This window comes from Abramis brama (genome assembly GCF_963993115.1).
Source record: "Abramis brama genome assembly, chromosome: 2".
NCBI classification, from domain to species: Eukaryota; Metazoa; Chordata; class Actinopteri; order Cypriniformes; family Leuciscidae; genus Abramis; species Abramis brama.
The window spans coordinates 65,660,118-65,732,206 of record NC_139964.1 but is presented as its reverse complement, the minus strand read 5'-3'; the positions used below and the strand labels follow the sequence as shown (position 1 = coordinate 65,732,206).

At 40.4% G+C, this 72,089-nt stretch overlaps 3 protein-coding genes and 1 pseudogene across 4 annotated transcripts in view; all 4 read right to left on the bottom strand.

The window, feature by feature from the left end:
- The window catches only part of LOC311075114 (2-oxoglutarate receptor 1-like), a 5,672-nt gene extending 1,513 nt beyond the window's left edge, over positions 1-4,159 (bottom strand). The window contains 1 exon segment of the mRNA XM_084102250.1: positions 4,067-4,159. The gene's annotated coding sequence lies outside the window, so the exon portion shown is untranslated.
- A 5,248-nt stretch (positions 4,160-9,407) lies between these two features.
- LOC311078022 (2-oxoglutarate receptor 1-like) lies at positions 9,408-10,736 on the bottom strand (annotated as a pseudogene). Its single transcript has 2 exons — positions 10,732-10,736; positions 9,408-10,307 (listed from the first exon to the last, which is right to left on the bottom strand). The product of its transcript is annotated as a 2-oxoglutarate receptor 1-like (transcript).
- Positions 10,737-19,505: 8,769 nt separating this feature from the next.
- On the bottom strand, positions 19,506-20,462 carry LOC311078021 (2-oxoglutarate receptor 1-like; the record flags this gene model as incomplete). Its single annotated transcript, XM_084106665.1, has 1 exon — positions 19,506-20,462. One exon carries the CDS (start codon positions 20,460-20,462, stop codon positions 19,506-19,508), a length of 957 nt encoding a protein of 318 aa, XP_083962791.1.
- Positions 20,463-40,959: 20,497 nt separating this feature from the next.
- LOC311068313 (2-oxoglutarate receptor 1-like) lies at positions 40,960-64,533 on the bottom strand. The gene is made up of 4 exons (XM_084090692.1): positions 64,489-64,533; positions 61,745-61,865; positions 43,847-43,955; positions 40,960-42,380 (listed from the first exon to the last, which is right to left on the bottom strand). Exon 4 carries the CDS (start codon positions 42,371-42,373, stop codon positions 41,357-41,359), a length of 1,017 nt encoding a protein of 338 aa, XP_083946818.1. The 5' UTR covers positions 42,374-42,380; positions 43,847-43,955; positions 61,745-61,865; positions 64,489-64,533; the 3' UTR covers positions 40,960-41,356.
- Between the last annotated feature and the right edge of the window lie 7,556 nt (positions 64,534-72,089).

Genomic DNA, 72,089 nt, shown 5'->3' with positions numbered 1-72,089 from the left:
AGACGACGCAGCGCTCGTCCGCGCCCGCGCAGCTAGAGTGAAACACTCTGACAGTGACTCTGTCCACAACCGAAAAAAGTAAGCTCGCCAGTAATAAGAAAAGAGTTCTTCGACTTCATCAAAGAAAACAGCACATTAAAGATGGTCGCACACCGGACGAGAAGCGCAGCGCCACGTATTTAAAATTAGAACACATTCTGTATGAGTGTACACCTTTTACAGTCTATGGTGTAACTTACACACACCGGCGGCGCCCAGCAACGGCTCAGGACCTTGTTCAAAATCCTGCCGCGACACAGAGCGCCATTTACATCGTTTTATATTAAATTTACATTATATTTACATTATATTTGTCTCAAATCATCCTAAATGATTTCACCCCTGTGCTGCAATATACATTTAGTTTTACATTTATTTACAGAAATCAGCTGCTTGAATGAAAATTGCTGATGTTATCGGATTTTCAGGTGATATTCTCAATGCATTCAGTTAACGGACGCTCTGAGGTAAAGTGTTCAGATGACAGACTCAGCAACTATTGTATTTAATTGTACAGTATAATCATAACATAGTACAGACATTATCTCAATTCCATAATGTCCTTAAACATAATGATATTGCTGGCCATAAACTGAGAAAGTGCGCGTCCGCTGTGCGATACCTCGAGTTGTCATAGACGCGACGCGGCTATTATTTTACTAGTCATGGAATGGGAAACGTGACATTAACTGTTAACAGGGGGTTTCTGTGTTCATATATTTAATAAAGGGTGATTATTAAAATTAAGAACCCTGTTTTCTTTACTCATCTTATATTTGTATTTGCACTTGATTTTTTTTGTTCAGATCTGTTATCTGCATGACTTTATTGGCAATAGGTTTAAGAGCTTTTCAGTTCTTCAGGAAACCTTCAGACAGTGTTTGGCTTCAGTTTAAAACCAGATAAACTTCACACATGCTTGTCTTCCTTCACAAAAATTTGCCATAGATTGAGTACGCAAGAAGTAAAAATGCATGTGCCTTGTGTTTATTAGTATCCTTATGTTTGTTGGGTAAAAAAGAAAAACTATATAAACAAAGTAAAAATTAATTTGACCCCCCGCCCCATAGATTCTATAGATATCGCGATATATCGATATCGTGAAATCTTTTGGCCACAATAACCGTGGTGTGAAAAATCTAACATCGTGACAGCCCTAATACATACCTATACATATATACACATACATATACATACACATATACATATACTCATATATATAAAAAAAAAAAAAACACACACTGTATATACACAAAAGGCATATCACAAAAAGGGACTGAAATCTATTTCTTCATTCAAACCAGGGTATACTGTGGCCTGGAACTCATATATATAGAATGTTTCTCTCTGTAGAAGTAATTTTAATCGGTCACCACCCCGAATGCTCTTTTTGATCGTTTCTAAACCCTCAACCATTAGGCCTTCTGGATTACTATTGTGCACATTTTGAAAATGTTTTGCCATGTCTGTGAAAAGGTTCCTCCGGTCGGAAAGCGGCTTATGAATTGAGTGGTTTGGTTTAAATTTTCTTGAGACTTGATCGCTATGATGAACAGATTGAATTTATTCACATATAAACATTGATCAGCGAACATAAACAGAAGGTCAAACAAACCTGCTTGATGCGCAAGGACAAACTGCATTGGTTCTTGAGGAAGCTCAAACGTGCTGCGTAACACGAGAATGAAAATAATTGGTTCTTGCAGAAGCTCAAATGTGCTGCGTAACACGAGAATGAAAATAATTGGTTCTTGCAAAACCTCAAACTCAATTCAACTCAACTCAACTTTATTTATAAAGCACTTTCAACACCACAAGTGGAACCAAAGTGCTGTACAGAAGGTATAAAAGAGAAAATAAAAACAAACACATAAAAACAATGCAAACATATGACATACACAACTTACAAAGCATTATCAAATGCTAAAGAAAACAAATAAGTTTTAAGCGCACTCTGAAAAACACCCAATGAAGGACAAATTTTTACAGACAGAGGAAGGTTATTCCAGAGCCTAGGAGCTGCAACAGAGAATGCCCGATCACCTTTACATTTTAAACGGGATCGCGAAACCATAAGAAGCAATTGATAATTTCTACTGGATTGACAGCGTTTGATTAAATCAGTAACATACTCAGGTGCTAGGCCATGCAGAGACTTAAAAACATACAACTACGCTTTGTATTGAATTCTGTATCGTATAGGTATCCAATGTAGTTTAATTAACACTGGAGTAATGTGCTCTCTCTTCTTAGTACCGGTTAAAAGTCTAGCAGCTGAGTTCTGAACGAGTTGCAAACGGGAGAGAGAAGCCTGACTCACACCCAGATACAATACATTACAATAATCCAAACGGGATGACACAAAGGCATGAACAACCCCTATCGTCAATAGAAAGGATAGATTTCAATTTAGATATTGATCTAAGATGGAAGAAACTATTCTTAACGACAGCATTGATTTGCCGGTCAAATTTAAGCTCCGAGTCAAAAATGACACCAAGGTTCCTTACGCTAGACAGTTTTTTCCCAGGAAACAACCCCAGGCAGTCATCATCCACACACCCCTTATTTCCAAATAAAATCATCTCGGTCTTATCCTCATTTAATTGGAGAAAGTTATTCGCAAGCCAACACTTAACTTCGGCCAAACATGCCTGAAGAGACTGAATGGCACATTTATGCCCATGTTTCAGTGGTAAGTAAATTTGAGAATCATCCGCATACTGTCACGGTCACGTTCTTCAGCCTTCATCTGTGTGTGCACTTCACGTTCTTCAGCCTTCATCTGTGTGTGCACTTCATTCCCCAGAATTCTCCGTGGCGCACACCTGCACTCACTCACGCAATCACTAATCAACTGCATCACCTGCACCTCCTCATCAGTCTCACCCTTTATATTCAGCACTCTCCCTTCACTCCTTGTCTGGTCTCGTCTATACCCGGCTTAACATGACCCACAGACTCCCGAACACTTACCTGGATTCCTACCTGCCATTCATCCTCTCCGTTCCGTCCTGCCTGTCATCCTGTTCTGCCTTCAGCCCGAGATCTTCTGCAATGAGAAAGACATTACCAACCAGCTAAGCATCCACTGTTATTCTGTGTTACTGTTACTCACCATCTGTCTGCATCTCCGCACTTCCTGCAAATAAAACCATTAACCTTAACATCTTGTCTGCATCCTCTGTGATCCCTGACACATACAGATGATACTGAATCCCAAATTTCTAAAAAATCAAACCTACAGGGAGCATATAAAGGGAAAATAAAACTGGTCCCAGTATAGAGCCCTGTGGAACCCCACACACAAGAGGTGCAACGGAAGAAAAATAAACCCCTAAATTGACTGAAAAGTCCTATCCTTCAAATAGGAAGAGAACCATTTCAGGGCTAAGCCCTGAATACCAACCTGATCCCTAAGACGATCAATGAGAATGTTATGATCAACTGTATCAAATGCCGCTGTAAGATCTAACAAAAGCAAAACAACACGGTTTCCAGAATCAACACCTCGTAGGATATCATTAGAGATCCTCAAAAGAGCAGATTCTGTACTATGACCAGCTCTAAAACCTGACTGGAATCTATCGGAAATGTTATTCCTTGTTAAAAAGTAATTTTTTGACTTAAATTTTAGCACGTTAAAAAGTCAAACGTGCTGCGTAACACGAGAATGAACCTCATTGGTTCTTGCACGTCAACTGATGTGTGAGTTGATGAATGTTTATATGTGAATAAAAGCCTAAACTAAAGCTTTTCATCATATAAAGCAATCAAGTATCTTTAGACATTTCATATTACATAAATAAGATCTTTATTTGTGTTCCGAAGATGAGCTAAAGATTTACTGGTTTAGAACGACATGAGGGTGAGTAATTAATGACAAAATTTTCATTTTGGAGTTAACTAACCCTTAAATTAATGTATTTTTTAAAGGATATGTTTACTGGACAATTACAAAATAATGAAATGCCAAAATACTAGAAGAGCTAACAACAATCTGTTTTTAAAAGAGGTGAATACTTACAATGTGGTCTGATGCTCCTCATCCAGCCGTTGGTTCCTCAGAGAAACGAACTGTGGTGATCATGAGTTTAAACACCTGAGCTGATCCTCCCTCTTCTGATTAACAGTTCCTGGTGCTAAATGTCTGTCCCATTCATTTGCATTCATTTATGTCACATCAAAACACACAGGCAATATGATCTGTCAACACATGATCTAATGGGCGGGATTTAGAGCCGCACAGGTATGATCTTATTCATATGATATTTGGCTATGGGAAAGTGTGTTACTAACAAGCCCACATTAATTCTATTGCTGTCAATGCTTTATGAACACAGTGACCTATTTGAAGATTTTTATCACTCGTCCAAGATGCCAACGATTATTTTGTCGCATGTTTTGCATGATAAACTGATCATGTACAGGACAGACAGGTCTGGTGTGCGGGTCGAGGAGCAATTATCATACGAGAAGAAAAGAGAAATTAGTAGACAATAAAATGCCAGTTGTGCTTGTTTTTTTCTGGTGTTCATTTTAAAGTGTGCATCGCTTTTTCCTTTTAGGCTAAAATAAAGCATGACGCCAAGGGTCATCACTGTAAAAAATGATATGATCAAAAAGTCATGGAGAAAATCTATCTTAGGGAAAGTGCTCCAATTTAACCACTAGAGGGAGTAATACTCACACTGACTGAAATAACAACTGAAACCCTATACAGGCATAATATAATAGGCTATATACAGTACCAGTCAAAAGTTTGGAAAACATTTTTTAATGCTTCTGAAAGAAGTCTCTTCTGCTCACCGAGGCTGTATTACATCACTGGTGTTACATCACAGGTTTGCCTTTATTTGGTGAAAAATACAGTAAAAACTGTAATATTGTGAAATATTATTACAATTTAAAATAACTTTTCTGTTTTGATGTTTTACAAAATGTAATATTTTTCTATGATGGAAAAGCTGAATTTTCAGCATCAATATACAACCTTTCTATAAGTGTGAAAGGTCACCTGTATGAAATTTAACTGATACACTCCCTTGCGTGCCACCAGAGACTTCAGCTGTGTACCAGTGGCCAGTGGCGTGCTCTGGCGTGCATTTTTTTTTAATTAAACAAATCACCTGTATTTAAATCAGTACCCATCTGTCTGTTGTGTTTTTAAATATTTTAATGACTTCCTCACAATTAATTGTAATATCTCGCTCGATGGAGAGCAGCAGTAGGTCAGAGAGCCTCTCTTCATTACCAATGAAAAGACGTTGATACAATTAGAATGCATAACACATCAAACAAAAATAGGGAAATTATGATAATATTACTAAATATTATTTAATTTACCAAACAAAACGGTGAGAATCAAGCAGGTAATTATAAGGAATTCATGTTTAGTTATGTTGATGTTATAAATGTTATGTATGTATTCATGAAAGTGTTAGCTATAATCAGTAACACTTTACAATAAGGTTTCATTAGTTAAATTTGTTAACATGAACTAATAATGGATGGCACTTATACAGCATTTATTAATCTTAGTTAATATTAATTTCAGCATTTACTAAAACATTATTAAAACAAACAATTAACAGTTGTATTATTAATAGGCCTACTAACAAATGTTTTTCTCATGGTTAGTTCATGTTAGTTATGAATAATAAACAAATTAACCTTACTGTAAAGTGTTACTATGAAATCAAAGATATAAATTCCTTACAATTTAGAGTTGGACATGGACTTAAAATTTCCTTTCACTAGATGTATTTCCCCAAGCTAATAACACTTGCTATGGCCTTGGATAAAAACTAATGACATCGTCAGACTCAGAATGCGGCTGACATCGAGTTATACTTCTGTAGTTAAGCATAACTCGCATGCTGACGCAACTTTTACAGTAGCATGGTAGGATATTATTAGTAGTAGTATTAGCTTATATACTCCGTATTAGCTTAATGTTACCTGCTGCTACTCGTGTACTAGTTTGAAGACTCGCGGCGAACTGCGTACATAGCGCTGCAAAGGACACTCCGCCAACCACTTCACCTCCGCCAAATGCTTCCGCCAAAATGTCAAAAAAAGTGACATAACATGCTTGTGTGAAAGCAGGAAATAAAACAATAAATATCAGTGAAATGTAAAAATGAAATGGTACGTACTGTGTGACTGTTATGAAACCACTTTAGCGATGTTGTTTCCGTTTAGCAATAAACCTTTAGGCTACAGATTTTTTTAATTTACAGGACAGTTTGGTGCATACCAACACTCTCAGTGCTTTCATGATGATCTGCATATATTGATCATCATGTCCACTGTTCATGACACGACTGAGATTTCTTTACTGTCTCAGTTTTTTTCTCCTAGCAATGACATAAACATTACTGGTGTGCATCTGGAGACAAAACAATGGCACTGACATATTTTAAGACATATCAGTGCAAGATGATTTCGGTTAAAACAGCTCAAACATGTATTTTAGTCTGGGAGGCTTGAGTCTTGTCTGTGGAACCGGGGGAATGTATTCTGAGTTGTGAAAGAGAAATTTTCTCATGGGGTTGGTTCAAGAAAGAAAGACGTCTCTATTCTCACCGCATTCAAAGGTGGATTGAGAAACAGTTGTTTTTGTGATGTCAATGACTCTTTATTTTTTGATGTTGCATAATTCCACATATATTTAGCTGTCACTGGTTACTGTACAAAACTTGTCTACACTATGACACAGATTGTGGACAGAGGAATGTCACCATACTAAAGTCATGATCCCCAAACCATCAAACTCTTAACTGCAATTTGCACTGCAGGTCTAGAGAAACACCATGTGATTTCATTTCACTGATGTGGACTTCTCATACAGTTAACCAGGAAGCTTGGAAAAACCTTGGAGACTAAACAAGTGTTTATTTACAATAAATATGCAGAAGCTGCTTCTTCCTTTTCGTCCAGTCAATGAGAGGAGTTTCCTTGTGTGTGAACAACTGATGAAATCTGAGATGATGAGATATTTAATACAAGGTAAAGTCGATGAGGAACTTCATCTAATTTGATTTCATAACATAGTTAATCTCTTCCACTAAATGTGACTAGAGTTCACGTAAAAAAAAAAAATAAAAAAAAACTTTAAAAACAATAATGTGTGTTAAACATTTTATTTAGAAATCTTCTGTACAATGTGTGAATTGTGACAAAAATCTGTTGAAAATTCCCTGATTTGCATCTCAATTGGGTTTTGATGGAGGCTTCAAATTTCCTCTTCCTTTACTGTAAAACAGTGCATCTAAACATCAGAATTCCACAGAACACTGTTACACAAGAACTTTTTTCTGACGAATTTGTTTAACTGGTTACTCCATTTAGACCGTATGAATGAGCAAGTTTCCATCAGATTATGTAAAACAAAGACTATTAATTGAGAAACTGAAAGTAAAAATGTTATGAATAAAATAGCATCAGTTTGTTTGTTTAGAAGTTTCAGTTTCACTCTGCAGAGTCAATTGTGCCATGCAGATATTATTCAAACACAGTTATATGTACCTCTGATTTAAATGTTATACTCTGTACACACCAAAAAGTAAACAATACAAATATCTTTTTAAGTACTTTTACTGCTGTAATCTTGTATGGCAAACAAATTACACTACGCCATCATCATAAAGTCAAGGTTTATGAAGGAAAGCAACCACACAATGAATAAATACAGACATACAGCTGCCACAAACATAGATACCATCAATGCACAGGAACATTGCAATACCATTTTTACAGATTGGCATCATTGTTTGTTTACATCAGGGCCATTTTTTTTTTACCATTGTGGCGACCATAGACTATTGACATGCTGAGGGCGACATGGGTGGTTTGTCATTAAATGGCCTTGAGTTGGTTAAATGCACATTTATGTTCATGCATTTGTGAGATATTGACATCGATCTCATAATTCAGCAGCAGGTATATTAGGCTGCTGTCACTTTAAGACCTGACACACGGATCTATTATACTGTTACACATGCGTTTTCTTTCTCAACTCTTTACGTTCACTATAACTGCGTTTACATGAATACTCGCCGAGAACGACATTTTGACATTCTTTTGTGTGTATTTAAGCACAATAAGCAGTGAAAAAGAACTCAATTTAGTACTGAGAGGCAGCTTTATGCACACGCACTTTGGGTGTGAGCACAAAATCTGTGGGAACGAGTACAATTATGCACAATATGTGCAATCCCATGCTGAAATTTAAACCCTGTAACACCAACAATATTCATCCGGAGCAAATTAAACGAGTGAATGAGAGCAGGTGGGTTTGTGTGTAACTCGTGGTCGGAGAGATGAGAGAGAGAAAGCGCAACTGGTATTGTGTATCTATAGCCGTGTTTCCATTACCCTTTAAATTGCACAAATTGAAATTTAAAATTTAAAATACGCTTTATGGACCTTAAAAAAACTCCCATTTATCGCAAAAAAGTTTTTATGCTCGCATGAGGAGGTTTTTCAGGCAATTCAAAAAAAGAAATATTTCACAAATCTGCAATGGAAACAGTTTTTGCGCATTTACAGGTCACCTGACGTAGATGATGCGGTGTGTTTGGACAGAATACAAGACAGAGTTCTTTATTAAAATCATATAAGACAAAAGAATTACAGGAATAATGGATTCTAAACCTCAAATAAATGCCACAATCAAGACCTCGAAGCAGATCTGAGGGAGAAACACCCAGAAACTCCTCATATGTGCCGCTCATGAGTATAATAAGGGTCGTTCCTTACCATTAATGCTTGGAAAACACACATAAATCTCCTTTGATTAATAATAATGGCTAGTGCAGTGGCTGGGATATAGTACATAAACCTAACAACGTCCGTTGCCATGGTTTTTGGAATGATTTTACTTGAAAATGAAGTTTTAGTCGCGTAACATCAGTTAATGGAAACGGCGTCATTTCGCAATCGATTTTTGTCGACATTTAGAAAAAAAATCGCAAAAGTTTTGCACAAATCTGTAATGGAAACGCGCCTTATTATGTGGAAAATGAGGAAGCGTTTCAGATATTTCAGAATCGTATTTATATTCCACAAACGTAAGAAAGTCAGATTTGTGACAGAACTCGCTGTCAGAGAGATGACAGAGAGAGAAAGCGCAACTGGGTACTGTGTATTCTATTATGTGGAAAATGAGTATTGGAAGTGTTTCAGATATTTCAGTATCGTATTTATATTCCACAAACGTAAGAAATTCATACAGGTTTGGAATAACATGAGAGTGAGTAAATGATGACAGAATGTTAATTTTTAGGTGGAGTATCCCTTCATAAATTGGTTATTTCACAGTGGCATTGACTCTGGCTCGTAAGACTAAGACAGTGGCTTGAGTTTCAGCTGCTTTGCTCAGATGTGGTATTGGTCGTGGGTTTGTTGATCAAGGCCACTTTAATGATCCCCTTAGTCTTTGACATGAGCTGGTCACATTTGAACAGATCCATGAAGGCCCGCTTAAAGTCCCCCGACAACGTGTAGAGCGGCAGGTTGAAAATGATGTTGATTACAGCGATCGGCCTCGAAATAATGTAGGTGGCGTGAACACCACGGTCCAGCATGCAGTCGGTTTCCGGAGTGAGTTTCGTGTAGATTCTCAGAGCTCGTAGCACGTGAAAGGGAAGAAAGCAAACAACAAAGCACGTCAATATCAACACGATAAGTCGCCTTGCTTTAACCCGTTTCTTGCTTCCCATATGAGGACCCTTCTTTAGCTCTACAATGATGCGCCAATAGCAAAGACAGACCACGACCAGAGGAACCAAATATCCCAGTATGGTCAATGCCCAACTATATGGCCAGAAGATTTTTATGTTGTTGCTTGCAAAGTCCAAGCAGTATGTCTTATTGTCCGTTGAAACCACGTCAAACATGTTAAAAATCTGACTTAATTGCTGCCGTAGAGGTTGAAGTTGAACATGAATCGCGCAAACCGGCACATGACGACCCCCAGCGTCCAGGTGTCATTGAGGACGTAGTAGTAGATCAAGAAGGGCAAGCTGACCATAAAGATAAGGTCAGTGATGACGAGGTTCACCATGATGATGGTGCTGCTCTTCCAGGGACGAACTTTGAGCGCGTAGACCAGCAGAGCGGTGATGTTACGCCCAATGCCCACGATGAAGATCGCACCATACGTGGTGGGCAGGTAGTAGCGCTTCATGAGATTGTCCACGTCGGTGCAGTTGTCACTTGAGCTGTTACTCGAGCCGTAGTAAAGATGACTCGCAATAGTTGTTCTTGCCGAAGGAAAACATACAAAACATTGTTAAAGAGCGCACATCATAGTAGATGTCCTAAAATTGATAGTATTTCAGAGACTGTTCTTGTTCTCTACAATACCTCAGCAATGTGATAAACACATGTGCATCTATCCAACGAGATGCAATTAAAGAAGAAAAGGATCCACATTGTTAACCATATTGTTTAACAATAGAATGAAGTCATAAAAACACTCTGAACCCTGATTCAGGACTGTTTTGATGTCTTCATTCTATTTTTAAACAATAGAATATACTAATTGAGTGGTTTGGTTTAAATTTTCTAAAGAGACTTGATCGCTATGTTGAACAGAATGAATTTAGGCTTTTTTTGACATATAAACGTTGATCAGCGAACATAAACAGAAGGTCAACCAAACCTGCTTGATGTGCAAGAACAAACCTCATTGGTTCTTGCTGAAACTCAAACGTGCTGCGTAACACAAGAATTAACCTCATTGGTTTTTGCTGAAGCTCAAACGTGCTGCTTAACACAAGAATGAACCTCATTGGTTCTTTCAAAAGTTCAAACGTGCTGTGTAACACAAGAATGAACCTCATTGGTTCTTTCAAAAGTTCAAACGTGCTGTGTAACACAAGAATGAACCTCATTGGTTCTTTCAAAAGTTCAAACGTGCTGTGTAACACAAGAATGAACCTCATTGGTTCTTTCAAAAGTTCAAACTTGCTGTGTAACACAAGAATGAACCTCATTAGTTCTTTCAAAAGCTCAAACTTGCTGCGTTACACAAGAATGAACCTCATTTGTTCTTTCAAAAGTTCAAACGTGATGTGTAACACAAGAATTAACCTCATTGGTTCTTTCAAAAGTTCAAACGCGCTGCGTAACACAAGAATGAACATCACTGGTTCTTGCAAAAGCTCAAACGTGCTGCGTAACATGAAAATTAACCTCATTGGTTTTTGCTGAAGCTCAAACGTGCTGCTTAACACAAGAATGAACCTCATTGGTTCTTTCAAAAGTTCAAACGTGCTGTGTAACACAAGAATGAACCTCATTGGTTCTTTCAAAAGTTCAAACGTGCTGTGTAACACAAGAATGAACCTCATTGGTTCTTTCAAAAGTTCAAACGTGCTGTGTAACACAAGAATGAACCTCATTAGTTCTTTCAAAAGCTCAAACTTGCTGCGTTACACAAGAATGAACCTCATTTGTTCTTTCAAAAGTTCAAACGTGATGTGTAACACAAGAATTAACCGCATTGGTTCTTTCAAAAGTTCAAACGCGCTGCGTAACACAAGAATGAACCTCATTGGTTCTTTCAAAAGTTCAAACGTGATGTGTAACACAAGAATGAACCTCATTGGTTCTTTCAAAAGTTCAAACGTGCTGCGTAACACGAGAATGAACCTCATTGGTTCTTTCAGAACCTAAAACGTGCTGCGTAACACGAGAATGAACCTCATTGGTTCTTTCAAAAGTTCAAACGTGATGTGTAACACAAGAATGAACCTCATTGGTTCTTTCAAAAGTTAAAACGTGCTGCGTAGCACAAGAATGAACCTCATTGGTTCTTTCAAAAGTTCAAACGTGCTGCGTAACACGATGACCCTCATTGGTTCTTTCAAAAGTTCAGACTTGCTGTGTAACACAAGAATGAACCTCATTGGTTCTTTCAAAAGTTCAAACGCGCTGCGTAACACAAGAATGAACCTGATTGGTTCTTGCAGAAGCTCAAACTTGCTGCGTAACGCGAGAATGAACCTCATTGGTTCTTTCAAAAGTTCAAACGTGCTGCGTAACACAAGAATGAACCTCATTGGTTCTTGGTGAAACTCAAACTTGCTGCATAACACAAGAATGAACCTCATTGGTTCTTTCAAAAGTTCAGACTTGCTGTGTAACACAAGAATGAACCTCATTGGTTCTTTCAAAAGCTCAAACTTGCTGCGTAACATGAGAATGAACCTCATTGGTTCTTGCTGAAGCTCAAACGAGCTGCGTAACACGATGACCCTCATTGGTTCTCGCACGTCAAGCGAACATGCTTGAGCTTCCGTTTACCACAACTGATGTGTGAGTTGATGACTGTTTATATGTGAATAAAAGCCTAAACTAAAGCTTTTCATCATATAAAGTGATCGAGTATCTTCAGACTTTTGGACTAAACCAGCTCTCAGATTTCATAAAAAAGATCTTCATTTGTGTTCCGAAGAGCTAAAGATTTTCTGGTTTGGAACAACATGAGGGTGAGTACTTAATGACAAAATTTTCATTTGGGGGTTAACTAAACCTTAAATAAATGTATTGTTTAAAGAATATGTTTACTGGACGATTAAAAAATAATGAAATGCCAAAATACTAGAAGAGCTAACAACAATCTGTTTTTAAAAGAGGTGAATACTTACAATGTGGTCTGATGCTCCTCATCCAGCCGCTGGTTTCTCAGAGAAACGAACTGTGGTGATCATGAGTTTAAACGCCTGAGCTGATCCTCCATCTTCTGATGAACAGTTCCTGGAGCTAAATTAGGCCCCATTAAAGCTGCATTATGCAGCTTTGCCGACTTCTTCGCTGTTTTCTCGCTTTTTGCTCGTGGGTTTCTCTATAGAGCTCCCCCTACAGCTTCGGAATAGATATTTGACAACACTGTCGTTAAAACTTGTTGGCTCGTCCCATCTTCTCCCGCTGGTCATGTGCATTTGTTTTCAAAGAACCCGGCGAACGCACGGAGCAATGTCCACTGAGGTATGTATAATACACAGAAGGCTAGCATATAAATGTTTAGACAGTATATGTGTGCAGTGCCGTAAAGCAGTTTGTTACATCGCGAGACCTGATATCACGCAATACTTCCTGATGCTGCGGCCGGCGGCCCGCCAGCCCAAAGTTGCAAGGGTGGTTTTTCGTCTCACAGGCGCTCGAGGGGTGCGAGAAGACCACCATTCAACCCGAAAACAGTCATATAACCATTCCAATGACTCCGAAGCTGTTCGGTTAAGATAAAAAAGTTACTTAGTTCACCTTTAATTTGCATTCATTTATGTCACATCAAAACACAAAGGCAATATGATCTATCAACACATGATCCTATGGGGGGAATACTCTGGGTTCGGGCCGAACTCCGAGTTCGGAGCCCTCCCCCCGGACAGCACGCCAAATACGCATTATTTTTACTCCCTTTAATTGTATGTAAGTGTGAACTCGTGAAACTGATCATGTACAGGACAGACAGGTCGGATGTGCGGGTCGAGGAGCAATTATCATACGAGCTCATTATGCAGTTTTACGAGCACTGTGTCAAGATAAATAAATGCTAAAATAAATCCATCCTAAACAGTTTTCAAGATAAGAATTAGTGCATCCCAAAACGGAAATTAGTAGACAATAAAATGCCAGTGGTGCTTGTTTTTTTCTGGTGGATTTTAAAGTGTGCATCGCTTTTTCCTTTTAGGTTAAAATAAAGCATGACGCCAAGGTCATCACTGTAAAAAATGATATGATCAAAAAGTCATGGAGAAAATCTATCTGGAAAGTCCTCGAATTTAACCACTAGAGGGAGTAATACTCACACTTAAATAACAACTGAAACCCTATACAGGCATGATATAATAGGCTATATACAGTACCAGTCAAAAGTTTGGAAAAAAAAAAGTATGCTTATGAAAGAAGTCTCTTCTGCTCACCAAGGCTGTATTACATCACTGTTAAAAGTTTGAGGAAAAAACGCCTAACACAATAAAGTGTGTAAACAGTTTGATTAAGAAAACTTCAAATAAGGTATGAATTGTGACAAAAATCTTTTGAACACGCCCTATTTTGCATCTTATTAGTGTTTGATGGAGGCTTCACATTTCCTCTTACTTTACTGTAAAACATCTAAACATAAACATCAGCTGGAATTCTGTGGAATACTGTTATCCAAGAGCAAAGACTCAAGTGAGTTTAACCAGTTACTCAATTCAGACCGTATGAATGAGCCATGTGTGTTTTGTGATTGAGCCAATGTTTCCATCAGGTTATGTAAAACAAAGACTATTAATTGAGCAACTGAGAGTAAAAATGTTCTGAATAAAATAGCATCAGTTTGTTTGTTGAGAAGTTTGAGTTTCACTGTAGAGTCAATTGTGCCATGCAGATATTATTCAAACACAGTTACCGCTGTTTTGAATGTAGTACTACTGTACAGTGCCGTAGCACCGAATCTCGGGCCCTATGCAAAGACAGTGTGTAGTGGCCCCGTAGCCATCATCCCATGATCTACGCTTTTTTTTAAATAATTGTGTACAACTATATATAGCACTAGAAAATTGATAGAAAAATGGTTGTACTGTAGTGTATATCATTAATAGAGTATAACACTCATATTTTTATATGGAGTATGGGGTCCGGAGCCCTCTGCTAAGGGCTGTCCGGTCCCTGTACGACCAGAGCAGGAGCTTGGTTCTCATTGACGGCAGTAAGTCAGACTTGCCCTTTGTCACCGGTTCTGTTCATAATTTTTATGGACAGAATTTCTAGGCGCAGCCAGGGGCCGGAGAGTGTCAGGTTTGGGGACCACATGATTTCATCTCTGCTTTTTGCGGATAATGTTGTCATGTTGGTCTCATCAGACCAGGACCTCCAACATGCACTGGTACGGTTTGCAGCCGAGTGTGAAGTGGCTGGGATGAGAATCAAGTCAATCAATTGTTCACATTGAATCAATTGTTCACAAGTGAGGGAAGGATGAAAGGATGGAATGGGAGATTGACCGACGGATTGGTGCAGCTTCTGCAGTAATGCAGTCGATGTGCCAGTCTGTCATGGTGAAGAAGGAGCTGAGCTGCAAGGCGAAGCTCTCGATTTACCGGTCAATCTACGTTCCTACTCTCACCTATGGTCATGAGCTGTGGGTCAACTCATAACCGAAAGGATAATATCCCGGATACAGGCGGTCGAAATGAGCTTTCTTCGCAGGGTGGCTGGGTGCTTCCTAAGAGATAGGGTGAGGAGCTCGGTCACTCGGGAGGAGCTCAGAGTAGAGCCGCTGCTCCTCCACATCGAGAGGGGTCAGCTGAGGTGGCTCGGGCATCTGTTCCGGATGACTCCTGGACGCCTTCCCAGGGAGGTGTTCCGGGCACGTCTCACCGGGAGGAGACCCCGAGGAAGACCTAGGACACGCTGGAGGGATTATGTCTCCCGGCTGGCCTGGGAATGCCTCGGTATTCCCCCGGAAGAGCTGGAGGAAGTGTCTAGGGAGAGGGAAGTCTGGGCGTCTCTGCAACCCGGCCCAGGATAAGAGGAAGAAGATGGATGGATTTTTATATGCTTTTAAATAGAGCACCCCAGTATCCCATTAGACATACAAATTACAGTTGAACAATATTTAATTGGAATTATGTTTTATTAACAGACATTGTGCTTTGTATTCCAAACTATTTAACAGTGTAGCTACCACTACAAGCAATTATTATTTTTATTTTTTATTTTTTTTAAATGTTACAAGTGTGTTGGATTTGTAGTTGCCTGACTACACTCTGGGTTTACATTCTTACTGGACACTCATTCTCAGCAACATTAATAGGAGCTCTAGCTGCAGTAGCATGTTGTGATTTGAGTGTTTAATGTTTTTAATAGTTTTTGATTTTATGAGTCATGCACCCACTGCGGGAAGATGACCATCTCAGAGTTGACGTCGAGACTCCAGTACCTCGAAAGAGGTGGGGTCCCTGTGCCTCTGCGTCGATCTAATCCTTCTCAGAGGGTTACTTTACGCAGTAGCACAGGTGATTTGAGGATCATGGTGAGAGCTCTTCCTTCGGGGAACCAACCCCCAAGGAACCCTCATCCCTCGTGCGCTCCGCAGCCAGTGGAACTCCCTCAGGAACGGGCTGGACAATCTCAAAGATGTGTACCAGTCGTCTCATTTGGGGCTCCCCCCTACGGCCGGATGGTGAACGTGATTTCACCAAGTATCACATGTTCCTGGATCAACATCTTTGTTGATCCTGGAACAATTTTCCAATCAACCAATCAGATTTGAGGGACAAGTTTACAGTTTATGTCAAGTTTAGGCTTAGAACCAGGGTGAGGTGCTTCAACAACAGTGTTATTCACCTATAATTTCCCTCTAATTTAAAGAAAAAAAGTTATGGGTAGGGTTAGGTTTAGGGTTAGGGATAGGGTAAGGACTAAATTTTGGGACAGGAATGTTATCCAGGATCAACAAAATATGTTGATCCAGGAACATGTCTTGCTTGGCAAAATTACGGTGACCACGGCCGGATATCGATTGCTACAACGAAGGGTGAGCCTGACTTTTTTCACAGCCTGACTGTGCTGCCCCATTCAGGAACCATAGCGTTGTCCGAGTTAATGAGAAATGACGGCTATGCTTTCCCGGGTCACAGAGAGGATCGGGTCCTGAGCCCTCGACGCTGGTTGATTGGCTTCTCTGGATGGTTCTCAGCGCCCCGCCCCGTTGACTTTCTTTCCGGAGGTGCATAAAGAGATCACTTCCCCCCTCACCACCCTTGATGGCGGGGCCGCTAAAAGGGTTACACATCGATTTCCCCTTGGAATGCCCTAACTCCACCTCACGGGGGAATCCGTGTCTCCCTTCCCGGGCCTGTGAGCACTCGTCTGGTCTAACTGGCTTATCAGGCCTGTGGGGAAGCCGCTTCTGGCCAAGGCACTGAAAGACCTGCACGAGGGTGGTCACGATCCAGAAGTTCTACAAGAACTTTGTACCGTGACAGACCTCAAGCGACGAAGGTTGCTGTGCGGTCTCTGAGTCGTGCGATGTCCTCACTAGTGGTCCAGGAACGCCATCTCTGGCTGTGTCTGGCCGACATAAGGGGTATCGACAAAGTCAGGATTCAACAGGTGCCACAAAGCAGCGCAGCTGATGCAATTATCTCATACCAAAGTGAATTGGCTCGTTTTAGTTACACTCGAAGTAGATTGGCCTCTCTAGCGAGATTCCTATTCGTCGGTCATCCGATGTAATGTCTACGTTCCCTCCTTTAGGGACACATACGTAACCGAGACGTTTTCCATATTTACAGTTTATCTCTAAAGATTTTTCAAACACTTTTCGTGTTACTTCTGTGTTTGGAGTTTGATAAGAGTGTTATGTAGAAATAAGTTGTTTTCCATTATGTAGGAAAATACAGACTCCCGAGCAGCAAGCATCTATTTACACAGAATAAACAGCGGCATCACTTTGTAACGGACAAAACGTTACTTTTTGTAATTCTGTATTTTTTTGTATTTTTAAGTATTTTTGTGAAGACCCTGTTGTTATGTATTGGAGTCACGGGCAGTAACAACAGGAACAGTTAGAGGGCGCTATTGCCTGGAGGTAACTGGGTATATAAACACTGACACCATAGAGTAAGTCAGTTCGTTTGGTAGAGGGAAATCTGAGGATTGATCTTGTGCTACCTTCTTTCTCATCCAAAGTCCTGTGTTGAGAACTCTTTGAGATTCTGCTCAACTGTGAGTATGGTTTGGTTTATATTTGATGTTGGGTTTGTTTGAGATCACTGATGTTAGTTATTTGATTTCTTTCTAGAAAGGACTTTTTATTTACCACATGTTCCTTTGTGAGCACGGACTGGATTCTAGAGACAGTGAATCCAAGAGCGGTCCACACCAGCATCAAGGCTACAGCACATGGCCTTGCACATGGTCAGCTATGTGGCGCTGAGGACAGCTATTCACTGATCATCTTCATCTCAAACGATCTTTTCTCGTATGGAGGATTATAGGATTACTATCATTGCATCGCACTCAATCTTTGCATCGCACTCAAATAACTTTGGGGATCTGAGACTCATTGCATCTTCATCATCACTTCATCATCACACACCTTATCAAAGACAAGACATGCCAAGAGATAAGTTTTCGTCATCTCATTGACTTTTTATTGAAGAGACAAAGACCTCCAAGATCTCTGACTTTATTTCTATTGTCTTTTTGACACATTTATTAAGCACTGGTGAAGAAAATAAAATTGAAGCAAATGATAATTTGTTTTGTGAAGAGTTATTTTTATCAGTACATGTCAAAATTCTTTTGAACCCCTCAGAGTAACATCTTTGAAAGAAAGGAGGTGTTACAACTTGGTCTCTTTGGAAAGAAGTTTTCCAAATTGTTTTCCCTTCCTATGTTTACTTTCCACTCTTTTTTCCTGATCTTTGTTTGAACATTGCACACTGGGCGGCACGACTCGAAGAACACCACACTCAGATGACTGCTCCGCTCTCCCTCATAGCCAATTAGCGTTTTGCAACGTTCCTAGACATCCAATCAAACTATGCAAATTGCATGCATGCTGTGCTCATGGCACAGTCTTGTGGGCTTACAATGGCTTTTCCCCCCACTAACGACGCCACCGTGTGTACCAAAAAGTAAGCAATGCAAATGTGATTCACTTTTACTGTATGTTAATCTTGTATGACAAACAAATTACATTACGCCATCATCATAAAGTCAATGTAGGAAAGCAAGCACACAATGAATAAACACAGACATACAGCTGCCACAAACATAGATACCATCAATTTACAGTTGATACAGAGAAATGCAATGCCATCTTTACAGATTTGCATCATTGTTTGTTTATATCAAGGCCATTTTGACCATAGTGGCGCCCATAGGCTATTGACATATAGAGGGCAACAAAGGTTGTTTGTCATGAAATGGTCTTGTGTTGGTTACATGCATATTTATGTTCATGCATTTGTCAGACACCTTTATTCAAAGTTACGTGCATTTAGTCATTTCATTCATTCACTTCATGTTAGCACCAGGGTCTAGTGGTTGACCTACATTTTCAGTATAAAACCACTTGAGGCTGTACATTCAGGTGATTATATTATGATTAAGGGGGTTTATACTATTTTCTTGGCCTGGTGCTTAAGACTATCCCTTAATATTATAAGAAGTTCTACAAAAAAAATATTATATATAAGAGGTTACATGTATATCAAATATCAACTTTTATATTCCACAAACGTAATAAAGTCATACAGGTTTGGAAAGACATGAGAGTGAGTAAATGATGGCAGAATGTTAATTTTTAGGTGGAGTATCCCTTCAGTATTGGTTATTTCACAGTGGCATTGACTCTGGCTCGTAAGACTGAAACAGTGGCTTGAGTTTCAGCTGCTTTGCTCAGATGTGGTATTGGTCGTGGGTTTGTTGATCACAGCCACTTTAATGATCCCCTAAGTCTTCGACATGATCTGGTCACATTTGAACAGATCCATGAAGGCCCACTTAAAGTCCCCCGACAACGTGTAGAGCGGCAGATTGAAAATTATGTTGATTACAGCGATCGGCCTCGAAAATATGTAGGCGGCGTGAACACCACGGTCCAGCATGCAGTCGGTTTCCGGAGTGAGTTTCGTGTAGATTCTCAGAGCTCGTAGAACGTGATAGGGAAGAAAGCAAACAATAAAGCACGTCAATATCAACACGATGAGTCGCCTTGCTTTAACCCGTTTCTTGCTTCCCATATGAGGACCCTTCTTTAGCTCTACAATGATGCGCCAATAGCAAAGACAGACCACGACCAGAGGAACCAAATATCCCAGGACGGTCAATGCCCAACTATATGGCCAGAAGATTTTTTCGTCATTGCTCGCAAAATCCAAGCAGTATGTCTTATTGTCCGTTGAAACCGCGTCAAACATGTTAAAAATCGGACTTAACTCGGCCACCGTAATGACCCAAACCAAAACGCAAGCCAACACGCCCCATCGCTTCTGCTTGATGCTGAGCATGGGCAACGGACGCACGATCGTAACGTACCGGAAGATGGCCAGACAGGTGAGGAAGAGGATGCTGCCGTAGAGGTTGAAGTGGAACATGAATCGCGCAAAGCGGCACATGACGACCCCCAGTGTCCAGGTGTCGTCGAGGATGTAATAGTAGACCAAGAAGGGCAAGCTGACCATAAAGAGAAGGTCAGTGATGACAAGGTTCACCATGATGATGGTGCTGCTCTTCCAGGGACGAACTTTGAGCGCGTAGACCAGCAGAGCGGTGATGTTACCCACAATGCCCACAATGAAGATCGCACCATACATGGCGGGCAGGTAGTATCGCTTCATGAGACTGTCCACGTCGGTGCAGTTGTCACTTGAGCTGTTACTCGAGCCGTAGTAAATTTTACTCGCCATAGTTGTTCTAGCAGAAGGAAAATATACAAACATTGTTAAAGAGCGCACATCATGCAAAGTAGAAACTGATAGTATTATTATTATAAACAGATGTGCATCTATCCAACGAGATGCAATAAAAGAAGAAAAGGTCCACACCAAGTAGGTGTCAGTGTCTGCGTTAAATTTAATAGTGTCAAGTCATCAAAAAAACCCTGATACAGAACTGTTTTGATGACTTCATTCTATCTTTAAACGTTATGGTTGACTTTCTTAAATTTAACGCGGAAATTGACACCCACTCGGTTTTATTTCTGGATACCAAAGTCTATATAGAATCGGGTACTTTTAGTTTATATATAGTTACTGAACAAATTGTACATCTTCAAAGAGGAGGTAATGTTGAACTTAGACTTTTACAAAGGGATTGTAAATGGACTTTTGACTTGAAGTTGAGGTTTGAATGAGGAATTTCCCCTAAATTGTTTTCGGTAAATATATTTTTGTGGCTTGATATAATAACTGATTTGGGAAAAATATTAACAATGATGATATTGCCAAAGGTCATGTTAATTACTTTAAAATGTTATATAAGATGGGTTGTGTAATGCACTTAAATAATATAAAAATATATAAGCAACGCCTTTGTATTACAGTTTTTACCAATTGCTTACACACGTTTTCAAAACTAAGTCTCCTTTTTTCAAAACTCTACACACAATTCTCAGAACTGCACACACAAAATGCAAAATGCCTCACACTGCATTCAAAATGCCATAAACACATGTCAGAATGAAGCATTTGCATCAAATGTCAAACACTTCTTTCATAATAATACATTTTTGGATATACCATGTAAACACTGCTGTTCTAAATATAAAGCTCTTTGGTCTTTCATAGGTTTATATCTACATTTCAATACAATGTTCTACAGTGAAAGTAATCTGCTGAGAGGGGTAACAAGTACACCGGAAACGCCAACGCAATGTAGAAACAGAAAATATTTATTAGGCCAAACATTACTGTTGTATACATTAGCATACAACAAAACTATAAACATGTACACCAAAAGTATATTCTTTACAGTAGAATACAGTAAATTGTGTGTGGGGTCCCGGTCCAGTAATTGGCAGGGGGGGAGGTCCCCAGTGCTAAGCTTCATCTCTTCTCCGTAAAAGGTAATCTGACCTTTGACCTATTTATAGGCCTATCTATACTAAAGCAGTGATTGGTTAGTGATCAGTTAAGCAATTAGTGTTTGCACATGTAAGGAGTGTGTGTGTGACCAGGTGAATAAGTGTAGCATTTTGATTGGTTGTGTTTGGAAAAGGAAAGCAAGTCACTTCCTGTTAGATCTTTGTGTTTTAGGTAGAGAATTGTGTGTAGTGTTTTGAAAAAAGTGTTTTATGCAATTGAAAACTGAGTCAAAGGCTGAGAAATAGCTTATGGTTTTGAAGATTTGGCATGTAGTTTTGCACTTTGAGTGAGAGGTTTCAAAAATCATGTGACATGAAAAGATTTTGTGTAAGCAGTTGATAAAAACTGTAATATAGCCTAAAATTTGTTGTATATTTGTATGTTTATATTAGAGTCCTGTAATTTAAATGAAAGCAGGTGTATGTTTGGAAATGTATTTTACTGATAAAACCTTGAAAACGTTTGGCTCTCTGCACTTCTTTGCACCTTTTTACTTGATGGAATAACATTTATGTGAGATTGTGTGTGTGTGTGTGTGTGTGTGTGTGTGTGTGTGTGTGTGTGTGTGTGTGTGTGTGTGTGTGTGTGTGTGTGTGTCTTCTTTTATGGCATTGAATGTCTGACTTGAATTTCTAAGATTTCAGGCATGACTTTATCTGATTTCACACAATAACCTACAGTAAAGGTTGCTCAAACACTGAAAACACTGCATTCTGCATACAAGCTCTGTTTAAACGGTACATTTCAACATTTGTGAAATTCTAAGATATGGATCTATTGTGGTCTCAATGTGAAGCTGAATTTTTTACAATTATTTTCCATAATAGCTATAATATTTTTTAAAAAAATAATATTAATAAAACAAATGTAATTAATGAGACATTAATTCTCATTAATCCCCCCCCCCCCCCTCGATAGGCTAATTTATTCAAATAAAAATAATTCAATCAAATAAAGGAAACCTACTGCACTACTTCATCTTCTTGTCTAATTTAAAGTGGACAGAATGTTAGTCAAATTTAGCACTGCAAACATCAGTAATGGTTTTGAGTTGTCAACGCCGGCAAATGATCATGGTATAAGCAGGATAATCCACAACTAGCTGTGTATGAAATTATTTAATTGCGAAGCAGAGTTTGAGTTACTATCTCAAGTTCAATCCAGTAAATTTTAAGTTGATAGCTAACTATACCGGAACAAATGACTAACGCATTATTAACATTCTAGTTATTAACAAACAGGCAACTCTGATTAACTAATTGGTAAGTAATAGTGCATCAAATGTGGTAGTTTACTATTAGCTCATCAATAACTACTTTTTTTCATAAATCCCAGAGAACTATTAATTACTACTATATACAGGTTTATAATTAATTTGACAGTTTCACTTTATTTTGATGGTCCTTTTAACACATTCTGTTGACTATAAGTTGCAACTACATATCTACTAACTCTCATTAGAGTATTAGTAGACTGGTTGGGGTTAGAATAAGTTGACATGTAGTTGCAAAGTTACTTATAGTCAGTATAATGTCTGTTGAGGAGCATCACAATAAAGAGTTAGCAGATATTAAGCAGAGGGTCTACTAATACTCTAATGACTGATAGTTGACATGCAGCTACTTATAGTCAACTGAGTAAAGTGTTACAAAATAAAGTGTTACCAATTTGACTAATGCAAATAATTCTAAAGTGAAGATCATGGTAACCCATAAAACCTTCAGAAGGAATTAGTTATTTGGAACAGTATTCTAAAGTGAAAAGCATGATAACTTTGCATTATAATTGGAGGGTTTTGTTACCCTTCTTAAAAACGTATGCAATTTTGGTTGTAAGTAAATGTATTGTTTAAAGGATATGTTTACTGAACAATGAGAAAATACTGAGATGCAAATATACTAGAAGAGTAAGAGGTGAATACTTACAATGTGGTCTGATGCTCCTCATCCAGCCGCTGGTTCCTCAGAGAAACGAACTGTGGTGATCATGAGTTTAAACACCTGAGCTGATCCTCCCTCTTCTGATGAGCAGTTCCTGGTAAATCATCTATATATTCATTTGCATTCATTTATGTCTCATCAAAACCAAGGTTATAATCGTTAACGAAAACGAACGAAAAAACGAAAACTAGGTGGGAAAAAACATTGTTGTTAACTGAAATAAAAACAAAAACGAGGCATTACAAAAAAAACGATAACTAACTAAAACTGTAATGTGTGTTTGGCAAAACTAACTAAAATAAAATAAAATGATAAAGTAAATGTCCTTAGTTTTCGTCTTTGTCAAGGTCTTTCATTTTTTAACGCTATTTAAAACACGCAGCGTATTCGTTCAGCTGCATTTCCTTTCCCTGCTCCCCCTCCCGTCTCTCTGTCACTCATGTATGGAGGTATTTTTGGTGCAAAACTACTGAACGCCTGTGACAGTGAAATTTGTAGTTGTAGAGAATAGTCACACATGTGTATCAGTAAATTTGAAGTCACAGAGAGAAATGTTTTAAGAGTTGCAAACTTGTAGACTTTTTTTATCTTCCACAAACACAACACAGCAGTTACACCTTCTCAAATTCTTCATTGCAGGTGCACAAATCCTATTCTACAAATCACAAATTAAGAAACTCATACGCTCACATTTTTGCTACAGTTGCTGCAGTGAATATGGTGCAAAACGCATTTACACACCTGCATCAAAAAATGTGAAGTCACGGAGAAATTTTGCTCATCTGCAAATCAGTATGTGAATTCATCCAATGAGAGTTGCACACTTGTAGAATATTTTCTCACAAATGTCTTGTATATTTTTCTAGCACAAACACAAGTAGGCTACATAACTACAGCTGCTTGAATCTACTGCGACGAATCTCAAACAGCTGTTTTTCGCTTTCAAGTGACAAGTTTCGCGCGCTCTCACTTTTGCACCAAGTGCACCGTGAAATGTGGGGCAAAAGTGAGTTGTGCATCTGTAGAGGCAGTGGGCGGAGCCTACATGAATATTCATGAGTTTCCCGGGCATGCGCGTGGAACTGCTCATTCTAGTTCACGCTCCTCGTTTCTCAGCAGGTTTAATGGATTATTTCAAAAAAGGTAAATATAGTTTCAGCGCGAACTTAAACTACACTACAATTGTATATCGTTTTGTTAAATTCATAATGTTTTTATTAATTCGTCACTGACTGAATGATTGCTGGCATTCACTTCGTGTAGGCCTATACAGTAGCTAGGCCTACAGCAAACTTCAACTCTTCGTATAAATTGCACCTTGCGAAGCTTTAAAACTGTGGCTTTTACTAATTGTTATCATTTGTTGATTGCAATAAATTAAATAAACCCTCATAAATGTATCTGTGGGCTAACACTTTTTAAAATATATATATATATCCTGGTGTGATTGTTCTTAAATTATTGTTCGTTTAAATAAGCCAAATCATTTAAGACCAAACTCAAGCATGAATGTGTTGCTTTAATACATGCGTACAATTTGGATTAAACTAAATTGTATGGACAAAAGTGGATAAATTATATTTGATACAACTAGGTTACTGTAAATGAGAAACAAACAAAAAACACTTAACATTATTTTACAGAATATAATAAGCCACCAATTTGATGTTCTAAAAAAAATATTTACAAACATACTGGCAAAATAATGTAACAATATTATTTTTAATGTTTTGATTGCAAGGTGTGCTTGTGCTGGTTTTGATATAATAATATATAGCCTACACTGTTCAAAAGTTTGGTATTAGTAAGGTTCTAAGGTAAGGTACCTCTAAGGTACCAAGACTACATTTATCTGAAAAACAGTAATATTGTGAAATACTTTTATCAACTGTTTTCTATTTTAATGTTTAAAAAAATAATATTGTGATGGCAGAGCTAATTACTATAGATTTCAGTGTCACATGACCCTTCAGAAATCATTCTAATACTGATTTGCTGCTCAAGAAACATTTCTGATTATTATCACATTTGAAAATGGTTGTGCTGCTTAATGAAGTGTGGAAATTGACCTTGCCTGCTATAAAAGTATAACATTTCTTAAATCATAGTGATTCCAAACTTTTGTCATGCAAATCTTAAATGCCAGAATGTCATGTTTTAACATTGATCCAACAAAGTTTAAAGGTTTCATTTTCAAGAGTTCAAGTCAGAAGTAGATCATGCATTTGTATCAGTGGTCATCATTGTGTATCATCCAGGCACACAGAGCAACACATAAGGTCAAAGAAAGAACATGACAAAGAGAAACATCAGTGTAGTGTGCAAAATGTTTATTTGGACACGGATATGGTTGTGGAGTTATTTCCCAGAGATTATTGATGACACAGTAGTAAAGCTTCATAAGGTAAGGTATCAGAAGAGCTTAGCAATAAATAAATTAAATGGTAGTGGTTCATGTATTTAGGAATATTCTGCTCTTCTGTTGGAAATAAGTGTTGCTGTAATCAGGTGTTCTGTATTGTATTGAGAGAAAAAAAGATTTGCAAAATAAAATAAGTGCTGCTCCTGCTGGTGACGTGACTTCGCGGGGTTCCTTGACTCCACCCCCACGTTAAAACAGCGCCATGAAGAGAAACGCAGAGAAAAGTGCAGCGCAAAGGGAAAACGGTATTGCGAGCACACGCTTGACTGAAACGCAGAATAAAAGCAGCGTTGCAAATAACTTAGTAGGGTGTGAGTATGGAAAATATGTTGCAGAGATAAAATAGGATTGCAGCTGTCATTGATTTGTGCAATTAATTATATCTTTCTTTTTGCAGTAGCCTACTTTATTTTATTTTGCAAATCTTTTTTTTCTCAATACTCCCCCCCCCCCCCCCCCCCTTTTGCCATTCTTTATTTTTGTGAGCAAAACATTTTTTCTTTGCTCAAAACTTTATTTTTGTTTTGCGATACTTTATTCTTTTGCAAAACTATGTGGCATTATTTTGACTCCATAGATATAGGCTTACTCACTCTCTCTCTCTCTCTCTCACACACACACACACACACACACACACACACACAAAGAAAGAAATACCAGAGAAATTCCCTTGATTTTTATTTATTATTTTTTTTTTAAAGATTTTTTATTTATTTTTTAAATTAAAACTAACATCATAAAGTATGATCTTTTTTTTTACTTTGAACAATGATGGAGCTATACTTGACCCATCTTCTGGGGTGTCTTCTTAGCAGCATATAAAACAAAAACCGCTCCTTATAAAAAAATGAAATGTAGGCTATTATTGTAGTAGGCCTAGGCTATAGCCTAGTTATAAACAAAAGTTTATTTTACGACAATTCTTGAATGGGCGCGACGGCTATTTATATGGTAGACTCGACCTGTCTTTCTCTTCGACGGTAGCTGGAAATTCAAGCTGCGATCTTTTTACGCCGGATATACTCGCGCGATCAAATATATAGATGTGTTAAACACGATAAAATAAAAAATTCTACGTTTATTCGTTAAAACAGTCGGTATTTCCCACAGTGCTTCTGCTTTGCAGCTGCTATTGGCGTACGTCACGATTACTAAGCGCTGCTATTGGCGGACGTAATGTTTACGTCCCGATTATTAAGTATGTAAGGCGAACGGAACGGAACAGTTAAATTAACAATAAATTAACATTGTGAGTTACATTTTATAAACAATATTGTCAATATTGTTTGTTTTCCATCTATTTTGCTGACGAGAATTTCAAAATAAAGCCATACCAGAGTCTCATCAATGCAACAGGCAGCGAATGAACCGAACCGTGAATTTTGTGAACCGTTACATAAACCTATATAATTATAAATTCAATTGTTATAATATTTTACAATATTACTGTTTGCTGTTGTATTTTTCAAAACTTGACACTTGTTGTGTGTGTGTGTGTGTGTGTGTGTGTCAGCTGGATTTTTAAATGTTTTTTGAAATAAGTCTCTTGGGTTTTAATTTGAGGTATAAAAACCTGACGATACCACATATTGAAACATAAATTCATATAACATAAATTGCCTGTCATTTTCTTAATTTCTAAGTCAATAAAGTGTATGTTAAATGAATAAATGTAGTGTAATGAAACAAACTATACCATTCAAAAGTATGGGGTCAGTATAGTTTTTCTAAACAAATTAATACTTTCTCAGTCTAGAGGGCTACTTGTTTGATGTAGGCTTACTCTCTCTCTCTCTCTCTCTCTCTCTCTCTCTCTCTCTCTCTCTCTCTCTCTCTCTCTCACACACACACACACACACACACACACACAAAGAAAGAAATGCCAGAGAAATTCCCTTGATTTTTTTTTTTTATTTTTTTTTTTTAAAGATTTTATTTTTTTTTTTAATTAAAACTAACATCATAAAGTATGATCTTTTTTTTTACTTTGAACAATGATGGAGCTATACTTGACCCATCTTCTGGGGTGTCTTCTTAGCAGCATATAAAACAAAAACCGCTCCTTATAAAAAAATTAAATGTAGGCTATTATTGTAGTAGGCCTAGGCTATAGCCTAGTTATAAACAAAGGTTTATTTTATTTTATTTTAGTTTTATTTTAAGGTTAACATTTGAGGGCAGCAATTTTATTCATGTCGAAATAATTCAAAAAAATCAAATTCAAAATAATGTTTTGGTCATCACATTAAAAATAACATTTAAATATATGATCATATTTGAGTTTTGAAGTGCTAGAAAATATATGTGATGTACTTGAAAGCATTTTATTCCTGCCAAACTTCCATGGTGACAATTAGTGTTTAGCTTAGGCTACTACATTAAATCCATCGTGAATGTTTCTGATTTGTGGACGTACATTTTTTAGGATTCTTTGATGAATAGAAAGATCCTTTTTTTCATTTTTTGTAGAAAGCCTTTCTTTAAAGTGAATTTCGTTTTGTATAAATTGTAGGCTATCTTAATTTTAATCAATGTTTCAGCAACCAGTTGCCTGGATTGAATAAATTAGAAGGCAAATATAGCAGATCAGTCTATTCCGGCGCAGTAGGCTATATTTTGTAACGTCCTAAGACAAATGGTAATGTCAAGTTGGTAGATTAGCACCTGTAGAATGTCCTTTTGTTGAAAGCCCAGATAAAAGTAAAAAAGCTATGTTTAGATCCATGTCACAAGCAGTTCGACTTTACGAGCGCAGGTCTTTTACTAAAAAAAATATTACGACTTTATTCTCGTAATGTTTTGACTTTAATCTCAAAACATTTCGACTTTAATCTCGAAACGTTTCGACTTTATTCCCGAAACATTTCGACTTTAATCTCGAAATGATAGCTTTTTTTTTTTTTTTCAGATTTTTTTTTTTTTTTTACATAATTTTTTTTTTTTAACGTTGCGGTTCGACTTTAATCTCGAAACGTTTCGACTTTAATCTCGAAACATTTCGACTCTAATCTCGAAATGATAGCATTTTTTTTTCAGATTTTTTTTTTTTTTTTTTTATGTTGCAGTTCAGGGCTTCCATAGTAAAGGCTATTGACTGTATAGGGTAAATTTAGTATAGGGTGTGAAAATTGTACAGCTGTGGTATTTGTATAGGGTGTGAATTCTGTATAGAAGATGTGTAGATTTTTGGTACGGCGTGTGGATTTGGTAAGAGGTAAAGGAATTTCAATGGGGTGCGAATTTTTTTATAAAATTGTATGATGTTTTTGTTGAGTTATTATTACACAATACTTTTTCTGACCTTTTTGAATCTTGCCCCTGACAAATAACCCAAATGACAAAAAAGACTAAAACTAACACTAAAACTAATAAAAACTAAACTAAAACTAAGCATTTTCAAAAAATAAAAAATAAACTAAACTAGCAAACCCACTTTAAAAACTAATTAAAACTAAACTGAATTTGAAAACAAAAAGTCAAAACGAAATAAAAATAAAAACTAATGAAAAATGCAAAACTATAATAACCCTGATCAAAACACACAGGCAATATGATCGGTCAACACATGATGAGAAAGTGCGTTACTGACAAGCCCACATTAATTCCATTGCTGTCAATGCTTAATGAACACAATGACCTATTTGAAGATTTGTATCACTCATCCAAGATGCCAACGATTATTTTGTCGCGTGTGTTGCATGATGAACAATGTTTTATTAACAAAGTTCGGGAGGAGCACGTTCAGATAATTAACACAAGTGGAGAGCACTCAGCAATCAATGGTAAGAGGTATATATACTGTTGTGCTTTCTCGTGTTGGTTTCTCAGTGTCAGTGGAGGCGTGAAGAGAAGCACACAACAAAGAGAGTACGTTCATGAACTTTACTATACTTATTAAGTCACAACTTTACATCAACGGGGGTTTTATGCTCTTGCCCAGCGCTGATGGGTTTATCTACAACCATCCGCACCGGAGCCTACGAGCATCTGACGCTAAACGTAAACAAGCAGTGAACTAATCCCTACGTAATGATGTAGCCACATCTGATTGGCTAATAAGAACACATTATGTATACTAGTAAAATAACTGTAACAAACAATGTATTTACTGAACTAACACTATAACACCACCCCCCCCCCCCTTTTTTTAGCTCTCCAGAGTCCCTTCTGCACCACTGAGGGTGAACAGTTAACTTTTTGTTGTCTTCTATTTTCTTCTTTAGTCCATATAACGACTTGGGGCTCGAACAAGTCGCCCCCTTTTTGTCTTCGTCCCCTCTTTTCCACAGGGAATAGGGTCACAGTTAGAGTCTGTTACAAGAAGGGTCAGAGGCTCTTCCAACACAGAGTTGTCAGAAGACGACGGGTTTGGTGCTTCTGCCCCTGTGGCAACAGGTACCTGAGCAGTGATTGGAACCAGGGATCCTTCCTCGGTGCAGGTGTATTTGTGTCGCAGACGCTGCATCCAGGCAGGTATGTGGTCACTTAGATAGGGTTGTAAGCGATCATGATGCAGCACCTTCTCACTTCGTCTGTCCTTGACTCGGTAGAGCACTGGTCCAAGGCGTGCTGTGACGACCAATGGCCCTTGCCATGGGGGTGGGAGTTTTGGACTGTAGCCCTTTCTCCTGCTACTGACCCTCACTGACACAAGATCACCTACTTGGTAGGACTTCTCTCTGGCTCGTAAGTCATAGACCTTTTTCTGGCGAGTCTAAGCGGAGTGTAAGTTCTGGCGTGCTACTTGATGAGCCTGCTGGAGGTTAGCTTGCAGTTCCTGGACAAACTCAGGTGTACCTTTAGCTTCTCTGGTAACCTCATCCATCCTTAGCCTGATGTCATGTGGCTGGAAAACTTCTCGCCCCAGCATCAGCTGATTTGGTGTGAAACCTGTCGCTGAATGTACAGTGCTCCTGTACGCTCATCCCAATTCCGCTGACTTTGGTCCACATAACACACGTATCATCTGCAAGAGCGTTCTATTGAATCTTTCCACTTGCCCGTTCGAAGCTGGATGATATTGTGTGGTCCGTGTCTTGGTTACTTGTAACAGACAACAAACCTCCGTAAAGAGCAAACTCTCGAAGTTCCGTCCTTGGTCAGTGTGAATCTCAAGGGGAGCCCCAAAGCGTGAGATGAAGTCAAACACCAACCTCTTTGCTGTTGTCTCAGCTCCTTGTTCGGGGACAGGGAATACCTCTACCCAGCGAGTAAACTGGTCAATTATAACGAGGATGTACCTGTTGCCTGTCTTGGACTCTGGAAATGGTCCTAGGACATCAAGGTGTAGTCTGTCCATTGGCGCTCCAGCCTGGTAGTTCTGAAGCTTGGCCCTCCCCATTGGACTGGTTGTTTTACAGGAACTACACTGTGGGCACTTCTTGACGAAAAGGCGTACATCGTTCCCCATATTGTACCATTGGTAACACCTGCGGAGGCGCATAAGCGTCTTTTCCTCCCCTGCATGACCCGCTTGTGCTGTATTGTGACAGGACTGGAGAACCTCATTTTTCAGGAAAACAGGAACAAGTAAGCGCAGAGATGACATACCTCCATTGACATCATCCCACCGGTAATAGAGGACCCCATCTCGCATCTCTACTTGAGACCAACACAGCCAGTACTTGCGAACCGCAGGGCTCTGCATCATGACCTCTTCCTTAGCAGACAAAGAACCATCAGACATCCATTTATGGAGAACTGAAAGGTCTGGGTCAGCTAACTGTTCTTCCCTGAGACTTTCGGGACTCAGCGGTTGCAGCCAGTTTGAGGAAGGACCTGGGTTGTCATCACCTACTTCATTAACATCACTGGGAGTGCTATCTAGCTCTCTTCCTGCTTTGTAACAGTCACAAGGTTCTTCATTCAGAGTCCTTCGGGACAGAGCGTCAGCGTTGAAATGGTGTGTACCTGGCCTATGCTCGATGACAAAATTGTACTGACTGAGTTCTTCAAGCCACCTAGCCAGTTGGCCTTCTGGTCTCTTAAACCGCTATAGCCACGTTAGACTGCTGTGATCCGTCCTGAGTAAGAAGTTAGACCCCAGCAAATAGTGGCGGAACTGTCTTGTGAACCTGACAACTGCTAAGAGTTCTTTACGTGTGACACAGTACCTCTGGTGAGCTGGTGTGAGGAGACAGCTGGCAAATGAGATAACTTTTTCTTCCCCCCACTGTAACTGTGAGAGCACTGCTCCGGTGCTCTGGTTGGACGCATCAGTGTCCAGGACAAACTGTCCAGATGTAATTGGGAACACCAAGATGGGTGCAGTTGTGAGGCTCCTTTTAAGATGTTCAAAGGCCTTGTTCTGCTCCTCTTCCCAGGAGAAGGGACTCCCTTTCTTGAGTAGCATTGTCAAGGGTGTAGTGATTTCAGCAAACTTGGCAACAAACCTCCTGTAATAGTTGCACAGACCCAGGAAAGACTGGAGTTCCTGGACACTGGTTGGGGTCTTCCAGTTCCTAACATCACTAATGAGTGCTGGATTGGTCTTAATTCCTTTGCTGCTCACAACGTGACCAAGAAACAGGACTTCATCTCTTAGCAGCTGACATTTTGAGGGCTTCAGCTTTAGTCCATATTCCTGCAACCTCTGAAAAACCTCTGCTAGGCGCTCCATACACTGTTCCACATCTTCACCCAAGATGATTATGTCATCCAGGTCATAATGTCATATCAGTAAAGTGTCCCACTGCAGCCATCGTAGAACCAGCTCCATGGCCCTCTGAAATGTGCTGGGTGCGTTACATAGACCAAATGGCATTCTGGTGTACTCATATAGTCCATACTTCGTCACAAAAGCAGTCTTGGATCTGTCTTTTTTATTCACTTCAATCTGCCAATATCCTGACTGAAGGTCAAGTGTTGAAAATGTCTTTGCACCACCCAGCACGTCCAGGCATTCCTCTATTTTTGGTAGGGGATATGCGTCCTTGATGGTAAGATCATTAAGCTGGCCATAATCTACACACCAGCGAACCCCCCCCCCCCCCCCCCCATCCTTTTTCCTTACAAGGACAATAGGGGAAGCCCATTCTGAGCTTGAGGGGACAACAATACCTGAATCAAGCATTTTCTTGAGATGCGTTTCCTCCTCATTCCAGAACCCTAAAGGGGTACGTCGTACTGGCTGTCGAACAGGCTTAGACATTCCTTTGTCTATGCTGTGCTGCAAAGCAGAAAACTTCCCATAATCATCATCAGTTGCTGCAAAAACTGCTTGATATTTACTCAGCAGAACTACTAACATCTCTTGTTGCTGTTCAGTGAGCGTTTCGCTTGCAGAAGTAAACAAGTGTCTGAGGTGCTCTGGAAGGTCAAGAGCGTTTGGTGACGACACCCTTCTTATGTCATGTTCATCAGGAGGCTCATTGTCAGGATCTTGTGGCACTGAGTTCCCACCTTTTGCATACAATGGAGCATCGCCTGGAACTAAATAGGCTCTATCTCCCTCCTCTTGAGCATCAGGATATGCTTCGATGAGCACACCCAAACAGACTCCTCGTAATAAGGGTCTACTGGAAGCTGTGACATTGCATAGCCTGACTGGGATCCTCTGTTCCATGTTAATCATGATGCTGCCTGAAGACACTCCATCAGCCAGGCTAACAGGCTCTAGAACAGCCGGGAGTTCTGGTTTTGGGTCGTCTACCACACCCCAAACTAAACATTCACACTCTAGCAGCACAGTGACATCACTTTCTAACCTCACTCTCGAAATGGCATAGTCTGGGCCCTTGCCTTCAGATATATAGGCTGGCATGAGTTCAGAGCCCATAAACACTTTACCAGAGGCATGTATGGTGAAATCAGCAGCTTTTAAGAAATCTAAGCCCAAGAGCAGGGCATCACGAATTGGTGCAATGCACACCGTCCACTCCAACACCTTGGTGCCAATTCTGAATTCCACTTTCACTCCGCCTGTTGCTGACATCTCCCTTCCAGATTCTGCATTTCGGAGACACACATTTTTCAGTCCTGAAGGTGATTTAGCGGGTAATTTGCTGTACGTCTCTTCAGACATTATTGTAGCCTCAGCACCTATAACTGCATCTATAACTATAACTGTCTATAACTGCATTAACTGGTACGCCATCAACAGTCAGCAAAATCATTAAACTGGGCCCTCGACTCTCAGCTCTGCTCACATGTACAATAGACGGACTCTGCTCTGCGTGTTCGGAGTGATTTTAATTTGAGGGCTCCATTCTGGCCACAGTATTTGCAGGGGGACTTGTAGATGGACTGGGGGACCGTGAGCAGTTTCGTTTGAAATGTCCCTCCTCTCCACACTGGAAACATGGCCCGCTAGAAGCTCTGGTGGGGCTGGTATTTTGCTGTCTGTATCTGCTTGACTTGAAAGAGGTCTGAGCTGCACATCCTCTTTCTGACTGAACTGCCATACTGGAATTTATTTGTTGGGTGGGTCTTATGGAAGAAGGAAGAGCAACAGAAGAGGAAGTAGGCAGGCAGGCTATGGCTAGTTGGAGCTTATCAACTTTATCAATGAGTGTTTGCAACTGGTGCCGTGTAACATAACCCGGCTGTGACTGCACTCTACATGACTGCAAGACCGGTGGCTCATCATCAGAGTCCATGTCTTGATCAGCCCAGGATACTCGACGTGTCCTCCCCTTCAGATCAAAGTCTCGTCCGAGTGTGGCTTTGAAATTGTGTTCATAAGATGATACTAGCCGTTGTGCCTCATCCAGTGATACAGGGTCATGGTTCATAACCTTGTATTCCACTTTCTGGTTGCGCAGCCCTTTGAGAAAAGCATCAGCAGCAATTTGTCCAGGACAAAATTCCCTGAGCTCAGTGTCAACTCCAGGATAAGCTAAAATGACCAGCCTGTGAACCTCCTCTGCGAACTTCGAAACAGTTTCTTTAGACTGGCGCAGTTCTCCAAGTCTCCTCCGTGCTATGGTTGGAGGTTCTTTCTGGCCAAATCAGAAAGCCAGCTGTTCTTTCAGAAGAAAGTAATCTTCACGTATGTTCGGGTAATGAGCACAGATATCTGACAGCAGCTCCTCTAGATATTCATGGAGTTTATTCACTCTCTCTACTGTACTCCATCTGTAAATGACAGCTCTGCGCTAAAAAGGAATGATGAAGGAGTCCCAGTCATCCTTACCATCGTTAGTGTCAAGTTTAGCTTTAGGTCCATCTGAAGCTCTACCACGAGTGGTTTTGAGGTGACGGGTGGGCCCTGCAGCAGTTGAAGGTGTGTGCATGTTTGGGCCCAAGTTGAAAGAGCCATTATAACGGCTGGGTCCCTGTGCACGGCTTCTAGGTCTTACATCGGGAAAAAAAGCTGTTCAGCATCTGAAGGCCCTGTAGCATCTCCATCTGTCATAAGAGTTCTATCAGGGGCAGCTGCAAGTGTGGTAGAGTCGTCATGTTGGTGGGGACCACGTGTTACTTTACTGGCATGACACTGCTGCGTGAGGGCAGACAAACTTGCCTCCGTCGCTTTCAATCTTTGGAGCAGAGGTGAAATGGCATGTTGAAGTTGCTTATTTTGTTGTGATAGCACAGCCTGTAGCCACTGTGGGGGGTCTGGAGCAGCTGATGCTCCAAGTTGGACTTCTGGCTCACTCACATCCATGTTATATTACAATTTAGCTTGAAAAAATCTAGCTTTTTGACTTTTTTTTTTTTTTTCTCTTTTTTTTATATATATATATAATACTGAAATATATTCTGGTTTGTGAGCTTCGATGTAGATTTGCAGGGTTGTTTAGTAGTGTCTGTGAAAGTTGGCAGGCAGCCAACAGCAGTGCTAGCTTTGGCAGACTGCCAGCGCCACGCCTCTCCGATGGGGGAAGGGAAACTCCGTGCAGCTCTTAATTTCGTGAGTTTATGATGGTCAATGCAACGACCAAACGTGGTCAATCAGTCTTTAATACTACTTCACAACAGCGTTTGCAGTGATTATAATGTCCATCGATTAACAAAGGTCCCAGCATTTCACAACACTCACAATTCACTGATAACTGTCAATCACGCTCAGCTTCTGACACCACTTGTTGTGCTTTCTCGTGTTGGTTTCTCAGTGTCCGTGGAGGCGTGAAGAGAAGCACACAACAAAGAGAGTACGTTTATGAACTTTACTTTACTTATTAAGTCACAACTTTTGCCCAGCGCTGATGGGTTTATCTACAACCATCCGCACCGGAGCCTACGAGCATCTGACGCTAAACGTAAACCAGCAGTGAACTAATCCCTACGTAATGACGTAGCCACGTCTGATTGGCTAATAAGAACACATTATGTATACTAGTAAAATAACTGTAACAAACAATGTATTTACTGAACTAACACTATAACAATACATTCAGCAGTCTCACCTCAATCCATTGACAGTTTAGCAGCATCCCTCCACCACCCCTTCTCCACACTTCTAGTTACATACGGGGGGAATACTCTGGGTTCGGGCCGAACTCCGAGCTCGGAGCCCTCCCCCCTGACAGCACGCAAAATACACATTAAACTTTGTATGTAAGTGTGAACTCGTGAAACTGATCATGTAGAGGACAGACAGGTCAGATGTGCGGGTCGAGGAGCAATTATCATACGAGCTCATTATGCAGTTTTACGAGCACTGTGTCAAGATAAATAAATGCTGTCCAGATTGTTACACTATCCATCCTAAACAGTTTTCAAGATAAAAATTAGTGCATCCCAAAACGGAAGTTAGTAGACAATAAAATGCCAGTGGTGCTTGTTTTTTTCTGGTGGATTTTAAAGTGTGCATCGCTTTTTCCTTTTAGGTTAAAATAAAGCATGACGCCAAGGTCATCACTGTAAAAAGGGATATGATCAAAAAGTCATGGAGAAAAACTATCTGGAAAGTCCTCGAATTTAACCACTAGAGGGAGTAATACTCACACTTAAATAACAACTGAAACCCTATACAGGCATGATATAATAGGCTATATACAGTACCAGTTTTTTTTTTATGCTTCTGAAAGAAGTCTCTTCTGCTCACCAAGGCTGTATTACATCACTGTTAAACGTTTGAGGAAAAAAACGCCTAAAACAATAAAGTGTGTAAAAAGTTTGAAATAAGGTATGAATTGTGACAAAAATCTTTTAAACATGCCCTATTTTGCATCTTATTAGTGTTTGATGGAGGCTTCACATTTCCTCTTCCTTTACTGTAAAACAAATAAACATAAACATCAGCTGGAATTCTGTGGAATACTGTTATCCAAGAGCAAAGACTCAAGTGAGTTTAACCAGTTACTCCATTCAGACCGTATGAATGAGCCATGTGTGTTTTGTGAATGAGCCAATGTTTCAATCAGGTTATGTAAAACAAAGACTATTAATTGAGCAACTTAGAGTAAAAATGTTCTGAATAAAATAGCATCAGTTTGTTTGTTGAGAAGTTTGAGTTTCACTGTAGAGTCAATTGTGCCATGCAGATATTATTCAAACACAGTTACTGCTGTTTTGAATGTAGTACTACTGTACAGTGCCATTGCACCGAATCTCAGGCCCTATGCAAAGATAGTGTGTGGGGGCCCCGTAGCCATCATCCCATGATCTACGCTTTTTTTAAAATAAATGTGTACAACTATATATAGCACTAGAAAATTGATAGAAAAATGGTTGTACTGTAGCCTGGCAAGCCAGACCTACATCAAGATGTTAGGTCTGGCAACTCACCATAGACACGCTCAATCCGAGGGGCAGGATAAACGGCTGTCTTTCAAATTCCCTCTGCACGCAATAGGACAGTGCTTCAACCAACCAGAGCGTTTTCCCAACAGCAGAGCTAACGTTAGTGGATAGATTCAACTTTTGAATCTGGCCGGCAAAACTACGAACACATCTTCCTTTTTTAAAAATGACTTTAGTGCCGTTCTTTGCTCTTTTCTCAAAGAAAAACTTAACTCCAAGTCCTCCAGAGTCGCGGCCAAAGCCGATTCGAAAGACTGTTCGCCAGCAGCAGCCGCCATTCTTTGTTTTCAAGTAGCAGGGAACCGTCGCAACTCTGTCGTCATTATGTTAAGCCCGCCCCGCCTACTCTATACATGACGTGATTGGCCTGACCCAATTTAGGTTTTTCCAGAACGAAAGTCAACGGAGAGTTGCTAGACTACCCTGGCTGCAAAATAAATTTTGCGGCCGCTAGGGTGCGTCTAGATTTCTAGGCTAGTTGTACTGTAGTGTATATCATTAATAGAGTATAACACTCATATTTTTATATGGGGTCCGGGGCCCTCTGCTAAGGGCTGTCCGGTCCCTGTACGACCGGAGCAGGAGCTTGGTTCGCTTTGCCGGCAGTAAGTCAGACTTGTTCCCGGTGCCTGTTGGACTCCGGCAGGGCTGCCCTCTGTCACCGGTTCTGTTCATAATTTTTATGGACAGAATTTCAAGGCGCAGCCAGGGGCCGGAGGGTGTCAGGTTTGGGGACCACATGATTTCCTCTCTGCTTTTTGCGGATGATGTTGTCATGTTGTCATGTTGGTCTCATCAGACCAGGACCTCCAACATGCACTGGGACTGTTTGCAGCCGAGTGTGAAGCGGCTGGGATAAGAATCAGCACCTCCAAATCCGAGGCCATGGTTCTCAGTCGGAAAAGGGTGGCTTACCAGCTTCAGGTTGGTGGAGAGTTCCAGCCTCAAGTGGAGGAGTTCAAGTATCTCGGGGTCTTGTTCACGAGTGAGGGAAGGATGGAACGGAAGATTGACCGACGGATCGGTGCAGCTTCTGCAGTAATGCAGTCGATGTGCCAGTCTGTCGTGGTGAAGAAGGAGCTGAGCCGCAAGGCGAAGCTCTCGATTTACCGGTCGATCTACGTTCCTACTCTCACCTATGGTCATGAGCTGTGGGTCATGACCGAAAGGATAAGATCCCGGATACAGGCGCCCGAAATGAGCTTTCTCCGCAGGGTGGCTGGGCGATCCCTTAGAGATAGGGTGAGGAGCTCAGCCACTCGGGAGGAGCTCAGAGTAGAGCCGCTGCTCCTCCACATCGAGAGGGGCCAGCTGAGGTGGCTCGGGCATCTGTTCCGGATGCCTCCTGGACGCCTTCCCAGGGAGGTGTTCCGGGCACGTCTCACCGGGAGGAGACCCCGAGGCAGACCTAGGACATGCTGGAGGTGTCTCCCAGTTGGCCTGGGAACACCTCGGTATTCCCCCGGAAGAGCTGGAGGAAGTGTCTAGGGAGAGGGAAGTCTGGGCGTCTCTGCGACCCAGACCCGGATAAGCGGAAGAAGATAGATGGATGGATGGATGGATTTTTATATGCTTTTAAATAGAGCACCCCAGTATATCATTAGACATACAAATTACAGTTTAACAATATTTAATTGGAATTGTGTTTTATTAACAGACATTGTGCTTTGTATTCCAAACTATTTAACAGTGTAGATACCACTACAAGCAATTATTATTATTATTATTTTTTTTTTTTTAAATGTTACAAGTGTGTTGGATTTGTAGTTGCCTGACTACAATCTGGGTTTACATTCTTACTGGACACTCATTCTCAGCAACATTAATAGGAGCTCTAGCTGCAGTAGCATGTTGTGATTTGAGTGTTTAATGTTTGTAATAGTATTTGATTTCATGAGTCATGCACCCACTCTGGGAAAAGAGGTGGGGAAAGAGGTGGGGTCCCCGTACCTCTGCGTCAATCTAATCCTTCTCAGAGGGTTACTTTGCACAGTAGCGCAGGTGATTTGAGGATAATGGTGAGAGCTCTTCCTTCGGGGAACCCTCATCCCTCATGCGCTCCGCAGCCAGTGGAGCTCCCTCAGGAACGGGCTGGACCATCTCAAAGGTGTGTACCAGTCGTCTCATTTCCTTCCCCAATGGCCGGATATCGATTGCTACATCGAAGGGTGAGCCTGACTTTTTTCACAGCCTGACTGTGCTGCCCCATTCAGGAACCGTAGCGTTGTCCGAGTTAATGAGAAATGACGGCTGTGCTTTCCCGGGTCACAGAGAGGATCGGGCTCATGTGGAATCCTCCACCGTGTCCTGAGCCCTCGACGCTGGTTGATTGGCTTCTCTGGACGGTTCTCAGCGCCCCGCCCAGGTGCCTTTCTTCCTGGAGGTGCATGAAGAGATCACTTCCCCCCTCACCACCCTTGATGGCAGGCAGCTAAAAGGGTTACACATCGATTTCCCCTTGGAATGCCCTAACTCCACCTCACGGGGGAATCTGTGTCTCCCTTCAGGGGCCTGTGAGCACTCGTCTGGTCTAACCGGCGAGGCTTATCAGGCCTGTGGGGAAGCCGCTTCTGGCCAAGGCACTGAAACAGCTGCATGAGGGTGGTCACGATCCAGAAGTTCTACAAGAACTTTGTACCGTGACAGACCTCAAGCGACGAAGGTTGCTGCGCGGTCTCTGAGTCGTGCAATGTCCAAACTAGTGGTCCAGGAACGCCATCTCTGGCTGTGTCTGGCCGACATAAGGGGTATCGACAAAGTCAGGATTCAACAGATGCCACAAAGCAGCGCAGCTGATGCAATTATCTCATACCAAAGTGAATTGGCTCGTTTTAGTTAAACTCGAAGTAGATTGGCCTTTCTAGCGAGATTCCTATTCATCGGTCATCCGATGGAATGTCTACGGTCCCTCCTTTAGGGACACATACGTAACCGAGATGTTTGTCTTTGGAAAGAAATTTTCCAAATTGATTTCCCTTCCTATGTTTACTTTCCACTCCTCCTCTTTTTTCCTGATCTTTGTTTGAACATTGCACACTGGGGCGACACGACTCGAAGAACACCACACTCAGATGACTGCTCCGCTCTCCCTCACAGCCAATTAGCGTTTTGCAACGTTCCTAGACAACCAATTAAACTATGCAAATTGCATGCATGCTGTGCTCATGGCAGTCTTGTGAGCTTACAATGGCTTTTCCCCCCACTAACGACGCCACCGTACATACCAAAAAGTAAGCAATGCAAATGTGATTCACTTTTACTGTATGTTAATCTTGAATGACAAACAAATTACATTACGCCATCATCATAAAGTCAATGTAGGAAAGCAAGCACACAATGAATAAACACAGACATACAGCTGCCACAAACATAGATACCATCAATGTACAGGAGAAATGCAATGCTATTTTCTTGGCCTGGTGCTTAAGAATATCCCTTAATATTATAAGAAGTTCTACAAAAAATATATTATATAGAAGCGGTTACATATATATCAAATATCAACTTTTATATTCCACAAAAGTAATAAAGTCATACAGGTTTCGAAAAACATGAGAGTGAGTAAATGATGACAGAATGTTAATTTTTAGGTGGAGTATCCCTTCAGTATTGGCTATTTCACAGTGGCATTGACTCTGGCTTGTAAGACTGAAACAGTGGCTTGAGTTTCAGCTGCTTTGCTCAGATGTGGTATTGGTCATGTTGATCACGGCTACTTTAATGATCCCCTTAGTCTTCGACATGAGCTGGTCACATTTGAACAGATCCATGAAGGCCTGCTTAAAGTCCCCCGACAACGTGTAGAGCGGCAGGTTGAAAATTATGTTGATTACAGCGATCGGCCTCGAAAATATGTAGGCGGCGTGAACGCCACGGTCCAGCATGCAGTCGGTTTCCGGAGTGAGTTTCGTGTAGATTCTCAGAGCTCGTAGCACGTGATAGGGAAGAAAGCAAACAATAAAGCACGTCAATATCAACACGATGAGTCGCCTTGCTTTAACCCGTTTCTTGCTTCCCATATGAGGACCCTTCTTTAGCTCTACAATGATGCGCCAATAGCAAAGACAGACCACGACCAGAGGAACCAAATATCCCAGTACGGTCAATGCCCAACTATATGGCCAGAAGATTTTTTCGTCGTTGCTCGCAAAGTCCAAGCAGTATGTCTTAATGTCCGTTGAAACCGCGTTAAACATGTTAAAAATCTGACTTAACTCGGCCACCATAATGACCCAAACCAAAACGCAAGCCAACACGCCCCATCGCTTCTGCTTGATGCTGTGCATGTGCAACGGATGCACGATCGCCACGTACCGGAAGATGGCCAGACAGGTGAGGAAGAGGATGCTGCCGTAGAGGTTGAAGTGGAACATGAATCGCGCAAAGCGGCACATGACGACCCCCAGTGTCCAGGTGTCATTGAGGACGTAATAGTAGATCAAGAAGGGCAAGCTGACCATAAAGAGAAGGTCAGTGATGACGAGGTTCACCATGATGATGGTGCTGCTCTTCCAGGGACGAACTTTGAGCGCGTAGACCAGCAGAGCGATGATGTTACCCACAACGCCCACGATGAAGATCGCACCATACGTGGCGGGCAGGTAGTAGCGCTTCATGAGATTGTCCACGTCGGTGCAGTTGTCACTCGAGTTGTTACTCGAGCCGTAGTAAATTTTACTCGCCATAGTTGTTCTTGCAGAAGGAAACATACAAACATTGTTAAAGAGCGCACATCATGCAAAGTAGAAATTGATAGCATTATTATTATAAACAGATGTGCATCTATCCAACGAGATGCAATGAAAGAAGAAAAGGATCCACACCAAGTAGGTGTGAGTGTCTGCATTAAATTTAGTAGTGTCAACCATATTTTCTATAAAATAATAGAAATAATAGCTATAATTAAAAAATAATAATAATATTAATAAAACAAATATAATTAAAAATGTAATAATTTGCATGGTCTATCTGAAAACTCGATTCTGATTGGCTGGAAGGTGTGCAATACAATTGTTTAATTTAGTTTTTAAGTCAGTTTAATCACCGTTTCGATATTAATGCGATTGACTCTTTGATTGAAGCGCACACACATAGGCCTACTGTACGTCACTCGCACAGAAACATTAAGGAGCAAAAACACTTGTTGTAAACGCTGCCCGTGACTTTTATTCATAAATTAACTTCACTGCTACTTTATCGTTACATTATATTACTTAGAAAGGAGGAGTAACATTGCTGTTTTTGAAGTAATTCAACTCACAGACTCAGGTAATTCACACGCATCTCAACAAATCATGGAATAAAATCATGAAATGATTTTAATGTAGAGGTAAAGAACCAACCAACCAATGCAAAGCAGAGTTTGAGTTACTATCTCAAGTTCAATCCGGTAAATTTTAATTTGATAGCTAACTACACCGGAACAAATGACTAACGCACTATTAACATTCTAGTTATTAACAAACAGGCAACTCTGATGAACTAATTGGTAAGTAATAGTGCATAGTCAAATGTGGTAGTTTACTATTAGCTCATCAATAACTACTTTTTTTTCATAAATCCCAGAGAACTATTAATAAATACTATATACAGGTTTATAATTAATTTGACAGTTTCACTTTATTTTGATGGTCCTTTTAACACATTCTGTTGACTATATGTTGCAACTGCATATCTACTAACTCTCATTAGAGTATTAGTAGACTGGTTGCGGTTAGAATAAGTTGACATGTAGTTGCAAAGTTACTTATAGTCAGTATAATGTCTGTTGAGGAGCATCACAATAAAGAGTTAGCAGATATTAAGCAGAGGGTCTACTAATACTCTAATGACTGATAGTTGACATGTAGCTACTTATAGTCAACTGAGTAAAGTGTTACAAAATAAAGTGTTACCAATTTGACTAATGCAAATAATTCTAAAGTGAAGACCATGGTAACCCATAAAACCTTCAGAAGGAATTACTAGTTATTTGGAACAGTATTCTAAAGTGAAAAGCATGATAACTGTGCATTATAATTGGAGGGTTTTGTTACCCTTCTTAAAATCGTATGCAATTTTGCTTCTAAGTAAATGTATTGTTTAAAGGATATGTTTACTGAACAATGAGAAAATACTGAGATGCAAATATACTAGAAGAGTAAGAGGTGAATACTTACAATGTGGTCTGATGCTCCTCATCCAGCCGCTGGTTCCTCAGAGAAACGAACTGTGGTGATCATGAGTTTAAACGCCTGAGCTGATCCTCCCTCTTCTGATGAGCAGTTCCTGGTAAATCATCTATATATTCATTTGCATTCATTTATGTCTCATCAAAACACACAGGCAATATGATCGGTCAACACATGATGAGAAAGTGCGTTACTGACAAGCCCACATTAATTCCATTGCTGTCAATGCTTAATGAACACAATGACCTATTTGAAGATTTGTATCACTCATCCAAGATGCCAACGATTATTTTGTCGCGTGTGTTGCATGATGAACAATGTTTTATTAACAAAGTTCGGGAGGAGCACGTTCAGATAATTAACACAAGTGGAGAGCACTCAGCAATCAATGGTAAGAGGTATACTGTTGTGCTTTCTCGTGTTGGTTTCTCAGTGTCAGTGGAGGCGTGAAGAGAAGCACACAACAAAGAGAGTACGTTCATGAACTTTACTTTACTTATTAAGTCACAACTTTACATCAACGGGGGTTTTATTCTCTTGCCCAGCGCTGATGGGTTTATCTACAACCATCCGCACCGGAGCCTACGAGCATCTGACGCTAAACGTAAACAAGCAGTGAACTAATCCCTACGTAATGATGTAGCCACATCTGATTGGCTAATAAGAATACATTATGTATACTAGTAAAATAACTGTAACAAACAATGTATTTACTGAACTAACACTATAACAATACATTCAGCAGTCTCACCTCAATCCATTGACAGTTTAGCAGCATCCCTCCACCACCCCTTCTCCACACTTCTAGTTACATACGGGGGGAATACTCTGGGTTCGGGCCGAACTCCGAGCTCGGAGCCCTCCCCTCGGACAGCACGCAAAATACACATTAAACTTTGTATGTAAGTGTGAACTCGTGAAACTGATCATGTAGAGGACAGACAGGTCAGATGTGCGGGTCGAGGAGCAATTATCATACGAGCTCATTATGCAGTTTTACGAGCACTGTGTCAAGATAAATAAATGCTGTCCAGATTGTTACACTATCCATCCTAAACAGTTTTCAAGATAAAAATTAGTGCATCCCAAAACGGAAGTTAGTAGACAATAAAATGCCAATGGTGCTTGTTTTTTTCTGGTGGATTTTAAAGTGTGCATCGCTTTTTCCTTTTAGGTTAAAATAAAGCATGACGCCAAGGGTCATCACTGTAAAAAGGGATATGATCAAAAAGTCATGGAGAAAAACTATCTGGAAAGTCCTCGAATTTAACCACTAGAGGGAGTAATACTCACACTTAAATAACAACTGAAACCCTATACAGGCATGATATAATAGGCTATATACAGTACCAGTTTTTTTTTTATGCTTCTGAAAGAAGTCTCTTCTGCTCACCAAGGCTGTATTACATCACTGTTAAACGTTTGAGGAAAAAAACGCCTAAAACAATAAAGTGTGTAAAAAGTTTGAAATAAGGTATGAATTGTGACAAAAATCTTTTAAACACACCCTATTTTGCATCTTATTAGTGTTTGATGGAGGCTTCACATTTCCTCTTCCTTTACTGTAAAACAAATAAACATAAACATCAGCTGGAATTCTGTGGAATACTGTTATCCAAGAGCAAAGACTCAAGTGAGTTTAACCAGTTACTCCATTCAGACCGTATGAATGAGCCATGTGTGTTTTGTGAATGAGCCAATGTTTCAATCAGGTTATGTAAAACAAAGACTATTAATTGAGCAACTTAGAGTAAAAATGTTCTGAATAAAATAGCATCAGTTTGTTTGTTGAGAAGTTTGAGTTTCACTGTAGAGTCAATTGTGCCATGCAGATATTATTCAAACACAGTTACTGCTGTTTTGAATGTAGTACTACTGTACAGTGCCATTGCACCGAATCTCGGGCCCTATGCAAAGATAGTGTGTGGGGGCCCCGTAGCCATCATCCCATGATCTACGCTTTTTTTTAAATAAATGTGTACAACTATATATAGCACTAGAAAATTGATAGAAAAATGGTTGTACTGTAGCCTGGCAAGCCAGACCTACATCAAGATGTTAGGTCTGGCAACTCACCATAGACACGCTCAATCCGAGGGGCAGGATAAACGGCTGTCTTTCAAATTCCCTCTGCACGCAATAGGACAGTGCTTCAACCAACCAGAGCGTTTTCCCAACAGCGGAGCTAACGTTAGTGGATAGATTTAACTTTTGAATCTGGCCAGCAAAACTACGAACACATCTTCCTTTTTTAAAAATGACTTTAGTGCCGTTCTTTGCTCTTTTCTCAAAGAAAAACTTAACTCCAAGTCCTCCAGAGTCGCGGGCAAAGCCGATTCGAAAGACTGTTCGCCAGCAGCAGCCGCCATTCTTTGTTTTCAAGTAGCAGGGAACCGTCGCAACTCTGTCGTCATTATGTTAAGCCCACCCCGCCTACTCTATACATGACGTGATTGGCCTGACCCAATTTAGGTTTTTCCAGAACGAAAGTCAACGGAGAGTTGCTAGACTACCCTGGCTGCAAAATAAATTTTGCGGCCGCTAGGGTGCGTCTAGATTTCTAGGCTAGTTGTACTGTAGTGTATATCATTAATAGAGTATAACACTCATATTTTTATATGGGGCCCGGGGCCCTCTGCTAAGGGCTGTCCGGTCCCTGTATGACCGGAGCAGGAGCTTGGTTCGCTTTGCCGGCAGTAAGTCAGACTTGTTCCCGGTGCCTGTTGGACTCCGGCAGGGCTGCCCTCTGTCACCGGTTCTGTTCATAATTTTTATGGACAGAATTTCAAGGCGCAGCCAGGGGCCGGAGGGTGTCAGGTTTGGGGACCACATGATTTCCTCTCTGCTTTTTGCGGATGATGTTGTCATGTTGGTCTCATCAGACCAGGACCTCCAACATGCACTGGGACTGTTTGCAGCCAAGTGTGAAGCGGCTGGGATAAGAATCAGCACCTCCAAATCCGAGGCCATGGTTCTCAGTCGGAAAAGGGTGGCTTACCCGCTTCAGGTTGGTGGAGAGTTCCAGCCTCAAGTGGAGGAGTTCAAGTATCTCGGGGTCTTGTTCACGAGTGAGGGAAGGATGGAACGGAAGATTGACCGACGGATCGGTGCAGCTTCTGCAGTAATGCAGTCGATGTACCAGTCTGTCGTGGTGAAGAAGGAGCTGAGCCGCAAGGCGAAGCTCTCGATTTACCGGTCGATCTACGTTCCTACTCTCACCTATGGTCATGAGCTGTGGGTCATGACCGAAAGGATAAGATCCCGGATACAGGCGCCCGAAATGAGCTTTCTCCGCAGGGTGGCTGGGCGATCCCTTAGAGATAGGGTGAGGAGCTCGGCCACTCGGGAGGAGCTCAGAGTAGAGCCGCTGCTCCTCCACATTGAGAGGGGTCAGCTGAGGTGGCTCAGGCATCTGTTCCGGATGACTCCTGGACGCCTTCCCAGGGAGGTGTTCCGGGCACGTCTCACCGGGAGGAGACCCCGAGGCAGACCTAGGACATGCTGGAGGTGTCTCCCAGTTGGCCTGGAAAACACCTCGGTATTCCCCCGGAAGAGCTGGAGGAAGTGTCTAGGGAGAGGGAAGTCTGGGCGTCTCTGCGACCCAGACCCGGATAAGCGGAAGAAGATAGATGGATGGATGGATGGATTTTTATATGCTTTTAAATAGAGCACCCCAGTATATCATTAGACATACAAATTACAGTTTAACAATATTTAATTGGAATTGTGTTTTATTAACAGACATTGTGCTTTGTATTCCAAACTATTTAACAGTGTAGATACCACTACAAGCAATTATTATTATTATTATTATATTTTTTTTAAATGTTACAAGTGTGTTGGATTTGTAGTTGCCTGACTACAATCTGGGTTTACATTCTTACTGGACACTCATTCTCAGCAACATTAATAGGAGCTCTAGCTGCAGTAGCATGTTGTGATTTGAGTGTTTAATGTTTGTAATAGTATTTGATTTCATGAGTCATGCACCCACTCTGGGAAAAGAGGTGGGGTCCCTGTGCCTCTGCGTCAATCTAATCCTTCTCAGAGGGTTACTTTGCACAGTAGCGCAGGTGATTTGAGGATAATGGTGAGAGCTCTTCCTTCGGGGAACCCTCATCCCTCATGCGCTCCGCAGCCAGTGGAGCTCCCTCAGGAACGGGCTGGACCATCTCAAAGGTGTGTACCAGTCGTCTCATTTCCTTCCCCAACGGCCGGATATCGATTGCTACATCGAAGGGTGAGTCTGACTTTTTTCACAGCCTGAATGTGCTGCCCCATTCAGGAACCGTAGCGTTGTCCGAGTTAATGAGAAATGACGGCTGTGCTTTCCCGGGTCACAGAGAGGATCGGGCTCATGTGGAATCCTCCACCGTGTCCTGAGCCCTCGACGCTGGTTGATTGGCTTCTCTGGACGGTTCTCAGCGCCCCGCCCAGGTGCCTTTCTTCCTGGAGGTGCATGAAGAGATCACTTCCCCCCTCACCACCCTTGATGGCAGGCAGCTAAAAGGGTTACACATCGATTTCCCCTTGGAATGCCCTAACTCCACCTCACGGGGGAATCTGTGTCTCCCTTCAGGGGCCTGTGAGCACTCGTCTGGTCTAACCGGCGAGGCTTATCAGGCCTGTGGGGAAGCCGCTTCTAGCCAAGGCACTGAAACAACTGCATGAGGGTGGTCACGATCCAGAAGTTCTACAAGAACTTTGTACCGTGACAGACCTCAAGCGACGAAGGTTGCTGCGCGGTCTCTGAGTCGTGCAATGTCCAAACTAGTGGTCCAGGAATGCCATCTCTGGCTGTGTCTGGCAGACATAAGGGGTATCGACAAAGTCAGGATTCAACAGATGCCACAAAGCAGCGCAACTGATGCAATTATCTCATACCAAAGTGAATTGGCTCGTTTCATCCGATGGAATGTCTACGGTCCCTCCTTTAGGGAACGGGGGTTACATACGTAACCGAGATGTTTTCCATATTTACAGTTTATCTCTAAAGATTTTTCACACACTTTTCGTGTTACTTCTGTGTTTGGAGTATGATAAGAGTGTTATGTAGAAATAAGTTGTTTCTCGTTATGTAGGAAAATGCAGACTCCCGAGCAGCAAGCATCTATTTACACAGAATAAACAACGGCATCACTTGGTCTCTTTGGAAAGAAATTTTCCAAATTGATTTCCCTTCCTATGTTTACTTTCCACTCCTCCTCTTTTTTCCTGATCTTTGTTTGAACATTGCACACTGGGGCGGCACGACTCGAAGAACACCACACTCAGATGACTGCTCCTCTCCGGCGAGTCCACTCTCCCTCACAGCCAATTAGCGTTTTGCAACGTTCCTAGACAACCAATCAAACTATGCAAATTGCATGCATGCTGTGCTCATGGCACAGTCTTGTGGGCTTACAATGGCTTTTCCCCCCACTAACGACGCCACCGTACATACCAAAAAGTAAGCAATGCAAATGTGATTCACTTTTACTGTGTTAATCTTGTATGACAAACAAATTACATTGCGCCATCATCATAAAGTTAATGTAGGAAAGCAAGCACACAATGAATAAACACAGACATACAGCTGCCACAAACATAGATACCATCAATGTACAGGAGAAATGCAATGCTATTTTCTTGGCCTGGTGCTTAAGAATATCCCTTAATATTATAAAAAGTTCTACAAAAAATATATTATATAGAACCGGTTACATATATATCAAATATCAACTTTTATATTCCACAAAAGTAATAAAGTCATACAGGTTTGGAAAACATGAGAGTGAGTAAATGATGACAGAATGTTAATTTTTAGGTGGAGTATCCCTTCATAAATTGGTTATTTCACAGTGGTATTGACTCTGGCTCGTAAGACTGAAACAGTGGCTTGAGTTTCAGCTGCTTTGCTCAGATGTGGTATTGGTCGTGGTTTTGTTGATCACGTCTACTTTAATGATCCCCTTAGTCTTCGACATGAGCTGGTCACATTTGAACAGATCCATGAAGGCCCGCTTAAAGTCCCCCGACAACGTGTACAGCGGCAGGTTGAAAATGATGTTGATTACAGCGATCGGCCTCGAAAATATGTAGGCGGCGTGAACGCCACGGTCCAGCATGCAGTCGGTTTCCGTAGTGAGTTTCGTGTAGATTCTCAGAGCTCGTAGCACGTGATAGGGAAGAAAGCAAACAATAAAGCACGTCAATATCAACACGATGAGTCGCCTTGCTTTAACCCGTTTCTTGCTTCCCATATAAGGACCCTTCTTTAGCTCTACAATGATGCGCCAATAGCAAAGACAGACCACGACCAGAGGAACCAAATATCCCAGGACGGTCAATGCCCAACTATATGGCCAGAAGATTTTTTCGTCGTTGCTCGCAAAGTCCAAGCAGTATGTCTTATTGTCCGTTGAAACCGCGTCAAACATGTTAAAAATCGGACTTAACTCGGCCACCGTAATGACCCAAACCAAAACGCAAGCCAACACGCCCCATCGCTTCTGCTTGATGCTGAGCATGGGCAACGGACGCACGATCGTAACGTACCGGAAGATGGCCAGACAAGTGAGGAAGAGGATGCTGCCGTAGAGGTTGAAGTGGAACATGAATCGCGCAAAGCGGCACATGACGACCCCCAGTGTCCAGGTGTCGTCGAGGATGTAATAGTAGATCAAGAAGGGCAAGCTGACCATAAAGAGAAGGTCAGTGATGACGAGGTTCACCATGATGATGGTGCTGCTCTTCCAGGGACGAACTTTGAGCGCGTAGACCAGCAGAGCGATGATGTTACCCACAACGCCCACGATGAAGATCGCACCATACATGGCGGGCAGGAAGTAGCGCTTCATGAGACTGTCCACGTCGGTGCAGTTGTCACTCGAGTTGTTACTCGAGCCGTAGTAAATTTTACTCGCCATAGTTGTTCTTGCAGAAGGAAACATACAAACATTGTTAAAGAGCGCACATCATGCAAAGTAGAAATTGATAGCATTATTATTATAAACAGATGTGCATCTATCCAACGAGATGCAATGAAAGAAGAAAAGGATCCACACCAAGTAGGTGTGAGTGTCTGCATTAAATTTAGTAGTGTCAACCATATTTTCTATAAAATAATAGAAATAATAGCTATAATTAAAAAAATAATAATATTAATGTAGCCCTTCCTATCCTGCTCATAAGAGAATGGGCCCTAGGTTCGTTTCAGATATACTCTCGTATGTGAGATATTCTGGATTAAATATATGGGTCACTAAAACACCTTAAACTTAAAACTTGGACTAAGACAATTACCTAAATTATGGTAACTAAACTAACTAGATGAATGGCACATTCTACTCAAAATCACAACAGAAACCTTGTTGTAAAAATAGCAAGTTCCCACTTTAATTAAATCAAATAATTGTAAATAAAGACAGAATAAACTAAATGAAATATCTGTGCCCTTTGGTTAGAATGCAAACACCAGTATACAATGACAGTTCAAAAAAACCAGTGTTTTCTTCAGAAATAAAATATTTCACAAAATGTCTCACTTTTATAAAAATAATAAAAGCCGGCACCCCTTATTAGAAAAACAAACGTGGCAGGCCTGAGTCGTGGCTCGAGATCGTTGGAACCCAAAAATTACAGGTCCGTTCTCTCAACAGAGTTAAAACAAAAAGAAACAGAGAGATACCTTTTCCAAGCACAATGTTCCAGTCAGTTCACCTCAGTCCAGATGAGAATGTAAGCGCACACAGGTGTCCACACCGATATCCACACGATCTCTGATGCCTATCCAACGTTGCCAGAGGAACTCTGAGCATCCCGGGTAGCTCAGAGCGCTATCTGGTTCGCGTCCTCTCGTTTCCAGGTCGGGAACTGACGAACAGCTACGTGGCTAGCTGCGTTAGCTAACAGCTGCATCCACTCAGTCCGGTCACATTTCTCTTAGCCTTTAGCCCGCACTTAGCTAGCACGGCAGTCTGCATGTAATCGACAGTAATAAACTTCGTGATGAAATTAACTGTCGCTCACAACTATCACTTGTCACTTACAAGATTATCAGGCTGACTATAAAAAGTACAAGTTATCAGAAGTTCAGCATAACAAGCTGTTCAATGCACAAACCGAACTGTTTAATCCACTTTCCCTCACATGCGTCTGTCCTTCCATCACTCTCTCTCTTCCTGTCTTCACCCCCTCCCCTCACAAACGTAAGGTCACATGACAAAACAACCTGGTTTTAACATTATTATTCTTCCTCTAAAAGAAAATAATGTTTTCTCTTTTTGGTTTTTACATTATGAAATAAACTAACGTTCTCTTTTACAAACACAATTTAACATGAATTCAACCATTTTTTAAACACAATGAAAACAGCTGATTTTTAACCACATCTTAACATTATATTCTTTTAACACGTTTTTAATCAGCCATGAACTATTTATTTAAATGTGTTTTAACATTTCAGCTGGGTTACACCCTCCCCCTTCTAATAGTCTGGTGTCCTCAACAGACAACAACACCTCAAACTCTACTTTAGGAGAAAGGTAAATATTCCAACAGCTTATCTCAATTTAATTCTTTCCAATCTTAATAACCACACCTCTGTGTATGATAGTGATTGGCTGATCTCTAGCTTTACCAGGCTCATCATAGGTTAACCTTACTACTGGTTTGATGGGTCTTTTCAAGCGTGTTTCAGTTTTATTAATCAATGGCTCTGGTGTTTGACTAGCATCTACTTCTGCAGACTTAAGAGCACTGTCATCCTGACTTTCATTTGGTTCATCTTCTGGCTCTTCAGAGCTCTCTTGTCCCGTCTCCTCCAGATCCCCATCAGTTTCAGGAGTAGCATCCGGATTGGGTCCCTCCTCCACATTATCATCCTCTTCAGAGCTCTCTTCTGACAGAGGGGGATCCACATCCTCCTGCATGTCCTTTGAAAGGTGTGTAGTCAGTCTGGTCCTGGGAGTCTCTCGGAGATTATAGCAAGTCCTAGTAGGTCTGTAGTACTCTGAGTCGGAAGAAGAATCAGCACTGAGTGGCTCAGGGAGGACAGTGCCAGGTAAGATCAATGTCTGTTTTCTGGAAGTCTCAGTTCTGGTTCTTGCCCTGACACATGAGTCATGATCCACCTCTGCTTTTGGAAGTCTCACTAGCTGTCCTATTGGCAGAATGTGGTCTCTGTGAAGCGTTTTAACACTTCCCTTCCCATTCTCAGGCCTGAGCTTATATACAGGAAGATTTGGCATTTTTCCAATAACCAGGTAAGGCATAGGATTCCACCTTGTTTGCAGCTTGTGTTTGCCTTTCAGCCCCAAGTTCCTGAGTAACACTCGGTCACCAACGTCTAAGGACTGGAAGCTAACCCTTTTGTCGTAGGACTTCTTATTCCTAAGATGAGATCTATTAGCCGTTTCTGATGCCAGCTGATAGGCTTTTTGCAAGTCCTCTTTTAACTTTGCCACATAGCGGGAATGACTGTCTACATTCCCATCCACACCCGTTCCAAAGCACAAGTCCACCGGAAGCCTGGCTTCCCGGCCAAACATTAAGTAATAAGGTGAATATCCTGTTGAATCACATCTAGTGCTGTTATAGGCGTGGACCAAGTATGGTACATGTTGGCTCCACTGACACTTCTTGTCAGGTGTTAGCGTTCCTAACATAGAGAGCAAGGTTCTGTTGAACCTTTCAGGCTGCGGATCCCCCTGCGGGTGGTAAGGAGTAGTACGTGACTTACGAATCCCCATCATCTTTAACAGATCTTGGATCAGTCTACTCTCAAAATCCCGCCCCTGATCAGAATGGATCCTAGTTGGTAGACCATAATGCACAAAGAACTTGTCAACTAAGATCTTGGCCACCGTTTGAGCTTTCTGGTTCTTTGTGGGGAAAGCTTGTGCATAGCGTGTAAAGTGATCAGTTACAACCAATACACTGCTCATTCCTTTTGAGTCTACTTCCATGGAGAGGAAATCTATACACACAAGATCCATTGGTCCCCTGCTGGTAATCTGGTGTAAGGGAGCTGTTCTTTGATTAGGGGACTTGCGTGTAATACATTCTCCACAGTTTTTAATATACTGCTCGACATCTTTGGCCATCTTTGGCCAGAAGAATCTCTGTCTCAGCAGGTCAGTTATTCTTTCGATTCCGAGATGTCCCAAATCATCATGTAAGGCCTTTAGAACAGTGTCACGATACTTGGTCGGCAAAATGAGCTGATTGACGTTCTCCTCTGAAGGCAATTTAGACTGGCGATAGAGAAGACCAGCGTTCAGAGTTAGTTTATCTTTCTCTCTTTTCAGTTGGGAAAACTCTGGATCATTCTCAACATGTTCTGGCCATTTATGATGCTGGACAGCCTGGAGTGCAGGTCCAATGACTGGATCTTCTTTTTGTGCATGTACTAGCTCATCCTTGGATATGTGTCTCAAAGCCTCAAGCTCCATGTGCATGGGGAATGAATAGATGTTTGGAATGCATTCTGGGGGAGCTCCTAGCTGATCCACATAGCGGACTGAACCATCTGAGGAAGTAGGTAAGCTGACTCTTTGACAGATCGACTTCACCCCATCCTGTGATATGGTTTCCCAATCTAGGCGGGAATCATCATCCGGAAAATGTCGGGAAAGAAGATCGGCATCTATGTTGTGCTTGCCAGGTCTGTACTGCACATCAAAGTCATAAGTCGATAAAGCAGCAAGCCATCTGTGTCCCACTGCATTCAGCTTAGCAGTTGAGAGCACATATGTCAAGGGATTATTGTCAGTCCGTATGGTAAACCGGGCTCCATACAGGTAATCATGGAACCGGTCCACAACAGCCCATTTGAGTGACAAAAACTCCAGCTGGTGAATTGGATACCGTTTCTCTGACTGACTCAGCTTTCTGCTTGCAAAAGCCACTGGTCTTAAACCCTCTGAATGCTGCTGATAAAGAACTGCGCCAACTCCCTTTAAGCTGGCATCCACATGAAGGATATATGGCTTCTCTGGGTCAGCAAATGCTAGCACCGGGGCATGTGTTAGACAGTAGATGATCTGATGGAAAGCATCCGTGCAGGACTGATCCCACCTTTGACCAAATGGCTCAGACTCCTTCAGATAGCTCTTGGAGGGATCTTTGTTTTGTTTTTTACTCTTTTGTGTCGGAGCATAGCCTTTGGTTAGCTCTGTTAAGGGTCTAACTATGGAAGCATAGTTGGCTATGAATCGCCTATAATACCCGCAAAACCCCAAAAAAGATCTCAGGGTCTTCAAGTCAGTTGGCCGGGGCCAGTTGGTAACTGCTTCAATCTTTGCAGGATCAGGGGAGACGCCTTCAGATGACACAATGTGCCCGAGGTACTTTACTTTTGGCTGGCAAAATTGACACTCATCCAGAGAAAGCTTCAGCCCAGCCTCTCCGAGTCTGTCGAGCACCTTAAGTAGCCTCTCCTCATGTTCCTCTAATGACTTCCCAAAGACGATAATGTCATCCAAGTAAACAAGAACCTGTAGAAGGTTCATGTCACCCACTGTCTTTTCCATTAGCCTTTGGAAAGTAGCTGGGGCTCCTGTTATTCCCTGTGGCATTCTCTCAAACTGAAAGAACCCCAGCGGGCAAATGAACGCCGTCTTTTCTTTGTCTTCTTCGGCCATAGGTATCTGGTAATATCCACTTCTCAAGTCCAACACAGAAAACCATTTGCTGCCAGACAAAGAGTCTAATGCATCATCGATGCAAGGGGTGGTGTACTGATCCGGTATTGTACGGCTATTCAGTAACCTGTAGTCAACACACATACGTATGGAACCATTTTTCTTTCTGACGATGACTATTGGTGATGCGTAAGGGCTGCGAGACTCTTTGATGATGCCTGCGCGCGTGAGCTCTTGAAGATGTTTCCTTACGTCATCAATGTCAGCTGGTGTCAAACGTCTGGACCGTTGCCGGAATGGTCTGGAATCAGACAGACGGATGGTGTGCTCTACCCCTTTAGCTTCTCCAACCTCCCATTCCTCCATGGAGAACACATGTGATCGTTGGGACAGCTTCTGCCGGAGTCGCTCTTTCCATTCCTCTGTTACAGGAGAGTCTCCAAAGTTGATCAGGGTTTTGTCAAAGTCTGTTGCGGTTGTCTTTTGGAAAGAGACAGTAGTGACACTCTCAGTAAGATACATGTGCCCTATGACAGTACCCTCTGGTATAACCGTCTCCCTAAGGGACTGATTTTGGACTAGAATCTGGAAGTTGTTAACGGTTACTGCATTGCCAGGCACAACCATGGGCTGCAATAGCACACTAGCTGGAAGTGGTGCTGAAGGGGATGTGTCTACCATCAGGATCTCTTTATCAACTTCTTGCTTAAACTCAACTTTACAGCTGACCTGTAAGTCTTGCCCAGGGGGAAGTGTGAGGGAACCTGGACCTTGCCATGTAACACAACCAACATCATCATCATCGATGGTAAGTGAAGCTAAAGTTGGGGGTTTAGGCATGGTTTCACTATGAACATGTATGCCAAGAGTTTTGGTGATGTCAAGACCCTTTTCACTGCAGCGCTTGACCAGATTTCTGACATGACAGGTATTTGTTCCTATTATGACTGGTGTCTGCTCTTCAGACCTAGGACTGGGGCAAATGAGAGCAAGAACTGTTACAACCTCACTGATTCCAGTAACATCTGCAGGGTATTCCAGATCTACCAAACTGTAGCCACGGTAAGGATAGCTGCTGTTGGATTCACTCAAACCCCAAATGGCCAAACCAGAAACAGAATGCACGGGGACATCTGCGAGGTGCTCTTTGTACCAGGACTCAAAAATAATAGTGACCTGAGAGCCACTATCCATGAGAGCATTACAGGGATGTCCATTTACTTTCAACTTTACTAAACTGGGGGGCCCGATCAAACCTTCAGGAATTCCCGTTGTGACAGGCGTGTTTACAACACTTCTTTTTACATCACAGACTACTTCAGAAGGTGTGGTGTCTGTAACAGGCTGGTTTTCTTTCACAGTTTTTAGGGCTCGTATCAGCTTCCTTATGACCTTGTTTTGGTTTTCTGGGTTGTGGCACTTTGCAACAAAGTGACCATTCTCCCCACACCGGTAGCAAAACTGCTCATCGGAGGGTTTGAGGATCTGGTGGGGGTTCTGGGGGTTCGGGAACCAGCTTCCACTGCTGAGACTGAAGGGTTTCTGACAGAGGGCTCATATGTGTTCTCTTTCTTATGTAGCTTTTGCTGCAGTCTTTTGACTTGTTTCTTAAGAGCCACTAACTCTGAGTCTTGGCTTGGTTCACCTGAGAGTGAAGGGGTCACAGGCGAGGGATTGGAGAGTTCTGCTCTAGCTTCAGTGGGTTTGAGGGCCAGAGCAGCCACCATTGACTTGAGCTCTTTTACCTCAGCTTTTAAACTTTGAATCTCGGCCTGTTTAGCATCAGCTATTTGCTTTGAGCGCACTGAATGCACTGAAGTGTTGAGCTTCATCCTGGATGTTTCATACTCCTCTTCATGGCGAATTTCACACAGGAGTTGTAGAAAAGTTGGTGGGTTATCCTTCCTCTCCCTTAACCTTAACTGAATTAGCATCAAGTCAGAGGCGACTGCGCCTTTCAGTAGTTGGGACAAACGGGCTTTATCCTTGTTGCTGGGCAAAACACCTTTTCTCTGTACAACTTTAGACAGAGACCGCTCCAGGCGTCTAAGGAAATCAGACAACTTCTCCCCTGGTTGCTGGTACATCTGTCGAAAAGCAAAATACAGATCATCTCCACATTCAGCAGTTCCAAACGCACTCTCCAAGGCCTCCAGATATTCAGCTGGACTTGAATCAGGATGAGAGTCTCTTACAGCCTTAACTACTTCTAGTGCCGGTCCTCTTAAACATTCCATCAGCCTGCGCCTTTTTTCTCTCTCCATGCATTCGCTCTCCTCCACCATGAGCCATGCCTGCTCAAGCCAGTGATCAAACTGCTCCTCCCCAGGTGGAACTGGCAGAAGTCCTGAGAAAATGCGTAGACGACGGTACCCACCTTCAGCAGGAGGTTTACTGGTTTTCTCCAACAGATCTCCCACCGCCTTTAAGATGGATTCAGTAGAGTTAGTGGGTGGTTGAGGGCTAGAGAGCAGGGCCTTAAGATCATCCATAGTCTTTCCCTCAGTCTCTAACAGCACTTTCAGTTTGGTACCAAACTCTTCAGGGGCTGGGTTGCTAGCTACAGTGATCAGGGGCCAAATTTCTCCACTCTCAGGATGCATCACTTCAGGGGGAATGCTAACAGTGGTGAGGTTCTCCTTAGTTTCACAGAGAACCATCAGGCTGCTCAAAGTGGTATCAAACATCCTGCCTCTGACACGCACACGTCCCAAGCACTTAATGGTTTGAACAACTTCTTCAATATGGGCTATTTCAACATCAGGTGGGACTATAACCATCAGTCCATGAGCCTCATACAGCCCTTCTCCTCTGCACCATCTCTTCAGCTCAGAAATGAGCTGTGCTCTGTCTGCCATTTTGCTCTGCGGTTTAACAGATTTTTTACTTTTTAAATATCTGTACTGACTGTTAAAACCCCAATACTAATCACAAATCACACTAATCCCAGCGGTGCCTCCAATTATGTAGCCCTTCCTATCCTGCTCATAAGAGAATGGGCCCTAGGTTCGTTTCAGATATACTCTCGTATGTGAGATATTCTGGATTAAATATATGGGTCACTAAAACACCTTAAACTTAAAACTTGGACTAAGACAATTACCTAAATTATGGTAACTAAACTAACTAGATGAATGGCACATTCTACTCAAAATCACAACAGAAACCTTGTTGTAAAAATAGCAAGTTCCCACTTTAATTAAATCAAATAATTGTAAATAAAGACAGAATAAACTAAATGAAATATCTGTGCCCTTTGGTTAGAATGCAAACACCAGTATACAATGACAGTTCAAAAAAACCAGTGTTTTCTTCAGAAATAAAATATTTCACAAAATGTCTCACTTTTATAAAAATAATAAAAGCCGGCACCCCTTATTAGAAAAACAAACGTGGCAGGCCTGAGTCGTGGCTCGAGATCGTTGGAACCCAAAAATTACAGGTCCGTTCTCTCAACAGAGTTAAAACAAAAAGAAACAGAGAGATACCTTTTCCAAGCACAATGTTCCAGTCAGTTCACCTCAGTCCAGATGAGAATGTAAGCGCACACAGGTGTCCACACCGATATCCACACGATCTCTGATGCCTATCCAACGTTGCCAGAGGAACTCTGAGCATCCCGGGTAGCTCAGAGCGCTATCTGGTTCGCGTCCTCTCGTTTCCAGGTCGGGAACTGACGAACAGCTACGTGGCTAGCTGCGTTAGCTAACAGCTGCATCCACTCAGTCCGGTCACATTTCTCTTAGCCTTTAGCCCGCACTTAGCTAGCACGGCAGTCTGCATGTAATCGACAGTAATAAACTTCGTGATGAAATTAACTGTCGCTCACAACTATCACTTGTCACTTACAAGATTATCAGGCTGACTATAAAAAGTACAAGTTATCAGAAGTTCAGCATAACAAGCTGTTCAATGCACAAACCGAACTGTTTAATCCACTTTCCCTCACATGCGTCTGTCCTTCCATCACTCTCTCTCTTCCTGTCTTCACCCCCTCCCCTCACAAACGTAAGGTCACATGACAAAACAACCTGGTTTTAACATTATTATTCTTCCTCTAAAAGAAAATAATGTTTTCTCTTTTTGGTTTTTACATTATGAAATAAACTAATGTTCTCTTTTACAAACACAATTTAACATGAATTCAACCATTTTTTAAACACAATGAAAACAGCTGATTTTTAACCACATCTTAACATTATATTCTTTTAACACGTTTTTAATCAGCCATGAACTATTTATTTAAATGTGTTTTAACATTTCAGCTGGGTTACATTAATAAAACAAATATAATTAAAAATGTAATAATTTGCATGGTCTATCTGAAAACTCGATTCTGATTGGCTGGAAGGTGTGCAATACAATTGTTTAATTTAGTTTTTAAGTCAGTTTAATCACTGTTTCGATATTAATGCGATTGACTCTTTGATTGAAGCGCACACACATACTGTACGTCACTCGCACAGAAACATTAAGGAGCAAAAACACTTGTTGTAAACGCTGCCCGTGACTTTTATTCATAAATTAACTTCGCTGCTACTTTATCGTTACATTATATTACTTAGAAAGGAAGAGTAACATTGCTGTTTTTGAAGTAATTAAACTCACAGACCCGGGTAATTCACACGCATCTCAACAAATCATGGAATAAAATCATGAAATGATTTTAATGTAGAGGTAAAGAACCAACCAACCAATGCAAAGCAGAGTTTGAGTTACTATCTCAAGTTCAATCCGGTAAATTTTAAGTTGATAGCTAACTACACCGGAACAAATGACTAACGCACTATTAACATTCTAGTTATTAACAAACAGGCAACTCTGATTAACTAATTGGTAAGTAATAGTGCATAGTCAAATGTGGTAGTTTACTATTAGCTCATCAATAACTACTTTTTTTTTCATAAATCCCAGAGAACTATTAATAAATACTATATACAGGTTTATAATTAATTTGACAGTTTCACTTTATTTTGATGGTCCTTTTAACACATTCTGTTGACTATATGTTGCAACTGCATATCTACTAACTCTCATTAGAGTATTAGTAGACTGGTTGGGGTTAGAATAAGTTGACATGTAGTTGCAAAGTTACTTATAGTCAGTATAATGTCTGTTGAGGAGCATCACAATAAAGAGTTAGCAGATATTAAGCAGAGGGTCTACTAATACTCTAATGACTGATAGTTGACATGTAGCTACTTATAGTCAACTGAGTAAAGTGTTACAAAATAAAGTGTTACCAATTTGACTAATGCAAATAATTCTAAAGTGAACATCATGGTAACCCATAAAACCTTCAGAAGGAATTACTAGTTATTTGGAACAGTATTCTAAAGTGAAAAGCATGATAACTGTGCATTATAATTGGAGGGTTTTGTTACCCTTCTTAAAATCGTATGCAATTTTGCTTCTAAGTAAATGTATTGTTTAAAGGATATGTTTACTGAACAATGAGAAAATACTGAGATGCAAATATACTAGAAGAGTAAGAGGTGAATACTTACATTGTGGTCTGATGCTCCTCATCCAGCCGCTGGTTCCTCAGAGAAACGAACTGTGGTGATCATGAGTTTAAACACCTGAGCTGATCCTCCCTCTTCTGATTAACAGTTCCTGGTAAATCATCTATATATTCATTTGCATTCATTTATGTCTCATCAAAACACACAGGCAATATGATCTGTCAACACGTCTTATTCATATTTGGCTATGGGAAAGTGCGTTACTAACAAGCCCACGTTAATTCCATTGCTGTCAATGCTTTATGAACACAATGACCTATTTGAAGATTTTTATCACTCATCCAAGATGCCAACGATTATTTTGTCGCGTGTTTTGCTTGATAAACTGATCGTGTACAGGTTTTGATTACTGTTTTATGCAATTATCATACAAGCTCATTATTTACGAGCACTGTGTCAAGAGAAATAAATAGTGCTGTCCAGATTGGTACACTATCCATCCTAAACAGTTTTCAAGATGAGAATTAGTGCATCACAAAACATGCCAGCGGTATTTCTAGTGGATTTTAAAGTGTGCATCGCTTTTTCCTTTTAGGTTAAAACAAAGCATGACGCCAAGGGTCATCACTGTAAAAATAATAATATGATCAATTAGTCATGGCAACATTACTTTAACTCATCAAAAGAAACGCTCTTTTTAAGTTATATGAGATTCAAATAGCTATTCTACACAAGGTCAAGCAGAACCATCCACAATGTGCAATATCCAATCATAGAACTCAAAGATCAACCCTTACCATATATGGCATATTAAGAAAAATAATAATAAGTAAAAGAGGCCAGAAGTTGATCAAATGTATGTGTGAGTCTTGAGTTCCAGTGTGTCCAAGGCCTAGTTCTTGTGTAGTCTAGGTGTGTCTATAATAAAACATAACGGAAAGAAGTTACACAAGGGCAGTCTTACACAAGGTTCATCAGAAGTGGAGCCTAAGAAATTAGGAAATATTAACAGCTGCTGAATGTAAGTTTTTACATTTTTACTTTATTTTACAGTGTCCTCACATGTACTTACCATAGAAATAACAGTAAATTATGCATAATTACATACGATTGACCCTCAACCAAAACCTAATCCTACCCTAACCCTATAGTAAGTACATGTAGTTACTTAATATTACTCAGTACTTAAATATATAATTACACTGTAACAATGACACCTTAAAATAAAGTGTAACCAACTATTTCTGCTATCAAATGGAAAAAAAAAGGTGTAAATAAATTGGAGTGCGTTTTACAAGGAAATACTATTTAAGTCCACAGTATTTTAATTCGATGTGTTACTTAACTCATTATTTTTGAAATTTACAAGCATTTTACCATAGCAATCATGAGTGAAAAATGAGTGAATATGGTTTTGTATTAAAAAACATTTTTTTGCAGGGCCATACCCAACATTGAGGTCTGGATCTCAGTTGTATTGTATAAAGGTTGTGAACTAATTCCCTTATATTAACTTTGGTGCTGCACAGATATTGCACAACGTCGAGATAATCAAACTTCTCATCTGATCGGTCAGCGCTCATCAATGACTCTGCAGTCTGTGTTTGGACATGTAGTTACAGTGCTTCATGACAATGATTTCAGACAAACTTCTGAGGCAGCGAAACGGTTTAATGGTCTACAGCAAATAGAGCGAGCTTTGGTGAAAACTAAAACAAAACGTACATTTACACACATACTGACCACCAACCCCAACTTTCAGACGCCATCTTTATTGTTTAGTGAAGCTCATTTGATCATTTGATTCGGACGTGCCTTGATGCCTCTGAACGCGTCCTCTGAAGGCAGGTTTTTTAAAGGCCCCCTGAAATCTAATTTTTTTTAGCTTTTAGTATGAATTAGCATTAAAGGCACACTATGTAGTTTCCGTTTTTCTCAAACAGCGCCCCCTAGAGTCGCTGTGGAGTACTTGTATTTAACGTTACTGTCGTAAATACCACTCGCGCAGAGCCGTCTCTGCACTCTTCCGACCCGCGCTTTCTTCGTTTTCTTCGTCGACTCTGCCATGATTCACGTCTGAAATGCGTGCTAGTGTCTTCCAGAGAGGCTGCTTCATTATGTTGTTGATGTATGTGACGTCGTGCCGTGAAGCAAGTCGTGATTCTCGTGAGATGTGTTGGGACGCCACTTCTCAAACCTGCATTGCTGGTATCCTGCTAAAATAAGCCGTCCAAAGTGAGTGTTAACATGGAGCAATATGGGTTTGACAACGCATCAAACAAAGCTGCATGTTTCAAGGCACTTCAGTGGGCCTTAAAGCTGCAGTCAGCAAATCTGGCAGATTGAGTGGACTTAGCCAAAAAAAAATATGTTTACAACCTTTCAACGTGATGACGTAGTTCCCTGTCCGTTTGTTGATCAGCTCTACAAAACTACTTTAGGCAGTAATTGCAGTTCATACTTAAAATACTCAATAGGCTACTTAAACACTTAATTTTTAAACATTTGTTTAAACATTTTTATGTTATGGACCAAATGATGCCCTCGATATTGATTACAAATGTCCTGATTCTTTATTATTGTTTGATAACTTTTAGAAAAAGTTCCATTTATTTCATTTTATTCCATTTATTCACATTAGTTTGTTCTTTAGATAACATGAACAATTGGCCATTTGTTAATCTTAATTGATGTTAATTTCAACATTTACTAATGCTTTATTTACATCTGTTAAAATTATTTAATGGACTTTAGCTAACATGAACTAACAATGAAAAGTTGCATTTTTATTAACTAATGTTAACGAAGAATAATAACTACTATTAAAAAAGTAGGCCTATTGCTTGTTGTTAATGTTAGTTCCAAGAATGCTGATATTTCACCATTATCACGTATTAAACAATACTGTACATGTCTCTTCTGTACATCCAGTTTATATTGTGGATCATTCGTTGCAACATTTAACCTGATTCTTGTGTTTAAAGGGATACTCCACTTTAAAATGAAAATTCTGTCATCATATAATCACCCTCATGTTGTTTCAAACCTGTATGAATTTCTTTCTTCTGCTGAACAGAAAGGAAGATATTTAGAAGAATGTCAGTAACCAGACAGTTTTTGGTACCATTGACTTCCATAGTATGAAAATAAATATACTATGGAAGTCAATGAGACCAGAAATTTTTAAGCATCTGTTTTGTGGCTGTGCTTGACAAATACTGACAAGGTTTTAAAGCTATTGTTATGTAATGTTTTGGTCTTCAAACATCTTAAAATGCACACATGTAGACCAGGGAAATCAGGGAAATTGTTTATTTTGCTGATCATGGAGCAACATTCCTGTCCGAAAATGTAGTTCTAACCCTTTCCATTATTAGGCTATCCCTAAAACCAGAGGGGAATGATAGGAGAAAAATTCCCCATCGTAAGTACACATTGATGGCCTAAGACACGAAACGAGCGGTTTGTGTGAGAAAACGAACAGTATTTATATAGTTAATATATATATATATATATTATATAGTATTTATATAGTTTTTACCTCTTGTAACACAGCCACGTCCAGTGATCTGAGGGCGCGGGCGCTTCCTGCTGTGTGACGAGTGCGCAGACTGGTGTATAGATATATACACTAGATGTCGCCTTGGCTACGGTAGTTTATTGGAACGAATGTCTTTAATGCGACATCTAGTGTATATGTCTATATCTAGTAATATAGATCTGGACGTGGCTGTTACAAGAGGTAAAAACGATATAAATACTGTTTGTTTTCTCACACAAACCGCTCGTTTCGTGTCTTAGGCCATCAATGTGTACTTACGATGGGGAATTTTTTAATTTGGACAATGGGGAATTGTTTTAATTTGGACTCTGTGGATGCTCTTTGAGACCGTTGACCATAGACCTGCATTAACGTTATATGACTGAGAGACAAGAACGGTTTGACCTAAAAATATCAAAATTGAAACTACTGCGGAAAAAAAGACACCTACATCTTGGATGCCTTTGAGGTAAGCTAAAACATACCAAAATTTAATTTCAAAGTGAACTATCCCTTTAATTTTTGTTTAAAATAGGGTTAGGAATTAATGACAGAATTTTAACTATCCCTTTCAAGTTTGGTATTGTAACAGTGCATGCTTAATTACTAAATACTTCATTATGTTCTTTAGACTACCAGTTCTGAAAAAGAGGCTACAAAAGGAGTTGAAGTTGGTCTTCTCATTGTGACTGAGGAAGGCGGAAGCAGTGAAGCACTTTTGGCAAAGGAGATAATTGATATCGCAGTTGTTCTGGAAGACATCATCATCATACGTGAGCTAGGAGATGTTGCTAATGCTTTTTCCTCACTCATGGGTCTTCTTTACCTTCTTAACATAGACTATCCCAAGGGACTGAAGTACACATTTGAGGTTATTCAAAAAGTTGTCATGGGCATCGGCAGTGGCAATTGTTCTGCAAAAGTTCATGGACTCCGCAACAAGTTGCTTCAAGACAAAGTTTAGTGGTTTAGTGACCAAGTCATAGCAACAGCAGTGTTCACTAAAGACTTCACACCACCATTTCCATATCTAATACATGGTTCAACTCGAAAACTAAACAAAAAGAGGCCTGTATAAGTTACAGAAGAGTTTAATTCAGAGGTTCTAAAAATGTTAGTAAAATGACATGTTAATCTGCTCAGAGATAACTACCAAGATGTTTGTGCAATTTAAATACAGCACTTAAGCCAGTTAACTTTATATTTCAGATTTCTATTATTGTGTACTAGAGCTCGTTTGCATTAATTTTTTAGATAAATGTTCATGTAACATGTTATGAAATTTCAATTTTCAGCTGTTTACTGTTACCAAAATGCTTGCAATTAACTACAGTACTTAAGCCAGTAAGCGTTTATATTTCACATTTTATTTCTATATCAACAGTTATTTGTAGAGTTTGCATGGATTTTTTTAGATAAATGTTCATGTAACATGTTATGAAATGTCAATTGTTCAGCTGGTACTGAAACACTTGTAATTAATGGTAAGGTGTTTTAACATTTAAGTACATTAATGGTAAGCATGATTTTCTGTTTTGAAATAATAAAAAAATTGCATTCAGCATGTTCTTCTATGCCAATGAATCATTTTTATGTAGTACTGTTAGAAAACAGAAACTTAAGTTGTGTGGACAAATTATGCAGTTCACTCTGTTGAATGAACTTAACATTCCAACTAAAATGAACTATTCTTGAAAAAGTAACCTGGCTGCCTTAAAAAAATAAGTTAATTCAACTAAATGACTAGTTCAGCCAATTTTTATGTTGTTTGGACAACTAATAATTATAAGTTGATTTAACAAGATACAACTCAAATGAACAGAAATGTTTGTTGGTGTCACTAATTTTATGTTGTCTCAACTGGGATTTAGGTTTACACAACTTTTAATGTCTCGTTGGAGTAACTAAAAAACGAATTAATTAAACTTAAATTAAAAAGTTGATCAGACTATTTTGTCAGCTTCACCTTTGTTACCCCAACGATTAATTATAGGTTTAAGGAACTCCAATACATGTACAAACAAGTGAGGTTTCTTAGCTTTCTTAACACAATATTTCAAGGCAGCCAGGTTACAAATTATTTTAAGTTGAATGAACTTGTTCGTTTTTACAGTGTAGTTTTAAGCCTAAACTTGACATAAACTGTAAACTTGTCTCTGATTGGATGATTGGAATGTTGTTCCAGCCAGGATCAACAAGGATGTTGATCCAGAAACATGTACTCTGTGAAATCAGGTTCACTGTTGCTGTAGGCAAGAGTTTGCCAACCTCTAGTGGCTGATGGTGTAACTGCAGGACATTCATCATGAGACAGTCAACAAACTTGTGCTAAATTCAAGCAGAGTAAACACAAAATTCATTCTGTCTGTCTTCATTTACAACACTAGATCTATCTATCTATCTATCTATCTATCTATCTATCTATCTATCTATCTATCTATCTATCTATCTATCTATCTATCTATCTATAAGGGAAAGTGCTCAAATTTGACCACTAGAGGGAGTAATACTCCCACTTAAATTAAAACCAAACCCAATACAGGCATGATATAGCATAATTCACAGTACTAAAATCAAAATATGTGTGAAAAGTATAAATTTTATTATTTAGCTGTAATGTGTTTTAATCTGATTCATTGTTGCCCCCTAACCACAAAACTAGACGCCTAACATGTAAAGTTGAACTTACTATGCAACTTCAAATGCAACAGACAGAAAGAAAACAGAGCAGTCGTATTAAAAAAAAATTACAAAATTATTTATTTTACTAAACACAGACAGCATTAAACCTTCCAGTGTCACGCTGAAAACTCAAGCAATCGCTGTGGTGATTTAGCCAAGTGAAATCCTCCGAGCATGATAGACTGTGGTTCAACTAAAATAGGATCCGATGGCCTATTTTAGGTGACTAGAAAATGAGAGCACGTTGAAAAGCAGGCCAGACTGAAGGACAGGCCATGTTTCTACATCAGAAGAAGGCGCTGGATCTATATGTGGATCCAGACTCTCTGTCGTGATCTCAGATCAGAATCAACTCTCTGATCGGCATCGCCAAACTCGACGCTGGGTCAGTTTAGTCGCTCAGGAGGGGCCGCTGCATTGATTTTTAGATTTTAACACTTGGACAGAAGGTGGAGACACCATAAGTGTTGAAGCTTGCAGTAAACAGCACTTATCTTGGCACGGCAACATATTATCGTCTTGCTGTGCCATTCCGCCCACAAATAATGTGAGGCGACCTGCTGTCAAACTGGCCTTTTAGTGCCCTGCATCGCACAAACAACTATAAAACCATAAACTGCATTGGGGGATGAGACCTTGTTATTCATTCAGATTGTTAGTGGCATCGACAAAAAAATATGTTTGTTACAGTCTGAACGTATAAATCAGCTGGTGTTTATCAGGCCTGAAACATAATCTATGCAAGTGTGTGAACGCAAATGCTATGACACGGATTTCACACGTCGTTGTGTTTGGAAATGTGTCAGAATGCAACTCGTAATGCAATGCAATGCAATGCAAGCATTTTTGCTATAGTGGCCATGAAACTGTTTATTTATGGCCAGTTAATTAAAAACAAATGACATCTTTATATGATAATAGGCCTACATCTGTTTTAATGACAGATATTGGAAAGTAACTTGCAATGCAATGCAAATGTGTTCAAAATCAAAAATGCAAGCACACTTATTCGCATATTGTTTAGTTTCAAAATGTGTTTCATTCTCAACGTTGACACAAGGGATGCTAATATTAGCGTAACCTAAATATTCACAAAGAGAACTGTTTATGTTATTTATGTATATATATATATACACTAAAAGCCAAAAAAAAAATCTATTTTGATTTCATGGGGACTTTAAAACGCACAACAGAGTGATAGAATAGTAGATAGTATCAAAATTGGCAATTGTTTTTTACATTTTTTTATGGAATACTGCAGTACAAATGATTTATCTGTGCACATCATTATTGTTTTTTAATCATGTGCCTCATAATCTCAGAATAACTTCACCTCCATCTTGCAGTGACATCTCTTCTCTTCTCTGATGATGTGGGCGGGGCAACCTGTCACTCACATGAGATCAACCAATAGCAAACCACAACCATCCAATCAATTCCCCACAGACACAATCAAGCCCCGCCCACATTTGTTGTTGTTCATAATGGGGAAGAAAAGAATATTGCAACTTCCGTTTCGTGCCTGCACTGACCTGAACAACCCCTGGTTTAATGGCACAGATATTAAGTGGTGGTTTGTTTCTGCCACAGTAATGTAAAGCGCACTCGTGAGGTGTGTGTACATGTGGTGTGTAGTCTTAGTGTGAGGATAAAGTGCACACTAAATGCACATCTCTCTGGATCTCTCTTAGTATTCATGGTCTGTGTGTGTGTGTGTGTGTGTGTGTGTGTGTGTGTGTGTGTGTGTGTGTGTGTGTGTGTGTGTGTGTGTGTGTGTGTGCCTGATGGGGGATGTAGGTGTTGCGTGGGTTGGTTGCCATTGGCTTTCCTCCCCATTCCAGTAAGTCTCCTCTCTCCTTTTTTTTTTTCATTCTCACGCCTTCGCTGTTGCCAACCACAGAAAAATCTCTTCTGCTGTTGTTGTAACCATCTCTACTCACCTAGAACTGAGGATTCTGTTCGTCTCCGTGTCTACATTACTCTCGCTGTGTCTCATAGGGATCAGCCACACAGCAGACATTACACATGAGAGCTTTATGCGTTCACTGCGGGGTCACACACACACACACACACACACACCCACGTTTGGTGTGTGTTATTCATGAAGACAGTGCTGGTGAACTCTGAGGTTAAACACGACTAACTGTCCCATACACACCTCATTCTGTTTATTTGTGCATGTGTTTGAACAAATTAATTAAATATTAATGATATGATACAATTACCATAGCAACAGAAATGACAGAACAGACAGTCTCCAAAAGTTCACAAATCTGCTGTTTTGTATTATTTACATTTCAGTGTATGTGCTTGTATTTTTAAGTCTGTGCTCTATCTATCTATCTATCTATCTATCTATCTATCTATCTATCTATCCATCCATCCATCCATCCATCCATCCATCCATCCATCCATCCATCCATCCATCCATCCATCCATCCATCCATCCATCCATCCATCCATCCATCTATCTGTCATTTTATCTATCTATCTATCTATCTATCTATCTATCTATCCATCCATCCATCCATCCATCCATCCATCCATCCATCCATCTATCTGTCATTCTATCTATCTATCTATCTATCCATCCATCCATCCATCCATCCATCCATCCATCTATCTGTCATTTTATCTATCTATCTATCTATCTATCTATCCATCCATCCATCCATCCATCCATCCATCCATCCATCCATCCATCCATCCATCCATCCATCTGTCATTTTATCTATCTATCTATCCATCCATCCATCCATCCATCCATCCATCTGTCATTTTATCTATCTATCTATCCATCCATCCATCCATCTGTCATTCTATCTATCTATCTATCTATCCATCCATCCATCCATCCATCCATCCATCCATCCATCCATCCATCCATCCATCTGTCATTTTATCCATCCATCCATCCATCCATCCATCCATCCATCCATCCATCTGTCATTTTATCTATCTATCTATCCATCCATCCATCCATCCATCCATCCATCCATCCATCCATCTGTCATTTTATCTATCTATCTATCTATCTATCTATCTATCTATCTATCTATCTATCTATCTATCCATCCATCCATCCATCCATCCATCCATCTATCTGTCATTCTATCTATCTATCTATCTATCTATCTATCTATCTATCTATCTATCTATCTATCTATCTATCTATCTATCTATCCATCATTCTATCTATCTATCTATCTATCTATCTATCTATCTATCTATCTATCTGTCTGTCTGTCCGTCCGTCCGTCCGTCCGTCCGTCCGTCCGTCCGTCCGTCCGTCCGTCCGTCCGTCCGTCCGTCCGTCCGTCCGTCCGTCCATCCATCCATCCATCCATCCATCTATCTATCTATCTATCTATCATCTATATGTCATTCTATCTATCTATCCATCCATCCATCCATCCATCCATCCATCCATAATTCTTTTGTTCTATCTTTCTATCTATCTGTCTATCTATCGCACTAATACACTAATAATACAAAAAGTTCAGTTTTGAACTGAATAAAGCTGATATGATTTGCTGAAGCTAAATGGGTTTGACGCTCTCCATGCATGCGTTCAGTTGTGGTATATGCAGATCCGAGTGTGTCCGAGCTCCTGCAGTGTCTTCTCCTCTCATGATGGTGATCATTGGGTCTGCAGAAGATGCATTAATATTTCAGACCGATGGAGCCTTAAGACACTGAGTCTGCACTGGACAGACATTAATCACACTCACATTCTCATCTCAGGAATTACATCTCATCTGCATGCATGCGTGCACAAACAAACACAACGTTTGTATACAGATTCATATCTGAAGCTCATGAATTTTGCACGTTTTTTGGATTGATCTCTGAACTGACAGGAATGCACTGATTACCTCGTAACCAATGGGTTGTTTTCACAACTCAGTTGCATAAGTGTGTCAAGGGTGGTCTGTGCATTTGGATGTAGTTCTGTGTAAACTGTGATTTTTTTTATGGAGTCATGCAATATTTGATATATATATTCGAAAACTTATTGTTTGCATTTGCCATTGTTTAACCCTGCTGTCTGCAACCTGTCAGAACCTCGTCTGGGTCTAATGATTCCAACCTCTGATGCTAAACAATTCTGTAATATTGCATCGTCTGTTAAGTCTTAATCCAGGTCAGGCAGGTCATCGGCAGTGGCGGGAAATCCTTCCATCCATCAGCAAATGGAAGAGTGTAATAATACTCCAGGGAGGAGAAGCAGGGGTTAAATGCACTCGATGGATGTAATCGACTGATCTATTGACAGAACCTGCCCTGCTGATTGTTCATTTCCTTTCTGTTTCTCCTCTTCATTCACACAGCTACACTAGTTTTATATATATTTTTTCTATTAGCCGGGTTTCATTTCATTGACCACCTCTCTTTGAACATCATCACACACCTCAAAAAACATATTTTCAACATAAGAGCCATTCGTAGCTTGAATTTGCGAGGCTTCTGGTCTCACCCGCTTCCATTTACCTGTACAAAAATAGTCTGTATGTTGCCCTGATATTGCAAATTGGTATTTATTATCACATTATTTTAATGTGTTATCATAATCATAAAAGCTCTGGCTCGTATAGCACACCACTTTGTTAAACGTCTAGTTATTTACCTATTATTGCTAATGATTTGGAAGTCTCGCACATTCAAAGACGATTTACTTCTGCATGATGAATATGAGATGCTCTCTTAATAAACTTCTTTATGGTTTTGCGATTATATGCTTTTATTCTTTTGTATTATTGCTCATTTGCTACTTTTATTTAGAGGGAAATTGCACAAAGTGGGTAATCGGGAAATTACTTTCAAATCACAATATAAATGGTTTTATGTAATATTTTTTCAGGCACAATTATTTTATTAGTGGTGTTTTTAAAGTCAGGAATTCACTATTTCTATTGCTC

Excerpts from the sequence above, each read along its gene's own strand:
- LOC311068313 (XM_084090692.1), bottom strand. The coding sequence starts at position 42,373 with ATGGCGAGTAAAATTTACTACGGCTCGAGTAACAACTCGAGTGACAAC.